This window comes from Pinus tabuliformis, chromosome 9 (assembly GCF_031772625.1).
Source record: "Pinus tabuliformis cultivar Carrire ecotype Pingquan chromosome 9, CPIR1, whole genome shotgun sequence".
Lineage (NCBI taxonomy): Eukaryota > Viridiplantae > Streptophyta > Pinopsida > Pinales > Pinaceae > Pinus > Pinus tabuliformis.
Window position 1 is genome coordinate 1,002,536,850 of NC_142307.1, and position 72,089 is coordinate 1,002,608,938.

The window sequence follows — 72,089 nt, forward strand, 5'->3', positions numbered from 1 at the left end:
CACTACACTTTAACCTACTTGATTGATTGGTTCTAGAGCATGAGAATCTTTCTCTACAATGTACACTGAGGTTCTGGTTGGAATTCTCCATCTAGCTCCACTTGCAATACAAACCATTCAATCACATGATCAATATCTTTAACATACTTCTTAAGCAATGACACATGGAAAACATCATGTACTTTCACTTTTGGAGGTAGTGCAAGTCGATAAGCTACTGGTACAATCCTTTCAATAATCTTGAAAGGTTCAAAAAATTGAGGTGCCAACTTGGGACATGATCCAATCCTCAATGCGCTCTTCTTCGGCTTGATACAAAAGTACACCTGTTCCCCAACTTGAAACTCCTTAAACAACCTATTCCAACCTGCATAACTTTTCTACATATCTTGTGTTTCCTTTAGATTCTTATTGATTTCATATTTCATCTATGCCAACATATCTTGTCCAATAAATGCCCTGTTCATTGTGTTAGTGTCAGTCTTTCCAGCCTTCCTTCAGTGATCAAATATGCTCTTACAAAGTGGTCTCATAGTGTCAAGGTCAAATTTTGTCATTTCAAAGAGTTTTCAAGCAAAATTTGGTCACTAGGCATTAGGTCTAGGGTTTGCCCAAATGTGAGTCCATGTCACCATTCAGCTGAGTTTATCATCATTCATAGGGTTTTCATTATCATGTCAGTGTCTAATGAGTCATTTTACACCTTGTTCATGCTTCAGTTGCACTTAGGCAAGGTCATTTCCCTCTCCTAGGGTTTTGAAGGAAATTTCTCTTGGACGGTCAAATCATCGGCAAAACTTGTATCCAGATGTTCATACACCTTCCCCTATCCTTAAAGTACCTTATCAAACACTTCCCATCCCTTAGATCCGCCAAATTCCTCATTTTTGCACAAACCCTAGTTTCTAGCTACAACCTGGCAATTTTCTAGGTTGGGCCTGTGTTTTGCCATTTTGGAACCCTTCCCCTCGCTCAATCTCTGAGATTCCACTTTCCCCTATTTCCTAACATCCCTCCCCACTCCCAAAAATTTCCTCAAGAATTTAGAAGCCCCCTATCCCCTTCATTTCGCTTCATTTCGACAAAATTCCTTGTTTCACACATCGGGACAAGTCGCCCTCAAATGATGTTCCAGAGCAATAAAAGATGAATTTTGGAAAACTGAGAGCGGTTTTTGTCCAAAACATGCCAAAGAAGCAAAACCTCCTTCAATTTTTGCACAGGTGTCATGGTTTGAGAGAAATGTCAAGAATATCGTCGCCTCAGGAGAATCACAGACACCTCTGAAGTGACCTTGGGAAAATCAAGTTTTCTCCTAGCTTGGTTGGCCAACTGATTTTCTTGATGGGTAAAATGATAACTAGACATAAATATATTTCCAATGAGCTATCATGATCTCAATGTGGGGTTGAGGAAGGCATCCAAAAGTTGACTGCAACAACACTCTTCCTTGAGGCAGCCTCATTTGGCACTTTTTGACCAGTATTGGGAGATTTGATTTTTGACAGGTCAAATCAACTCCAAATTGAAAATTCCAATTGGGTTGTAAAATAGACTCAAATACCTTTCCAACGAGCTATCATGCACCTGATTCCGACATCGGGAAGGCCTCCAAAAACCTCCTGCAAAAGTGCGACCCGTTGGGTGATGCGCGACCCGTTGAGAGCTCTTCCGCAGTTCAGAAAAGCAACGTGCGCGACCCGTTGGGAGGGGCGCGACCCATTGGGGATTTCTCCACAGGAATTTGCCAATAAGCTACCAAATGACCCCAAATCTCTTCAAGGTTGGAAGTAGGCCTCTGATCATCAAAGTATTTTGCTTGATAGAGAAAAATGAGCATGGGAAATGTGTTTTAATGCCATCAAGTTGAAATGAGAAGTTCATGTATATTTGCTTTAAAAATGTCAAAATGCAAGTAGAGATAGGGTTTTGTTTTGCTGCTCTCAAGGTTATCCCTTTCACCCCCTGAGGTTGTTCATGAGGAGGGAAGGCCATCACAGTAGCATGATATTCTTGAGACCAAACATGTCAGCTCCACTCCTTTGGTCACTTATCAGAAAGGCCCAAGGGCCTTATTTGTAGCAGCTAGGCGAGTACTATCTCCACAGCAGGTGGAAGGGGTCTCACCTTCATCTTCAGCTCAGCGAGTGTTATCTCCACATCAGGTGGAAGGGGCCTCGCTTTCTTCACCAGCACAGGTACTATAGAGGGGCAAAGAGCCCATGATTCATGAGGGTCCGGTGATTGATCTTGAGGCTAGTTCTCCTAGCTGAGAGGCAAAGGAGATCATTCAGCATCTCAGGGCTGAAAATGCTGCTTTTCAGAAGAGACTTGAGGGTACCCAATGGACTATCACTTACCTGGAGCAGCGGAACAAACAGTTAGAAGAGGAGAAAGCACTTGATGAGTTATGGAGGATTCGTAGCGACCGAGTCTTGAACCGTAGAAGACCCGGTGATCCATTGCTTGCTGACCGAGAGTCAATGCTCATTCAGGAGAATGCCCACTTGGAGAGGTTGTTGGATAAGGCCAACCAAGAGAAAACGCTGTTGAGAAACATGAAGAATCACTATTGGGCAAGGATGCATGTATGCAAGGCCAAAATGAAAATGTTCCAAAGGAGGTTGTCCGAGGCTCTTAGGCGGAAGAAGAAGACCAATCCACTCCGTATCTTGGTGGAGGCATCCCTCAAATATCATGGCACTCACTAGCTCAGCTACAGCACAAATCCCAAAATTTTTTGAGAATTTTGGGTAATTTTGGAATTTTTTGGAAATTTACAGGTTTTGGCTCCTCAAAGGGTCTCACCCCCGGTGAGACCCTTTGTCATTGTAGCTCCGTTTTGAAAAAAATCAACATTTCTAGATTTTTCATGCAAAGTTACACATGCCTATGGATGGACTTGAGTTTTTATGGGGTTTTGGGCCTCCAGAAGGTCAAAATACATGCAAAATTTGACTTTCTGCCCCTTTTTTGCGTTGCAGAAGCAGTCTTGGGAGAATTGAGTTTTTACTAGGAAAATGACCTCCAAATCCAAAAATTCTAGTTGGGTTAGAAAGTAGACTCAGATACCTTTCCAACGAGCTATCCTGCACCTAATTCTGACACCGGGAAGGCCTCCAAACAGAGCTCCAAAGTGCGCGACCTGTTGAGGAAATTGTGCCAGATTTGACCAGTTCAGCCCAGAAAACGCAGTTTGGCTCCAGTTTGACTTTTTGAGGTGGATGGTGGTCCTCTTGGATGTAATCGTGACACTTTTTGGATATTTTTACTCTTTTTTAACTCTTCTAGAAGATTCTTTCATGTAAAGGGTAAAAAGTGAATGTATGAACTGGTTTCCTAGCTTATAGAGGCAAGTTGTTTTGACTGCCTAGATTTTAGTGCTCAGTTTAGAATTAGTTGAAACAGCTCCTAGAAGGATGAGCTTGTTGAGATTGCAACAAGATGATGGAGCTTAGTGAAAAGAGTCGCCTTCACTAAGTGGGCCCGCAGGCTATTTTTGGCGCAAGTCTATTTTTAGACTATGTCTATTTTTAGACATATGGATCATGTCTATGTTTATGGATGATTGATCAAGTTGGGAAAAATAGATGGACTTCTATTTTTGGTGAAAGTGTGAGTGATCACAGTGTGAGTGATCAAGTCTATTTTTAGACTGGCTGTCAAAAATAGAAAAGTCAAATATTATTATCTCACAATAATATTTGGACTATAAACTTAATCTTATTCTCTTGGAGCACTTCAGTTTGAGCTACGGAAGTGGCACATGCAGCTGTCAGAAGGAAATTCGTTTTTCTTATGAGTCAGTTGAGTTGTTGCTTGCATGACTTAAGTTAGAACTCAAGTGAGTTGAGTTTAGTGGACTGGAGGTACAGTTGATGGAGTTGTGTTCAGTTTAACTTAGTTAAACTGGTTGTAGTTAGTCTAACTACAGATAGACTAATGATGAGTTGTTAAACTAATTATTAACTCATAATACAACTAAAGAATACATCAGTTAACTCAGTTGCATGTCAGTGCATGTTCAGTTCAACAGGGACAGGTGGTAGAGAATCAGATTGCTATCAGTTGTGACTATAGTTGTGCACCAGATCTTGCACAATCAAAGGATTGAGTATGCCAATGAGTTTGCTCACGTATTTGGCCCGCATTTTAGCCTTTGCTCACGTCCACAAAGAGTGAGTGACTATTTTGCAGGTGAAAAACGAGTTTGGGAAGCAATTCTCATCAGTTCTTGAGCAGGTATTGAGCAGTGGAGGCAGGCAAGCAGTGGAAGAGATTTGGAGATCAGATCTGAGCTGTATTGTGTGTAACAGAGGTGGAGATACTTGTGAGAAGTATTATGCTGTGTAATGTTACATGACTCAATCATTAATATACAGATAGTGTGGGGTTTTTAGCGAGATGCTTTCCCCGTGATACATACTGTGTTAATGTGTGAATGCTCTTGATGTTTTATTGTTGTTGATGCTGCTATATTCTTGATCAACGTAGAGGAGATTATGTATTATACATGTTCCGCTTAAATTGTATGATCAGGATAATCTCTGTTGAATATGTGTTAAATTAGTCAAAGTTTCTACATGGTATCAGAGCTAGATAATTGTAGAAAAAGTTTCTACATGGTATCAGAGCTAGATGATTTGTAGAAAAAGTTTCTACATGGTATCGGAGCAGCTTGATTTGTAGAAGAGATTTTTACAGGATATCAAGCGAGGGTTGATCATCAGATCTACTATTCAGGAAGTGTTCTCACGAATTCTAGATTGGAAGCAGTTGAGTTGGAGCTGGTGGAAATTCGAATTTGCAGCAGTGTTGTTGAAAATGTCTTTCAACGGATTGCAAATGTTATTCCAAAGCAAGAGCGACCTGGTGCTCAAGGATAAACTCAGTAACAATAAAGGTGAGAATGGATCTTCATCAAAGGTATCTGATGAAGAGAATTGCGCTTTGGCTGCCAAAGCAAAGAAGGGGAAGAACAAGAAAGCTTCTCATTTCGGTGCGAAAGGCAAGAAGCAGGACATGTCCAAAGTGAAGTGTTTTCACTGTCACCAGCATGGACACTATGCCACAAATTGTCCGCAGAAGAAGAAGAACAAGCAAGCTGCTGGATCTGCAGGGGGAGAGGCTTTAGCTTCTCAGTTTGAGCTTGATTTTTCATTGATCGCATGCTTGGTTTCAAGTGTGATGGGATCAGTGTGGTTCTTGGACAGTGGTGCGTCTTTTCACATGACGGGAGATAGAGATTTGTTCTCTGATCTGGAGGACAAAGATCTTGGAGTGCACATCGAGATGGGTGATGATGGTAGATACAGTGCGACCGGTATCGGTACCATTTCCTTTGAGAGGGAGTCTGGTAAACCCTTTGTATTGAAGGAAGTCATGCATGTTCCAGGATTGAAGAAGAATCTCATCTCAGTGGCGATGTTAGAAGACAAGGGGTATGATGTTGTTTTCAGCGAGGGAAAGGCCTTCCTGTGCAGCAAGACAACTGGTGAGACCCGGAAGATAGGGGTTCGAGTGAGGAACCTTTATCAGTTGCATGTAGATGGATGCGCAGCAATGGCAGGCAAGGCAGAATGATTGGTGAGCCGGGATGATGGCGAGTTGTGGCACAGGAGATTGGGTCACCTTCACCATGGAGCCTTGAAGATACTGCAGCAGATCACTACAGGGCTTCCTAAAGGCACACTTGCGCAGTCAGATCAATGCAAGGGGTGTACTTCGGGGAAGTTTGTGAAAGCCACCTTTCACGAGAAGGATAGTCGCGCCACGACGATCCTTGAGAGAATTCACACAGACGTGTGTGGACCTTTCTCAGTTGCTTCGACAGCAAAACACAGGTATTATGTGATTTTTGTTGATGATTTCTCTCGTAAGTGCTGGATCTTCTTCATGCAGAAGAAGAGCGAGACATATTCAAAGTTCTGTGAATTCAAAGCACTGGTCGAGAAGGAGTCGGGGAAGAAGGTGAAGGCTCTTAGGAGCGATAATGGTGGTGAATACATCTCGGACGAGTTCAAGGATTTCTGCAAGGCAGAAGGGATTCGTAGAGAGCTCATAGCTCCCCATAACCCACAGCAGAACGGGGTAGCTGAGCGGAAGAACAAAACGATTGTGGGTGCTGCACGGGCAATGTTGCATGATCAGGGCCTACCCCTTCACTTGTGGGCGGAAGCATGCAATACAGCAGTTTATGTGCAGAACCGTTGTCCTCATAGGATACTTGGCATGAGTACACCCGAGGAGGCTTATTCTGGTAAGAAGCCTGATCTTTCTCATTTGAGGATTTTTGGTGCTAACGTTTACATGCATGTGACGAAGGATGCCAGAAAGAAGTTGGAGCCGACTGCAGAGGTTGGGATATTTGTGGGGTACACTGATACGCCCCACAACTATCGTGTGTATTTGCCAGACAGTGGTAAAACTGTTGTGCGACGGGATATAAAATTTCAGGAGGAGAAAGCCATGAAGTGTTCGCTTGAGAGGTAGCTACACTTGCATGCAGATGAGGAGCTATTAGTTCCTAAGGATGAGCTTCAGGACGCGGATCAGCCACAGGATGAGGTTCATGGAGTGGAAGAGACCACTCATGCAGCGCCAACCATCAGAGGGCGAAAGCGCTTGACAGAAGCTGAGCGACTGGCTCAAGATGCAGAGAAAGTTGTAGGACCACCTACAGCCCAACGCAGGCAGAGACAGTCACCTGATCGGTACACTGGATACATGGCTCTTATGAGCAAGTGTGTTGTGACTGAGCCATCCTCTTTCGAGGAAGCTATGGAGGATCCCGCATGGGTAGACGCCATGGTGGAAGAGTATGATTCTATTGTCAGAAACAGTGCATGGGAGATTGTTCCTAGACCGGAAGGGAAATCAATGGTGGGTTCGAGATGGATCTACAAAGTTAAGCAGGCATCTGACGGGAGTGTGGAGAAGTACAAGGCAAGATTTGTTGCCCGAGGCTTTTCACAGATTGAGGGGATCGATTATGAGGAGACCTTTGCACCTGTCGCAAGGTATTCTTCCATACGGACGATTCTTGCTCTCTCAGCGCAGATGGGATGGCACATTCATCAGATGGATGTGAAGACTGCGTTCCTCAACGGAGTCATTGAGGAGGAGGTGTACATTGAGCAACTCGAAGGCTTTGAAGTCTTCAGCAGCGAGTCGCATGTGTGCAGGCTCAAGAGAGCGCTGTATGGGTTGAAGCAAGCACCACGTGCTTGGTACACACGGATAGACAGCTATTTCATAGGACTTGGATTCTCCAAGAGCGAGGCGGATCCGAACCTATACCAGATTGTGGTGGAGGGTAAGTTGCTTATCATTGTACTGTATGTTGATGATTTGATTCTAACGGGTGATGAGCTGTTGATACTGTCATGCAAGAAGGATCTTGCTACAGAGTTTGAGATGAAGGACTTGGGCCTCCTTCACTATTTCCTAGGATTGGAAATATGGCAGCGCAGTGGTGGACTGTTTGTTTCTCAGGGAAAGTATGCTCGGGAGATACTGGAGAAGTTCAACATGCATGGATGCAAGCCTGTTGATACTCCTCTTCCTGGAGGTTGGAGGAAGGAGGATGCCACTTCGGGAGAAGAAGTGGATGCCACTGCTTATCGACAGTTGGTGGGGTCGCTGATGTATTTGGTCAATAAACGACCTGATATATGCTATGCAGTTAACCAGCTTTCACAAGCTATGGTTAAGCCTACCAAGCTCTTCTGGAAGGCGGGCAAGCATGTATTGAGCCACTTGAGAGGCACATCGGGATATGGATCTTGGTACAGGCAGGAGGATGCAGAGTGGGTAGGGAGCCCAACGGACAGAAAGAGCACATCAGGAGGGGTCTTCAGTATCGGATCGACAGTAGTTTCTTGGTACAGCAGGAAGCAGAGATCTGTGTGGATGAGGATGATCTTGGTCGGGTTTTTCGGGTCCAAGCACATCAGGTACCATCATATCAGAGATTGTGTGCAGCGGAGGATCATGTTACTTTCGTACATTCCAACGGAGGATCAGGATGCTGATATTCTGACGAAGGCTCTCACCAGGAGCAAATTCGAGTACCACCGAGGCAGGATAGGGGTTGCTGATAATCCATATCTTGTCGAGAGGGAGTGTTGAGATTGCAACAAGATGATGGAGCTTAGTGAAAAGAGTCGCCTTCACTAAGCGGGCCCGCAGGCTATTTTTGGCGCAAGTCTATTTTTAGACTATGTCTATTTTTAGACATATGGATCATGTCTATGTTTATGGATGATTGATCAAGTTGGGAAAAATAGATGGACTTCTATTTTTGGTGAAAGTGTGAGTGATCACAGTGTGAGTGATCAAGTCTATTTTTAGACTAGCTGTCAAAAATAGAAAAGTCAAATATTATTATCTCACAATAATATTTGGACTATAAACTTAATCTTATTCTCTTGGAGCACTTCAGTTTGAGCTACGGAAGTGGCACATGTAGCTATCAGAAGGAAATTCGTTTTTCTTATGAGTCAGTTGAGTTGTTGCATGCATGACTTCAGTTAGAACTCAAGTGAGTTGAGTTTAGTGGACTGGAGGTACAGTTGATGGAGTTGTGTTCAGTTTAACTTAGTTAAACTGGTTGTAGTTAGTCTAACTGCAGATAGACTAATGATGAGTTGTTAAACTAATTATTAACTCATAATACAACTAAAGAATACATTAGTTAACTCAGTTGCATGTCAGTGCATGTTCAGTTCAACAGGGACAGGTGGTAGAGAATCAGATTGCTATCAGTTGTGACTATAATTGTGCACCAGATCTTGCACAATCAAAGGATTGAGTATGCCAATGAGTTTGCTCACGTATTTGGCCCGCATTTTAGCCTTTGCTCACGTCCACAAAGAGTGAGTGACTATTTTGCAGGTGAAAAACGAGTTTGGGAAGCAATTCTCATCAGTTCTTGAGCAGGTATTGAGCAGTGGAGGCAGGCAAGCAGTGGAAGAGATTTGGAGATCAGATCTGAGCTGTATTGTGTGTAACAGAGGTGGAGATACTTGTGAGAAGTATTATCTTGTGTAATGTTACATGACTCAATCATTAATATACAGATAGTGTGGGGTTTTTAGCGAGATGCTTTCCCCGTGATACATACTGTGTTAATGTGTGAATGCTCTTGATGTTTTATTGTTATTGATGCTGCTATATTCTTGATCAACGTAGAGGAGATTATGTATTATACATGTTCCGCTTAAATTGTATGATCAGGATAATCTCTGTTGAATATGTGTTAAATTATTCAAAGTTTCTATAGAGCTCGACCCCTAGAGGCAAGGGAAGAGGTTGGCTTGCCTATATTATGTATTTTCTTAATCATTTTCAGAGGTTGGAGGGTTGGACTCTTGAGGGAGAAGCTATCATTGTATTATCACTTGTATCTTTGCAATTTTTGGCTAAGGAAGACCAGGGTTTTGCAGTCATCTTTGGGATTCTTAAGGACTCATGTGTTGATGGTGTGTTTCTCCATGTTATTGTAAGCTTTGTTATGTGATTCATTTCCTTTCTATATTGCTGTATATTAAACAAATGAAGTGTTAAAGTAAGAATTCATGCTTGCCATGCTCTGCTTTTAAATTTTTTTAATTTATATGTTTTCTACTGTCTAAAGAGAATTCAAATTCATTGTTTTCTCTCTTTAGCCTTATTTTATTTCTTCCTAATCATCCATTTCAGCTAAAGACATCAATACAGGCTCCTACCTCGCCCCAAAGACCCCCCTGCAGAAACTGTGTCCAATCCCCGCACCCTAAATTGCAGCGCCTCAATTTGCCACCAAAAACCCCAAAACCCCCAAATCAACCTTTATAACTAGTTTACTAGCCTAATATCAGTGTTACATTGTTGGTCATCTCATCCTATTGAAAATCTACCGAGATTGACCGGAGAGAGCCTTCTCCTGCCCCGTAGGGCTAGCTACGAGGCTGAATGGTTTGATGTAGCTTTGAGATTTGCCTTTTTCAACCTGAGGTGAAATTTCAAGTGCTAACATACTGGCGGCCATACTGGGGAGAACAACTGATCGTTTGTTCATTGACGTGTTATCTCATAAGTCTTAGACGGAGCCTGAAGTTATGCCAGGTAGCCTTCGAAAACGCTCTTGTTTTACATCAGCGTTAGTAGATAAACGCTGCTTCAGTCAATCTCCGTGAGCTTGTGATTATAGCACTTCATTTGTATTTTACCCCAGTACATGTATCAAGTTCAGATCTGATTGTTGATGGTGGACAACGATCAGACACTTGAAAGGCTGAAATCATTCACTTGGCGACTCTAAATCAGTTTTGAGATCAGATCCAAAGACTCCACTGGAGGATGATCCCGACCAGCAAAAACATGAAAGGAGAATATGGACAGATCAGGTACTCAAGTTGGAACTTCATCCAAGATGTTTTGTTCTTTGTTCTAAATTATTTCTCCTCTTTTCCTGAGAATGTAAAAAGGGCTTTGCAAAGTATACTGTATTTGAGAAGAGATCCTCGACCTACAGTTAATTCTTTTCCTTCGAAGATTGTGAATACCAAAGATTTGCATACCTTTGAGCTTGATCAAGATCCTTTTTCTGAATTTTGTGATGACCATCTTCAAATTGATGAGCCTCCAAAGACCAAGATTAATTCTATACCTGTTGTACATACCCCTACATCTTGTAAAATTCCAGATCGGTATAAACCTCTTGTTTTACCTTCTGTTCTTCATGCTTTCCCCAAAAACTATGATCTATACTTGCCGATGTTTGATGGTGAAAGTAAGAATGTCAACGTTGAGCAACATGTGCAGAATTTTAAGAATTTTCTAGATCTTTTTGAAGTTGATGAAGAAGATGATAGTATAAGGCTTTTTGCTCTTTCTTTGCAAGCCAAAGTGAAGAGTTGGTTCAAAGCCCTGCCTGATGCAAGCATCTCAGAGTTCCAGCAGTTCGTCAAAGTTTTTCTTGGTAGGTGGATGATTGGGCAGAACCTTTTCTTGATTGTAGAAGAGTATAACCAGCTGAAAAGATTGCCAGGGGAGACAGTACAACAGTTTTCGGCCAGATTCAACCAAGTTTATTATTCAATGCTAGTTGATATAAGACCTTCTCCTAGATCTGCTCTCTTGCACTATCCGGGTGCCTTTGATCTGGAGATGGAGTTTCAGCTGAGAGAAAGGGATATTGCAACACTTCACGAGATGCAAAACAGTGCAGTAAATGTAGAGGCTCATCTGCTGATCCGACGGGCAAGGTTGAAGGAAGAAAAGATGAAAAACATAGATCCAGAAGAATCAAAATCTCTATAGGTGAAGCTTGACATTTTAATAAGTGCCGTGGAAAAGATGATGGACAAGATCAACACAAGAAATGCTTATGATGTTCAAGCTCATGGCTCGCTGATTGAAGAAGAACAAGTTGCTGATCCAAAACATTTTTTTTCTTATCCTAGTTGTCATAGATATGATAATGATTGTTTTGTAGATCACCTTGGAGAAGAGAGATCTGTTGATATGACATGCATGCTTGATGATGTGTTTTATAGTGATGATTTGCCTCATTTTGATGAGTATGATGATGATTACGTTCTCCAAACAAAAGCTAATCTTACAAACAAATCAGCAGCTAGTTTGTGGGAGGAAGAAGTTCATTTTCAGCAGCCTTAATACAATGTTCAGCCATCACATATCAGCTATGACAGTGACGAGGAAAGTGCAGCAAATTTTGAAGTAAGTGAAGGATCTTTACCTTTCTGTTTTGATTCATGTCAGTTCATTAAAGACAACTTCCATGAAATTAGAAATCAGCTGTCAACAAGTCTTGATCTAGACCATCTTGGAGGCAATAAAAACCTTGTTCCAAACTTCTCATATTCAGATTTGCATCCCCCAAATGCCATTGGTTTTCAAGTTGCAGATGAAAGAATGGAAGCTGACATATTTGATCAAATGATACAAGAAGGTGACTCCATACCATTCTGTTTTGAATCATTTCAGTTTTTGAAGGGTAGAGTGCATAGTGAATCTTCAAATGAACAGCCTATAACAAATCAGCAATCTCTCAGTGTAAATGTTGAGGATGAGACAGATGACAACATTCTTTAGCAGCCTGTAGCATCGGATTTGCAGGTACCAAATGAAATTGAAAGGCAGATTACAGATGAAGCTGTGGCAGCCGAAATACATGATTTGATGATGCAGGAAGATTCTATACCCTTTTGTTTCAAAGCATTTTAGTTTATAAGGCAGAATTCTCATAAAATCTCTCAAGAACAAGATGAACAGCTAGAAGGATGTCATACATTTTCAATGGATACATTGCAGCAATCTTTTCAAGTTTTTCATGATCCAATAGCTGATGTTTTGGATGAGGTTTGCAATCAAAGTCTTTCTACATTGACCACATGTGGGCTTGAAACATGTGCTGATATGAATTTGATTCGGCAGCCAGTTTCTTTGTCATTTTCAGCAGAGGTCTCGTCACAAGGCTTAGATCAAAGTTTTCATTCATGGTATGAGGAAATGAGAAGTAATCCATTCGATGAGCTAAGTTCCAGTGTGCTTGAATTTCAAGATCCTTATGCAGTGTTTTTGGAGGTGGATAGAGAATTCATATCATTCTATGGATCTGTTTCTAAGTCGTCATGGGAGTTGCATTTTATTATTTCTCTCTTGTTGGTCATAAGCGAGGACTTGTGGAGAATTCGAACAGCAGATCGGATACTTGCTTGGTTACATTGGTTGTTTCATTTCAATTGATCAGCTGATGTATGAAACTGTTAGAGTAGGTTGTGATGAATAAGCTCCCCTTTGAGAATCATTTTCAGTTTTTCGGTTGTGCTTGAGTATCGAGTCAGTTTTTAGTTGAGTGAGAGTCAATTTGTGTTGTCAACTCATCAGTTTTTAGTCATGCATTTCAGCTTGAGTTTTTGACTCCATTGCCCAATGGCTGAAAGCACTGGTCTGCTCTCCCAGAGGTCTAAGGTTCTTGGTACCTCCAAGGAGCTACCATCCCCATTGGAGCCAATGTTAGTGTCAGTCTTTCCAGCCTTCCTTCAGTGATCAAATATGCTCTTACAAAGTGGTATCAGAGTGTCAAGGTCAAATTTTGTCATTTCAAAGAGTTTTCAAGCAAAATTTGGTCACTAGGCATTAGGTCTAAGGTTTGCCCAAATGTCAGTCCATGTCACCATTCATCTAAGTTTATCATCATTCATAGGGTTGTCATTATCATGTCAGTGTCTAATGAGTCATTTTACACCTTGTTCATGCTTCAGTTGCACCTAGGCAAGGTCATTTCCCTCTCCTAGGGTTTTGAAGGCAATTTCTCTTGGACGGTCAAATCATCGGCAAAACTTGTATCCAGATGTTCATACACCTTCCCCTATCCTTAAATTACCTTATCAAACACTTCCCATCCCTTAGATCCGCCAAATTCTTCATTTTTGCACAAACCCTAGTTTCTAGCTACAACCTGGCAATTTTCTATGTTGGGCCTGTGTTTTGCCCTTTTGGACCCCTTCCCCTCGCTCAATCTCTGAGATTCCACTTTCCCCTGTTTCCTAACATCCCTCCCCACTCCCAAAAATTTCCTCAAGAATTTAGAAGCCCCCTATCTCCTTCATTTCGCTTCATTTCGACAAAATTACTTGTTTCACACATCGGGACAAGTCGCACTCAAATGATGTTCCAGAGCAATAAAAGATGAATTTTGGAACATTGAGAGAGGTTTTTGTCCACAACATGCCAAAGAAGAACAACCCCCTTCACTTTTTGTACAGGTGTCATGGTTTGAGAGAAATGTCAAGAATATCGTTGCCTCAGGAGAATCACAGACACCTCTGAAGTGACCTTGGGAAAATCAAGTTTTCTCCTAGCTTGGTTGGCTAAATGATTTTCTTGATGGGTAAAATGATAACTAGACACAAAAATATTTCCAATGAGCTATAATGAGCTCAATTTGGGGTTGAGGAAGGCATTCCAAAGTTGACTGCAACAACACTCTTCCTTGAGGCAGCCTCATTCGGCACTTTTTGACCAGTCTTGGGAGATTTGATTTTTGACACGTCCAATCAACTCCAAATTGAAAAATTCCAATTGGGTTGGAAAGTAGACACAAATACCTTTCCAACGAGCTATCATGCACCCAATTCCCAAATCAGGAAGGCCTCTAAAATCCTCCTGCAAAAGCGCGACCCGTTGGGTGGTGCGCGACCCGTTGAGAGCTCTTCCGCAGTTCAGAAAAGCAACGTGTGCGACCCGTTGGGAGGGGCGCGATCCATTGGGGATTTCTCCACAGGAATTTTCCAGTAAGCTACCAAATGACCCCAAATCTCTTCAAGGTTGCAGGTAGGCCTCTGATCATCAAAGTATTTTGCTTGATAGAGAAAAATGAGCATGGGAAATGTGTTTTAATGCCATCAAGTTGAAATGAGAAGTTCATGTATATTTGCTTTAAAAATGTCAAAATGCAAGTAGAGATAGGGTTTTGTTTTGCTACTCTCAAGGTTATCCCTTTCACCCCCTGAGGTTGTTCATGAGGAGGGAAGGCCATCACAGTAGCATGATATTCTTGAGACCAGACATGTCAGCTCCACTCCTTTGGTCACTTATCAGAAAGGCCCAAGGGCCTTATTTGCAGCAGCTAGGCGAGTACTATCTCCACAGCAGGTGGAAGGGGTCTCGCCTTCATCTTCAGCTCAATGAGTGTTATCTCCAAATCAGGTGTAAGGGGCCTCGCTTTCTTCACTAGCACAGGTACTACAGAGGGGCAAAGAGCCCATGATTCATGAGGGTCCGGTGATTGATCTTGAGGCCAGTTCTCCTAGCCGAGAGGCAAAGGAGATCATTCAGCATCTCAGGGCTGAAAATGATGCTTTTCAAAAGAGACTTGAGGGTACCCAATGGACTATCACTTACCTGGAGCAGCGGAACAAACAGTTAGAAGAGGAGAAAGCACTTGATGAGTTATGGAGGATTCGTAGCGACCGAGTCTTGAACCGTAGAAGACCCGGTGATCCATTGCCTGCTGACCGAGAGTCAATGCTCATTCAGGAGAATTCCCACTTGGAGAGGTTGTTGGCTAAGGCCAACCAAGAGAAAAAGCTGCTGAGAAACATGAAGAATCACTATTGGGCAAGGATGCATGTATGCAAGGCCAAAATGAAAATGTTCCAAAGGAGGTTGTCCGAGGCTCTTAGGCGGAAGAAGAAGACCAATCGACTCCGTATCTTGGCAAAGGCATCCCTCAAAGATCATGGCACTCACTAGCTCAGCTACAACACAAATCCCAAATTTTTTTGAGAATTTTGGGTAATTTTGGATTTTTTTGGAAATTTACAGGTTTTGGCTCCTCAACGGGTCTCACCCCCGGTGAGACCCTTTGTCATCGTAGCTCCGTTTTGCAAAAACTCAACATTTCTAGATTTTTCATGCAAAGTTACACATGCATATGGATGTACTTGAGTTTTTATGGGGTTTTGGGCCTCTAGAAGGTCAAAATACATGCAAAATTTGACTTTCTGCCCCTTTTTTGAGTTGCAGAAGCAGTCTTGGGAGAATTGAGCTTTCACTAGGCAAATTACCTCCAAATCCAAAACTTCGAGTTGGGTTGGAAAGTAGACTCAGAGACCTTTCCAACGAGCTATCCTGCACCTAATTCTGACACCGGGAAGGCCTCCAAACAAAGCTCCAAAGTGCGCGACCCGTTGAGGAAATGTGCGCGACCCGTTGAGGAAATTGTGCTAGATTTGACCAGTTCAGCCCAGAAAACGCAGTTTGGCTCCAGTTTGACTTTTTGAGGTGGATGGTGGTCCTCTTGTATGTAATTGTGACACTTTTTGGATATTTTTACTCTTGTTTAACTCTTCTAGAATATTCTTGCATGTAAAGGGTAAAAAGTGAATATATGAACTGGTTTCCTAGCTTATAGAGGCAAGTTGTTTTGACTGCCTAGATTTTAGTGCTCAGTTTAGAATTAGTTGAAACAGATCCTAGAAGGATGAGCTCGACCCCTAGAGGCAAGGGAAGAGGTTGGCTTGCCTATATTATGTATTTTCTTAATCATTTTCAGAGGTTGGAGGGTTGGACTCTTGAGGGAGAAGCTATCATTGTATTATCACTTGTATCTCTGCAATTTTTGGCTAAGGAAGACCAGGGTTTTGTAGTCATCTTTGGGATTCTTGAGGACTCATGTGTTGATGGTGTGTTTCTCCATGTTATTGTAAGCTTTGTTATGCGATTCATTTCCTTTCTATACTGCTGTATATTAAACAAATGAAGTGTTAAAGTAAGAATTCATGCTTGCCATGCTCTGCTTTTAAATTTGTTTAATTTCTATGTTTTCTACTGTCTAAAGAGAATTCAAATTCATTGTTTGCTCTCTTTAGCCTTCTTTTCTTTCTTCCTAATCATCCATTTCAGCTAAAGACATCAATACAGGCTCCTACCTCGCCCCAAAGACCCCCCTGCAGAAACTGTGTCCAATCCCCGCACCCTAAATTGCAGCTCCTCAATTTGCCACCAAAAACCCCAAAACCCCCAAATCAACCTTTATAACTAGTTTAATAGCCTAATATCAGTGTTACATTGTTGGTCATCTCATCCTATTGAAAATCTACCGAGATTGACCGGAGAGAGCCTTCTCCTGCCCCGTAGGGCTAGCTACGAGGCTGAATGGTTTGATGTAGCTTTGAGATTTGCCTTTTTCAGCCTGAGGTGAAATTTCAAGTGTTAACACATTGGATCACTCCAACTTATGGGAGTATTACAACTTTGCCCATATAGTGCATCGATCAGACTCATCCTCAGTGACTCTTGATACGCATTGTTATAAGAAAAATCAACCAACGGAAGGTACTGTTCTCACTTTCATTGTTGATGCATCACATACATCCTCAACATGTCCTCCAATATCTTGTTGACCCTCTTTGTCTGCCCATCTGTCTGCAGATGATAAGTTGTGTTGAAGGCCAACTATGTAGCCAAACCTACAAACAACTCCTTCCAAAACTTGGAAGTGAACTTAACATCTCTGTCTCATACAATCTTCCTTGGAACTCCATGCAACCTCTCTACGTATATGATGAATACCTATGCCACATCACTAGCTGAATACGTAGACTTCACTAGAATGAAGTGCGCTACCTTTGTCAACTTTCCCGCCACAACCATGATGGAATCATGTTGTTTAGACATCCTTGACAAACCTGTGATGAAATCCATGGAAATGACATCCCGCTTCCACTCTGGAATCAGAATCGATTGTAGTAGTCCACCTGGATGCATACACTATGCCTTCACCTACTGATTGTCCAAACATTTGGCCACAAACTCTACCACATCCTTCTTCATATTCGGCCAATGATAAAACTTCTTTATTATTGTCATTGTCTTCTGGTATCCTGGGTGATCTAAATATAGTTTTTCATGAAACTCTCGCAAGATAGTCTTCTTAATCTCATTTTCATTTGGCACATATATCATGTCCCTAAATCTGACCAAACCATCAGCTATGAGATGATAGTCCACATCCTAATCACTTATACCCTACTGTAATATGTGCATAACTGCCATCCTACTATCCTGCCTGTAATATCTGATCCTGTAAGTCTCTCCCATAAGAACTCATAGTTGCTATGTGATTCACTCGTACTTTCCTACTAAGATTTTCTACAACCTTATTCTCCTTACCCTTGATGTACCTAATTTCAAAGTCGAACTCATTGATCCTGGCAAACCATCTAGCTTGTCTAACATTCAGATTCAGTTGGTCAAATAGATACCTCAATCCATTGTGATCACTCATCATGATGAATCACCTGCCAAGAAGATAGTGTCTCCACATCTTCAAAGCATGGATGGTCGCTGCCAACTCAATATCATGTGTCAGATAATTTTTCTCATGCTCATTCAGTTTTTGTGAATCATATCATACTACCTATCCTTCCTGTGTAAGGACTCCACCAAGTCCTCTCTTGCAAGCATATGTACACACCACAAAATCTTTGTCTGAATTTGCAATCATTAACATTGGAGCATTTGTCAAAAACTGCTTCAATTCCTCAAAATTGGTTGCATATTCCTCTGTCCATTCAAATGTCTTACCTTGCCTCTGCAACGACGTAATATGATATGCAATCTAAAATAAGTTCCTAATGAACCTCTTGTAGTAACCTTCTAGTCCCATGAATGATATTACCTCATCTACATTTCTAGGAGTTTCCCACTCCATGATAGCTATTTTCTTCTCTTGATCTACTACTGTGCCTTCCTTGGAAACAACATGTCCCAAGTAATGTACATTTTTCTGAAAGAAACTACATTTTCTAAGCTTAATGTACAACTAATTATCTCTCAGTAGTCTCAATATTGTTGCCAAATGCTCGGCATGCTCTTCCTTATTTTTAAAATATATCAAGATGTCATCAATGAATACAATAAAAAACTTGTCTAAATCAGGACTCAATGCACTATTCATCAAGAACATAAACATAGCTGGAGCATTAGTTAAACCAAATGGAACTACAACAAAATCATAATTCCCATACCTGGTCCTAAAAGTTGTCTTGTAAATGTCCTCTTCTTTAATGTGTACTTGATGATATCCTGATCTCAAATCAATCTTCAAGAAGATTTCCGCTCCCTTCAAATTATCAAACAAATCATTGATCCTCGACAATGGATACCTCTTCTTGATAGTCACTTTGTTCAATTGCTTGTAATAAGTGCATAACCTGAGAGTACCATCCTTCTTCTTCATAAAAAATACTGGTGCACCCCAAGGTGATACACTTGGCCTAATGTATCCCTTTTCAAGCATTTCCTTCAATTGCAACTTCAACTCTACTCACTATGGAGTGCTCATCCTGTATGGTGCCTTTGATGTGGTTCTTCCCCTGGAAACAACTTAATGGAAAAGTACACTTCCATATGAGGCGATAACTCAAAAATATCTATTGGAAACATATCCTAAAACTTCTACAAGATTGGGTACCTGCTCAATACCTCCGCATCGTCAACATCCTTACCTTTATCACTAGAAATATGCACTGCAAATAACACACACCCTTTTCTCTAATTGTGCTTTGCCTGCATAGCTGTCACCATTTTAACTGATGTTGCCTTCTTCTTACCCTGCAAGATTCTCTATTCTCCATTATCATCCAAACACTCAATGGCCTTGTCATAACAATCCACTTTGGTCATATGGAAATACAACTAGTCCATACCCAAAATCATACTATATGATCCTAATGGAAATACATTCAAATGTGCTAATGTAGGCATACAATTCAAATCGAATGCATAAGCTCTTACCGAGTGATACACTCTCTTCTTTGTACCTATAGCCAATTGCACTAACTAGGATTTTGCATGCACTTATTTATTCAAACCACACTTATCCATCAGGTCAGGACTAACATAACTATAATTAAATCCAAGGTCAATGAAAATGGAAACAACTTGATCAAAAAGCTTAGTGTCCATCTCAATAACATTTGCCTGGTGATCTTCCTGCTTGTTATCCAGCGTTGCATAAATCTGTGGAATGGCCTTCCCGACATCCCTAATTGTTTGCGCTTCCTGTGCATTGTAAATATGAGGCCTACCACCTTGATTCTATGGATAATCCCTCTTAATATGCTCCTTACCACATGTCTAACATTGGAACCATCCTATACCATCACCTTTATTTTGATGCCATCCATGTTGTGACCCATTAAACTTCTTGTATGGTGCAACATTTTCTTTCACACTTGCATCCTGAGGCCTTATTCTTTTTGGCTACCATTTAACTTTAGCTTTGTCTTTCCCTTTGCACCCTTGATGAGATTTTGTCTTATGCTTTGACTGCTCGTAACAATGCTTCAATTTCCCAATAACTTCCCCAAGTGACCGAGGCTCATCATACTCAATTTGATATCTAAATTATAATGCCAATCCACTAATAAATCTTTGAAATTTAACTTTTTCATCCTTAAGATAAGGTACATACCTCAATAATTCCAAGAACTTGTTCATAGACTCTTCATATGTCACTGTTCCCATCTTTAGCTCATAAAAATAACTTGATTTGTTGTCGTAGTACCACTATAAAAAGTACCTCTTCCTTAAGAATATGTTGAATTCATGCCAACTCAACTCCTTTGTCCAGATATCTCTAACCCGCTTCACATCTTCCCACCATATGTCTACTTTCCCTTTGATGCTGAAGATGGCTATTCTAGCCTTCATGTTCTTTGCGTATTCATGCAACTAAGAATTTATTCATCCCAATTAGCCATGATTTTTCATCCTCTAGCTTATTCAAATATCCATCAAAAGTAGGTGGATTCGCTTTTTAAAACTCATATGGAAAATATCCCACGTCACTCCTCTTGTAAGGATGATATCGATGATGATCATAGTGTCGATTAGAACCAAAACTATAATAGAACTTGTGTCCATCACCTCTCCTATCCAGATTATCCAAGAGGCTGCCATCCCTGGCTGTTTCATCCCTATCTGACCTGTTCCCACCATGAGATCTACTGCTATATGCCCCATTAATTATGTCCTCCTACCCATGGTTGATAGGAAGTGGTTCCTGTCTATGCAATTATGAAAAACTCTGAAGGATTACCGCATTGACTTTTTCTCGTTTCTCTTGTGCCTGGATAATTTTGTCATTATCTTCCTTGCAACTTCTTATTTCTGCCTTCAAGCTTCTCAATGTGTTTGTTAAGTCAGAAGAATTCCCAACACCACATTTCTCATCTGACCCATAGGGAGAATCTCATGAACTGTAGTCTACCATCTTGCTAGTCATCTTTGATCTCTTTCCTCCAAGTCCACCATGTCAGCTAAAACCAAAACATAACATAATCAACATACCTGAGTACAGTTCAGGGGTGGATATCGCATCTGCAAGATCCACCAAATTAGCACGATATATGTATAATCATAATCAAATCAACATATAACATTAGTTTAACCACTATCCAGATATCAATGCATGACCATATCGACCACATGCCATGACATCATGCATGACAACTACAACCATATCAATGTATGTATAACAATATATATAAGCATTGACATGCATAAACAATGCATAAATGACACACACTCATGATGATCACATCCAACAACACACCATCCACTTTCACATGGCGACACGACTGCAACCATGGCCACCACCATGCATACACAACAAGTACATAGAGCATAAGCATAAAGAACACATATATGAAACTAACATGAATGCATGACTAACACATCGCACATCCAGTCTAAGGGGTGAACCATGCTCTAATACCACTTTGTAACACCCTCCTCCCACATTTACCCAATCTAACCTGTCCATTGGGGTAAACATGTGACTAGAGGCCACTATGATGTGATTCATCTCCCCAAGTGCAGTTAAGGAAGTGGAACCGATAAACATAATCAAATTAACCTTTCCTAGGAGCTACAAACCCTTCAGGAGGTAACCAATCCTTCCAGGGGCTTAACCCCTGAGAAAACTTAGATTTTCACTATCCTAAAGCCTCAATCGCTCCCATGACAAGGTATGCATGCGACCAAATCCTTCGAGTCACTCCCATAGTAAAGGCATGCCCATGACTGTGGACTTTTCTAGATAGTTCTAAGCCAGTGACCCCAAATTTTGTGCCACTTTTTCAAGGCAAGGACTCAGGCCACTGTCCATAACTTCATGAAAATTTCAAGAATTTTAAATGACATTGAAACAAAGGTACTAGTGCAAACAATTGATCAATTACTTGACTTGACCTATAATATCCATGACAGGAATTTCATCAAACATGTCACCAACATGCATTCTATAGGTTTTAACAACAAATTTGAGCATTGTGGTCTCATACTTAACTGATATTTGTAAAGAAGCATTGTTTCCTTATCACAATAGTTGAATTATCATATATTATGTCATATATTCATTGTACTTTAAATTACTAATCAAAACATAACGAGAGACATACATCAAGTCTGTCATAAAACATACTCATAACCAATATATAACCAACATAAATAACAAGGATATAACAACCATAAAATCCACATATGAGCCAATACATTTACACATGAAATACCAAGAAGAAGGAGATTTTATTAATAAATGAAAAATCCAACCAAGTTTGGGACTTCCATGAAATATTCCAAGCATGAATGTGGGAATAAAAAATGAACCAAACCAACTTTCCTAAGACTTTACCGCAATCCCCACTAGATCACTAGGACCCAAACAAGCATGGATGCCACCAGATTTATCCGCCTACATCGTGAGGAATTTCCTTGTCTCGTAGTCTCTAGGATTTAGTGTATAACCTGCCATACAATGGTCTAGGATTCCTAGGCCTAATCAAGACTCCACCCTCTAGGATTTACCGTATATCCCACCATTCACCGGTTAAGGATTCTGTTGAAAATGCAAGAAGAAAGTCTCAACTTTGATTTTTTCCTTAATCAAATTGAGAAAATTGTAATTCCAAATCACAAGACAACTTGAATGAGTTAATTAAGTTAGTTTCACCTAGTTGGATTAGTTAATTTGAGTTGAGGGTCTAACTTGAGTTGTGTAGAGTGATTCCTAAATTTTAGGAGCCTAGGTTGAGTTAATTTTAGTTATAAGAATTTAATTCAGTTAAACTAAGTTAAAATCAGTTAAACTAGTTCCAGTTGTTGGAGGAACTAGTAGGAGGTCTAGCAGTGGGGTGTAGCTTTAGTGTTCAACTAGTTAATTGATAAATCAACCATAATTAACTCATGCATGCATGTAATCCGAGTTACCCAATTGAGATTGGGGTTCAAGGGAAATGTACTATCAGTTGTATAAATTTTTGAGTTGTACAGGTGGTGCATGTAGTCTGATAAGGGCCGACAAGGATTGCACAATTCTAATTGGGAATTTCTATGATTAATAGGGGTCTAATTCCCAAGGAAACAACGCAAGGAAATAGGGACTTAGGCAGGCTTGAATTTGGTTAAGTATTAACCAAAGCTTGTCTTGGAAGTAGGGAGATAGATTATACTTGTGAAGAGATTGTTCAGCCTCGAACCAACATTGTATTTCCTCTCTATTTTCTGACTAATGCAATACAGATAGGAAGGAGTTTTGAGAAATATCTTTCCCCTTAGATAAATCTATGAGCATATGTGATTGGATCTTGCCTCATGTTTATGTTTTGATTTCTTGATCGATTAATTTTTCTGCTGATGAGTAGAGTAGATTAAAGTCTTTTGTTTTATAAAATTACATAAGAAGTTTAAATCTACAAGGAATTTCTACATGGTATCAGATCTAGATTCACAGTAGAGAAGAGAATTTGAAGTTGTCTCTTCAGGAGGTTCGAATTTCAAGATAAGTGTTGCAGGCTTTCTCCAGGACTGATAAGATGACTTCCACTAGACTCAGGCTCGAGTATGCTTTGGAAGGAACCATAAATTTTGTGGCATGGAAGATTCATATGGAGGTAGTATTATATGAAAATGGGCTACTAGATTACATCAAGACAAATGTAGTAAAACCTTCAGTAGTTGATGCCTAGGATGTAGCTAAAGTGAGGAGGATTATATTGGAGGGAGTTCGAGATGATAATGTCTCGAATCTCCATGGGAAAAAAATCCATTCGCAATGTGGAAAACAATGATAGATTTTTTTGGGAAAAATAGTGACCGGAGGAAGCTGGAACTCAAGGACAAGCTTTGAAGCATTAATATGCAAAATCGTAACACAATTCCGCAGTACCAGAGAAAGTTTACGCAGTGTCGTGATGAGCTTGGTGGGGTCGGTGTGACTGTACCTAAAGAAGATTTGTCAGCTCTAGCTCTATTGGGTCTTCCCAAGGGTTGGCACAGTTATCAAGATTTCATTAATGGTAGAGACAAACTACCAAGTTGGGACCAGTTATGGTCTGATCTAGTACAGGAAGAAATAAGGTGGGACAACCAATATGGGACCTCATCCAAAGAAGAGGAATAGGACCTTGCATTAGTCAGCAAAGGAAAGAAAGCCAAGGGAAATAAGTCCCAAGGTGAGGAGGGAAAGAATAAAGACTTATCCAATATCAAGTGCTTTCACTATCATGAATTCGGGCACTACGCCACAAAATGTCCATAGAAGAAGGCAAGTAAGAAGGAGCTTGCAGTAGTAGCAGAAGGTGAAACTCTAGCTTCACAATTTGAACTTGATTTACTCCCATTGCATGCATGGAACAAACACTAATGGGAATCATGTGGTATTTGGATAGTGGTGCCTCATTCCACATGATGAGGAATATCGATCTCTTTAGTGACTTGGAGGAGAAAGACCTTAAGAAGAATATTTAGTCTGGAGATGACGGAAGGTATAGTGTGGTTGATATCGGTACAATTAATTTTCAGAGGGAGTATGGGTCCCCTCTCAGACTCAATGATGTTATTTTTGTTCCAGGACTGAAGAATAATCTTGTTTCCGTTGCGGTATTTGAAGACCATGGCTACGATGTGATATTTATCAAAGGGAAGGTTTTCCTTAAACACATTGCCACGAGATAGGTGAAGCAGATCAATGTGCGAGTCAAGAACCTATATGCACTTGAGGTACAATATGCATGCAAATAATTGAGGAGAAAGGAAAATGTCATATACTTGGTGGTTGAGAGGGAGCATGAATTACCTCTCAAAATGGAGCCTCAGAAGCAACCTCAACAAGTTGTGGAGCAACCACAAATGGAGAAGCAAAGTGGAGATAGAGTGGAAACATTTACTAAAGTAGAGACATCTAGTAGGAGGAACTTTCGAGTGAAGTGGGCAGAGGGCCCACATGCATCCATACCTCCAAGTGTGAGGTGGGGTGATGTCAAGTAATAGTCCCAAGAGTTGCAGAAATTTGGGCAGGGTTCATGAGGTGTTTTTGTCTCATGGACCATTACCTTGCTTTGGGGGCCCATAGTATTCAGTAGCAGGAGGATCAATGTCAGTAAGGTACTGAGGAGTGCATAGGAGTGTTGAAAATAGAGAAAGAGGATCAGTAGCAAAGTCAGTAGTAGCACAATTTTCGTAGTAGACAGTTGCAGATTGATTTAATGATTATTTTTAATTTTGGATGCTTCTTAGTTGCAGATATTGCAGTAGCAGTAGCAACAGAGAGAAGTGTTGCATGTAGTACATTCCAAAGGTGCTGGATTGGGGTATATGTGGATCCCTTTCTTGCTAATAGGGAGTGTTGAAAATGCAACAAGAAAATCTCAATTTTGATTTTTGCCTTAATAAAATTGAGAAAATTGTAATTCCACGTCACAAGACAACTTGAATGAGTTAACTAAGTTCATTTCACTTAGTTGGCTCAGTTGATTTGAGTTGAGGGTCTAACTTGAGTTGTGTAGAGTGATTCCTAAATTTTAGGAGGCTAGGTTGGGTTGATTTCAGTTGTAACAATTTAATTCAATTAAACAGAGTTAAAGTAGGTTAAACTATTTCCAACTGTTGGAGGAACTAGTAGGAGGTCTAGCAATGGGGTGCATCTTGAGTGTTCAACCAATTAACTAATAAATTAGCCATAATTAACTCATGAATGCATGAAATTCGAGTTACCCATTTGAGATTGGAGTTCAAGGGAAGTGTACTATCAATTGTATAATTTTCCGAGTTGTATAGGTGGTGCATGCAGTAAAAGAAGGGCCTATAGTGATTGCATAATTGTAATTGGGAATTTCCCTAATTAATAGGGGGATAATTCCCAAGGAACAACGTAAGAAAATCGGGACTTGGGTAGGCTCAAATTTGGTTAAGTATTGACCAGAGCTTGTTTAGGAAGTAGGGATATAGATTATACTTGTGCAGAGATTGTCAAGCTCGAACAAGCATTGTATTTCTTCTCTATTTTCTGACTAATGAAATACAGATAGGAAGGCGTTTTGAGAAGTTTCTTTCCCCTTAGATAAATATCGGAGCATATGTGATTGAATCTTGTCTCGTGTTTATATTTTGATCTATCGATCGATTAATTGTTTCTGCTGATGAGTAGAGCAGATTCAAGTCTTTTGTTTTAGCAAATTACATAAGGATTTTGAATCTACAAGGAATTTCTACATATTCTTAGGCCTAATTGAGGGCACACACCTCTAGGATTTATTGTATATCCCGCCATTCATTGGTCAAGGATTCCTAGGCCCATCGAGGCACAAAAAATCTAACTATACTGCAATCTCATTCCGGTTCAGGGATTACTAGGCCTTATGTTCTTTCTTTCAGAGACCACCTCACTCAGTTTCAAAACCATCTGACAATACAGCTCAACTAAATACAAGAGAACCCATTGTTTAGTCAATTTAGTGTTATCTAAATTGCTAGTATTTATTGTCAACCCGGGGCTCGTAAGCTGATGAAGTGAAGGTGTACTATATGTACTTAAGTATCCTCTTAGAGTTTTTCTTATCGTTGGGGGTGTTGTTGCGGTTTAATTATGTTCCTAAATGGAATGAGAATTTATAAACAAGTGAGTGATGGTGTGTGTGTAGAGTGAATTCTAAATGAGTGGAAGTGTGTGTTGAGTGATTTCTAACTATTTGCTTGAAAGGAAATGCTTGGAATGAATAAATGAAATTGAAATGACTTGAAATAAACTTGAAAGCAAATGACCACTACCAATGGCACTAGACACCGTTCAAGTTGCTGCTAATAAAAGGAAAAAGAGTCACTTTTAAAACCCAAGAATGAAGATTATCTCTCTCTAACTCAATGCCTCAAAGCACATGTACTGTGTAAAGCACGGAAAGAAAGTAGCTTAAATGGAATTATAAAAGTGAGAAAAATATGCTTGAAAGACTAATGATAATAGTTTGCTATTTCTAATACTCTACTTCAGCCATATGTACTATGGGAAGCATGATTAGAAAGTAGTGAGGAAATAGTCTAGGAAACACTTTAAAATCAAAACTTTTACTTTAAAGACTAGTGGTAATGATTTACTCTTTCTAACTCAATACTTCAAAGCACATGTACTGTGTAAAGTAAGGAAAGAAAGTAGCTTAAGAACAGTCCAAAAAGCACCCAAACAAGCTGCAAGTTAGTGATATTTTGATCTTAAAAGATAGTAGTTTATGATGAAGATCATTCATGTATGTTAACAGCTCTTTGAGAAATAAGATTAAAAACTAACTATAAAGACAAAGGCAGCACTTGAATTGTCAACTTCAAATACCATTAGCTGTAAAGCAAACACAACACATATAAAAATAAATCCCGGGCTAAAAGAAACCTGCAAAGAAATAACACTGATCAGCTGAAAATAAAGGAAAACAAGTAAATAAAACTATACATGCTTAAGGAAACAAATGAGAAAATAATGAAATGCTGCACATGAAATACTTTACAAAGGCTGAGATGAGCAGGGGCCCTCTGTTCATTCAGCCACAAGAGAACTCAAAGATCTGGAAACTTCAAAACAGTGCTATATTGATTTCTCCATTTGCAAAAAGTTTACAAAACAGAGTGCTGGAATAGCACTAGAAAACAGAGTTCACAAACGCTTCTAAATTCAACACGAGTGCAGCAAAATACAACTAATCAAAAGTTCTTTGAGCGTACGCAGACGCATCAATTTATAGGAGCTTCTAAGTTATCCTACGCGTACAACTAGTTAACAGAAAAACAATAAAACAGTATGCGTATTAATGGTCCTTGGACACATCACGGTTGCGTGGACGAGTTCAGTGGTTCTTGTCGACATGGATAATAAATCCCCTGTTGGATTGCGTCCTCTGCCACCCGTAGATCATAGACAGATCACCATTTACGGTGCCGTGACCAAACAGCTCTCAAACACCGTTTAAACCACTTTGAGTTGACCGTGGTTAAACCAGCTTTGACCATGGATGAAAGTGACGTGGATGGTTGGAACAATAGGATAGGAACCTCGAGCACACTGATACCTGAGTGCCCATGTGGCCCGTCTAGCAAACTGACACGTGGATCATAGTGTTTAACAAAAAGGCTGCAGGATCTTCAGATAGCTGCGGGATCATCAGATAGCTGCGGGATTCCTGCAAGTAAGTCAAAAACTAAACAAATAGTCATCCATTAGCAACACTTGCTTGATCATGCTTATTGACACTGAATGTAATGATCTGAGAGGTTTTATGGTGAAAATGAGGCAAAAGTGAAGGAAAGATAAGGAAAAGTGGAGGAAAATGGTAGACAAATGGGTGTAAAATAGAGGTTCTACATACCCCCACTCCGAGGGTATTGCATGTCCTCATGCAATGAAAACACAATTCAGTCCATCTGCTGGGATGCCTCAGCTAGGACATCCAACCTCCTTCTCTTCCTTTGTGTAGAAACATTAACCTTTGGCCTTTTGAACATGCATCTGAATTTCAAATTAATTAAGGCTCTGTTCAGCCTTCTGCATCTCTTCTTGAGTCTGCTATGTTTCTTCTGCCACATGCTCATGTGAAGATAGGTATTATCTTGGATTGCCTTGGCAATATCAGCTTGCTGCTTCATTTCTTCATTTCTCTGTTTAATGTGACGGTTCAGCACTTCCAGTTCATAGATTTCTTGTCTAAGTAAATCTATTTGCTGCTCATGAGGTATGACATTACTTGGGCCAGCAGTGTTTTGCTCTAATGTCTCATAATAGTTGTACACCTCTTGTTGAACTGGGTCAACAATTGGTGACCTCCTTGGACTGTATTCATGCTCGATTTCAGTTTCAAATTCCGGCTGAAATGGACTGTCTTCTCTTGGAGGAGTAGCTGCCTCACGTGATGATGGACTATCCTCAAGGTCTGCTTGTGTAGCACCCTTCTCAGGTGTGCTAAGATCAACGAAGAGTGTCCTCGTGGCTTTCCTTTTATTCTGCAATCTACTACTCCTTCTTACAGTGGCAGCACTATGTGTTTCTTTTTGTGCCTTTTCCTTTGGTTTTTGAGCTTTTACTTTCTCAGAGAGGGCAGTTTTCTCATGGAGTTTAGTTATCCTCTGTGCTAAAGGCTGGTTATCTCTTTCTTCACCACTAGAATGCTCTGGGGTCTGGTCAGTTTCTCGGATTATGGATTTCCCCTTATCTTGTTTTTGTTTCTTTTTGTCCTCTCTTTTCTTTTTGGCAGCTTCCTTAGCAAGTTCAGCGAGGGTTTCCGGGATGACCTCTTGAGCACTGTCTTCAGTGGGTTCAATCTCAGGTTCAGGATGATGGACTTCTATTTCTTCTACAGTTTGTCCTTCTAAGACATCAGTCTCAAAGATACTTTCCCTTCTCTTCCTTCTGCCCTTAGGTATAGAAGACTCTCCAGGCTCTGCAAAATGATTCCTTACAAGGAATTTTTCCCATGTGTCTTGTTTTTCTTTTAACTGTTCTTCTATCAATAACTTTACAAGACCATGGTGACAGAGGTAAGCTTCTACATTTCGTGGATTTCGTTGAGCCATGGAACACATTTTCCTAAGGCTTTGAAATAGGAAATAAGGAAGGTTTATATCATGTTCTCCTTGAAACTGCAGCATAATTTTACCATGATAGACATACAACACTCCAAATCTCCCTTCACAGGTGAAAAACTTTTGTACTAATAACAATAGGATTTTCCATTCTTCTTTAACATGGGAAATTGGGATGCCTTTGGTAAAAACACTTGTGTCCATACCTGGGTTTTTAAAAATCCGCTTCCATTGTTGATCCTGGACTGCCCGGTTTTTGAACCAACGTTCACCGGTTTGTGGAAGAGAGGTAGCCCTTGCTATGCATCCTTCGCTGACTGTAACTGTTAAATCTCCCACCTTTGCCTGGCTGTCCTTATCCGTAAACGATCTTGTAAAGGCTTTGGTTACTTCCTTATGGTAGCCCTTAAACTTTCTGATACATTGTAACCAATTGGCTTTTTGTAGTGCCTCCTCAACCTGTGGATATGCCTCCAAGAATTTCGAACCTTCCGGTTCAGCCCTCAGAAGCTTTCCCATCGACTCTTCAGCTTTGTTTAAACACAAATTTGATGGTGACCTTACACAGTAACTCCGTAACTTCACACAGTAACTTCTCGGTCTCTGTTCAGACTCTGTGGAACAGAGGGTATACGGTGCATAAACAGTCTCAGACACCGGGAATTCACGGCTTGAATTTAGAGTTAAGCGGTGGAATTAGCGTGGACACGGTAAAAACAGTGGCTAACAGTCGTAATACGGCTGTATTACAGGTTTACGGCTATACGGCAGAGGGAAAACAGAGGATGGTTTATGGAGGTAATCGTAGTGAGTGAAAACGAAACAAGGGAGATAATGGCGAGGAATAGGGTGTTATGAACATAGAGGGTTTTGAAATGACGAACGGAACGGCTACATTCTCCAATTTCGGATGTGGAGTGACACATGGCTGCGGAACGAGAGCTGAGAGACGTAATGTGGTAGGTTACGTCATTAGGGTACAAGACCTTAATGACCGAAACAGCCACATGTAATTTCAAAAATCGTGGTTATTATGAGCTGGTAGACGTGGAGGATTCGGAGATTTGTAGTCGCATGGGAAAAAGAAAATGGGTAATCATTACGTTTAGTGGCCAACAAAACATAACCCAGAAAGTTCGCATAATGAAACAACCATAGGTTTAGAGTTTTGAACATACCTCGGATCACATTTGATTTGGCTTCTGATGATTTACTGACCTTTTGTTAACTTTATTGCTAGCACATGATCTTTTCTCCTTGTCTTTGATGATTTTGAACTGTAAATATTTTCTTCAGACAAACTGTGTTTCTTGTGCAGGTACAGAAGGCTGCAGGAAAGCTAATCGGCTGCAGGATTGTCAAATGGCTGCAGAAGCTGTAATGAAGTCTTCTAGCTGCATAAAATACTTTAGTTGCCTAAAAAAAAACTTTATTAATGAAGTGAAATGGAATGAATGAATGAATGAATGAGTGAAAAGCAGTGAGGTGAAGTGAAGATGGTAAGATGAAAGAAAATGGTGAGATGAAATAAATGAAATGGAAATGAAAGAAAGGGAGAGAATTTTTTGGAAAACATGAGGTGTCAGGTGACCCTGATTTTCACCTTATGTTTTCTGCATGAGACTGCCAATCAGAGATTGGTTTTCAGGTTCATACATTTATTCATTTTTCTCTTTTTTTTTTCTTTTTTTTTTCCTTTTTTTTTTTTTTTTTTTTTTTTTTTATTGAAATTGAAATTGAAAGAAACAGAGATTAGGCTGATGGAGGAGAAGAATTCTTCTCCACCAACCTCATTTCAGAATCGCCTTGGAATAACTTAACAAACTCCTCTCTTGAGAGTGGCTTGTGATAGACTTTTAACCGGTGGCCATTCACAATAAAGGGAGTTTGAAGTTCATCAATAGTCTTCACTCTAACTGCTCCATTGTTAAAGACTTCATCAATCTCATATGGCCCAAGCCAATGAGTTTGAAATTTTCCTTTGAAGTCTTTAAATTTCGAATCAAACAATAGTGCCCAATCACCCTTTTGAAACTTCTTTTCTTTGATATGTCGATCATGCCATTTGCTTCTTTGGTGCTGAACTAGATCGGTTCTTAGAATTGCATCTTGTCTTATTTCATCTAGTTCATTTAACTGGTCCATTCTGTGCTTCTGGGCTTCTGTTAAGCTCATCCCCAATTGAACTGCTGTCTTGAAGGTCTTGATTTGGAACTCAATGGGGAACAGGACTTCCTTCCCATAAACAAGTTCATAGGGAGAATGTCCTGTAGTGTTCCTCCATGTAGTTCTATAGGCCCATAAGGCTTCAGGAAGCCTTTCTGCCCAATCTCTTCTATGAAGATGAACAGTCTTTGTGATGATGCTTTCAAGAACTTTATTTGTAGATTCTACTTGACCATTCGCTTGCGGATGGTATGGAGTAGATGTTCTATGCTTAATCTTATATTCCTCCATCAGCTTTTCCACCATCCTTGATGTAAACTGGCTTCCCTGATCTGTTACAATTTCTCTTGGGACACCAAAACGAGTGAAAATATCCTTGAAAAGAAATTGAACAACTGAATTTTCAGTAGCAGAAGTTAATGCTATAGCTTCTACCCACTTGGTAACATAATCAGTACAAACCAGTATATATCTATTTTGCTTGGATGGCGGATTAATTGGTCCAACAAAATCTAGAGCCCATTTCTCGAAAGGTTCGATGCATACCTGTGGCTGTAGTGGCATTTCATTTGAAAGAGTTGGTCTCCCAGTTCTCTGACAACTGTCACACCTTTTAACATATTGCTTGGCATCCTTAAAGAGAGAAGGCCAATAATATCCTAATGAAAGGATTTTATAGGCAGTCCTCTTATCAGAAAAATGTCCGCCACAAGGTTCGTCATGACATGCTTTAAGGATGTCAGGCATCTCATCCTCTCGTACACATCTTCTGATCATCAAATATGGCCCTGTTCTGAACAATTCATTAGAAATCCAAGAATAAAGTGAACTATCCTGAATGATTTTCCTTTTCTCATTAGGAAATAAATGTAAAGGTAATTTTCCAGTAACTAAATAATTAGCAATATCAGCATACCAAGGGGTTTTGGTAGTTACTGCAAACAAATACTCATCTGGAAATTTGTCCTCTACCGGAGAGTCCTCATTAGTGTTTTGGATTCTGGACAAGAAGTCAGCTACTGTGTTCTGCTTACCTGGTCGATCTAACACAGTTATGTTGAATTCTTGTAAAAGCAAAAGCCATCTTGTAACTCTACCATTAGTGACTGGTTTGTTCATGAGGTATCTAATGGCAGAGTGATCAGTGTGGACAAAGGTTTCATAGCCGGTTATATAGTGTCTAAACTTGTTTATAGCATGAACAACGGCTAGAAACTCCTTTTCAGTAACAGTATAATTTAACTCAGTAGGAGTCAAATTCTTACTCGTATAATAAATGGCATAAGGGATCAAATCCTTTTGTCCCAAAACAGCTCCTAAAGCTGTATCTGAAGCATCAGTAGAAATGTGGAAAGGGAGTTTCCAATTTGGACCCCTTAAAATGGGTGCTTCAGATATTCTAGACTTTAAAGCTTCAAAGGCAGATTGACATTCAGGATCCCACTTAAACTCACAATCTTTGGTAAGTAATTTGAAAAGAGGGGATGCTATCTTTGTGAAGTTTTCAATAAATCTTCTGTAATAACCAGTAAACCCAAGAAAACTTCTAACATCTCTTTGGCAATTTGGAACAGGTAACTTAGAGATGACTTCTACTTTAGATCTATCAACTTTGATTCCATCTCCTGAAATATGATGTCCTAAAACAATCCCTTCAGTAAACATCATAAAACACTTTTCATGACTTAAAGAAAGATTTGTTTCCTTACATCTTACCAGTACTTTTTCCAAATTTGCCAAAGCTTCTTCAAATGTATTACCATAGACTGTGAAATCGTCCATGTATACCTCTACACAATCATGAATCAGATCTGAGAAAATTCCTAGTACAACCCTTTGAAATGTGGCTGGTGCATTGCATAAACCAAAAGGGAGTACTCGATAGGCAAAAGTCCCCCAAGGACAAGTAAAGGTGGTTTTGTCTTGATCTTCAGGTGCTACCTGAATCTGATTGTAACCATTAAAACCATCCAAGAATGAGAAATACTTTTTACCTGCTAAAGTGTCTAATACCTGATCAATAAAAGGTAGAGGAAAATGATCCTTTAAGGTTGCCTTGTTCAATTCTCGATAGTCAATGCAAACTCTCCATTTACCATTCTTTTTGGGTACTATAACCAAGGGAGAAACCCATTGGCTATCTGAAATGGGGTAAATGAAGTTTACCTTGAGCAATTTCTGAAGTTCTTCCTTCACAATTTCCCTAAGATTTGGATTCATCCGTCTTTGTGGCTGCCTAATAGGTCTGCTGTTTTCTTCAATGTAAATATGATGAATACAAGTCTTAGGGTCGATTCCTTTCATGTCGGTATATTCCCATGCAAAGGCAGTGGAATGTTTTTGCAACAGTTTAGTTAATTCTTCTTGTTGTAGTCTTTCCAAGTTTTTGTTAATGTTTAATGTTTTTTCTGGAAAGATTTCAATTGTAGAACTACCAAACTCTTCCATTGAGAAGAGAGACATTTGTCTAGAGGAGAGATATTCAATATCTGCATCTAACTGGAATTGTGAAGAGTCATATTCTAAAGGTGCCTCAAAATTTTCTAATGTATTTAGAATTTGACTGTCCTCACTGATTTCAGAGATGGTTAGAACAGGTTGAAGAGTTTCCTCATCATTAATCCACTCATCTTCTCCTATTTCTGTTATTGCCTTTGCGGGAGGATACAAGTTGAATTTCTTGGTAGAATTACCATCTGATATATACATGTCTCCCGACCTACAACTTATGAAAGCATCAGCTGTGTCCAGCCAAGGTCTTCCTAAAATAAGAGGATGTCCTCCTAGATTGTTCTTGGGAGTTAAAATCATAAAATCAACTGGATACTCCCAAGAGTCTAGTGAGACTGGAATGTCTTCCAATACACCATCAGGTTTAATGATTGATCTGTCTGCAAGTTGCAGCAAAGTAGGTGTAAAGAGAAGATTAGGAAGTTTTAACTGATCCATGGTCTGTCTACTCATAATGTTGATAGCGGCTCCTAAGTCAATCAAAGTATTTGGGATTTCAACCCCATTAATATGAGTTTTAACAATAGGGCTACCGGGATCTACATATTTTTGCATGGTAATTTTACCCATCATAATGTCTGCAATTTTTCCAACTAGATGTATCCTTTTTGTGTCTCTGGTTCTTTTTATTGTTTTTTTCAAACTCATCTCCTTTATTGTCTTTGCTAGAATGGGAATCTCCTTAATGGCTGTTAACAAGGGGATCTTGATACAGACATTTTTCAATTCATCTAGAAAGCTATAGTCAGGCAACCAAATCTGCTTCTCTACTCCTTTATCAATTTGCAATCTTTCAGGAAAAGGAGGAATAGCTGAAGATGTAGGTTGCTCTACTAAAGGAGTTGACTCTTTTTCTTTTTCTTTAATGCTTGGGTTTTGAAGGGATACTTCAGAACCTTTATTGGCTTTGAGAGATTCTTCCTCAGAAATGTTTGGTTGTTGAGTACTTGTAGAAGGTTGGTCTAAGATTCTACCTGATCTGAGTTGGACCTCATTGAGAGGGACAACCATATAGGTAGGGAATGGTTGACCTTCCATAAGTGGTTGACCTTCCATCACATAAGCATTTTGAGGATTCCTATTATTGGGGTTTGGTTGAGGTTGAGAGGGAAGTTGATTTGGCCTCTGCTGAGATTGTAACAAGAGTTGAGAATTTTGATTTTGTGGAGGAGGTTGTTGTTGAGGGAATGGTAATGACAATTGTTGACCTTGATTTGGAAGTTGGGGAGCTTGCTGATTCTGAAAGGATTGAGGATATTGATAGAATTGGGCAAATCTCCCATAAGGATTTTGCATTTGCATGCTTTGCAACCATGCTTGGAAAGGGTTTTGTGGTTGTGACCAATGTTGTTGCCAAGGATTCCAATTTGGTGGGGGCTGGAAATTCATAGAGTTGTTAAACCCTTGATTTTGCTGCCCCTGCCAAGGTTTCCTTGCAACAAAACAAAGAGATTCAAGCGTACTTGGATCTTCTTGAAAGACTGCTTTGAGGCCAGGGATTGAAGGACATTCCTTGGTCTCATGGGTTTCTGAGCAAATTACACAGGTTTCCACAACTTGTGCTTCCAAGGGACATTCCCTTAAAGCATGCTTCTTTCTACACTTCGGGCAAAAAATGGTCATAGCCTCGGCTTCTGCCTTTTGTTTATTCTGAATCTTAAGGGTATCAATTTGTTCACTAAGACTCCCTAAGATGTCAGTTTTAAATTCATCTAGCATATTACCGATTTCAGCTCTACTCACTGATCCTGTTGCAGATTTATTTGCCCTAAGGAGAGAAGGATCTCTAGGCCCTTTTTGAGTTTTTGATTTGCCTCTTGAGAGATGGGTACATAGTTCTGCTATATCACTGAGAGGAAGTTGAGAAATATCCCCTTTCCCCATCATGTTTAAGATATCTATCCACTCATCCCTAATGGCTTTTAATAAGAGGGCTTTTAAGGTCTCTTCATCTAAGGTGCTCATTTTTGCTCTTTTTAAATTATATTGAAATCTCTCAAGTAAATCTTCTAAGCTCTCATCTTCTTTTTGCATCATTTTAAAAACTTCACCCTTATGATCAGTAGGCATACAATAGTCCAAATACCTATCCAAAAAGGTTTGTTTCATTTCATCCCAGGTCCTAATGGACTGAGTAACTAATCCCATGAACCATTTCAAAGCTTGATCTTTTAATGTTGATGGGAACAGTTTGAGTTTCTGAGTATCATCCAGATAGTCATAAGTTCGACACACAACTTCAAATTCAAACAAGAATGTTTCAGGGTCCTCAGTTCTTAATCCATGAAAATTTGGGAGGACGGATGGTGATATGTTTTTCATGGTGGCTCAGGAGTCCTCATCAACAATGGGAAACCCAAATGTGTTATCCCCATCTCTATTTCCTCCAATGGGACCTCTACCTCCTCCATTGTTATTGTTATTTCCTCCTCCTCCTCTACCTCTACCTCCTCCTTCTTCTTCGGCCATGATGATTCTCCTAGGGATTTCAAAATCTTCTGGTTCTTCTACAAGGGGTGAATGAGAAGAGATTTCTCCTTCCTCTTCAGGTGAGTCTATTTCCTCAATTACAATTGGTTGTCTGGTAGGAGAAAGAGAAGAGTCTCTTCCTAGTTCGAACTCAATAGAAGGTATAGGAGAGTCAACTCTTGGTTCTTGAATTTCAGGACTAGGAGTTTCGGTTGGAGATAAGGGAGGTATTTCTTGTCTATCTCTTGAAGCAGATGGACTTGTAAAAATTGAACTTCGAGCTCTAGCTAAAAACCTTCCCCTAGAATCTCTAGCTCTATGCATGTCATTTTTATTTTATCCTCAAGTTAAGTTAAATAGTTCTTTTTCTGATCTTCCAGTTCACTCTAGGTGCAAGAAGAGAGCATACTTAAGAAACTATTAGATTAATAACTTTCTCCTTTCTGATCCTCCAGATCACTTCAAAGTGCAAGAGGAGAGCATACTTAGATAGGTTATTAACTTCTTTTCTTGAAGTTGTTGTTTTTTTTTTATATATTTTTTTTCTTCTAAGAATATGGCTACTTAATTTCACTTCCCCGGCAACGGCGCCAAAATGTTTAGTCAATTTAGTGTTATCTAAATTGCTAGTATTTATTGTCAACCCGGGGCTCGTAAGCTGATGAAGTGAAGGTGTACTATATGTACTTAAGTATCCTCTTAGAGTTTTTCTTATCGTTGGGGGTGTTGTTGCGGTTTAATTATGTTCCTAAATGGAATGAGAATTTATAAACAAGTGAGTGATGGTGTGTGTGTAGAGTGAATTCTAAATGAGTGGAAGTGTGTGTTGAGTGATTTCTAACTATTTGCTTGAAAGGAAATGCTTGGAATGAATAAATGAAATTGAAATGACTTGAAATAAACTTGAAAGCAAATGACCACTACCAATGGCACTAGACACCGTTCAAGTTGCTGCTAATAAAAGGAAAAAGAGTCACTTTTAAAACCCAAGAATGAAGATTATCTCTCTCTAACTCAATGCCTCAAAGCACATGTACTGTGTAAAGCACGGAAAGAAAGTAGCTTAAATGGAATTATAAAAGTGAGAAAAATATGCTTGAAAGACTAATGATAATAGTTTGCTATTTCTAATACTCTACTTCAGCCATATGTACTATGGGAAGCATGATTAGAAAGTAGTGAGGAAATAGTCTAGGAAACACTTTAAAATCAAAACTTTTACTTTAAAGACTAGTGGTAATGATTTACTCTTTCTAACTCAATACTTCAAAGCACATGTACTGTGTAAAGTAAGGAAAGAAAGTAGCTTAAGAACAGTCCAAAAAGCACCCAAACAAGCTGCAAGTTAGTGATATTTTGATCTTAAAAGATAGTAGTTTATGATGAAGATCATTCATGTATGTTAACAGCTCTTTGAGAAATAAGATTAAAAACTAACTATAAAGACAAAGGCAGCACTTGAATTGTCAACTTCAAATACCATTAGCTGTAAAGCAAACACAACACATATAAAAATAAATCCCGGGCTAAAAGAAACCTGCAAAGAAATAACACTGATCAGCTGAAAATAAAGGAAAACAAGTAAATAAAACTATACATGCTTAAGGAAACAAATGAGAAAATAATGAAATGCTGCACATGAAATACTTTACAAAGGCTGAGATGAGCAGGGGCCCTCTGTTCATTCAGCCACAAGAGAACTCAAAGATCTGGAAACTTCAAAACAGTGCTATATTGATTTCTCCATTTGCAAAATGTTTACAAAACAGAGTGCTGGAATAGCACTAGAAAACAGAGTTCACAAACGCTTCTAAATTCAACACGAGTGCAGCAAAATACAACTAATCAAAATTTCTTTGAGCGTACGCAGACGCATCAATTTATAGGAGCTTCTAAGTTATCCTACGCGTACAACTAGTTAACAGAAAAACAATAAAACAGTATGCGTATTAATGGTCCTTGGACACATCACGGTTGCGTGGACGAGTTCAGTGGTTCTTGTCGACATGGATAATAAATCCCCTGTTGGATTGCGTCCTCTGCCACCCGTAGATCATAGACAGATCACCATTTACGGTGCCGTGACCAAACAACTCTCAAACACCGTTTAAACCACTTTGAGTTGACCGTGGTTAAACCAGCTTTGACCATGGATGAAAGTGACGTGGATGGTTGGAACAATAGGATAGGAACCTCGAGCACACTGATACCTGAGTGCCCATGTGGCCCGTCTAGCAAACTGACACGTGGATCATAGTGTTTAACAAAAAGGCTGCAGGATCTTCAGATAGCTGCGGGATCATCAGATAGCTGCGGGATTCCTGCAAGTAAGTCAAAAACTAAACAAATAGTCATCCATTAGCAAAACTTGCTTGATCATGCTTATTGACACTGAATGTAATGATCTGAGAGGTTTTATGGTGAAAATGAGGCAAAAGTGAAGGAAAGATAAGGAAAAGTGGAGGAAAATGGTAGACAAATGGGTGTAAAATAGAGGTTCTACACCCATCACACATGGCTATCTATAAATAGATAGGCAAGGCCGAAGAACACCATAACACCTGGAAAAACCCATGCCAATGACAGCAAGCGAGCCAAACACACACATGCATGTACCATGTATGCCAAATCTAGCAAGGAAATCACACATGAAAATTGATACGTGCAAAATAATCCCTTTGTAGTTGTTAAATATTGCTCTTCCTTGCTTGTTCCTTAATTTCCTTTGCTTTCCTTTATCCAAAGTTGAAGTGCTCCAAGAAAACTCTAAGTGTCCAAGGGTGCGTGTGAGAGAAAGAATAGAGAGAGAACTCTAAAATTGAACTGACAAAAGGTACTAATTGATCCTCATAAGCCTTTTTATTAATGAGGTATCTGTTTTATTCAATTTCTGTTATTTTTCCTTCATTTTCCTCCTCACATGCAACTTATGACCTTTCACCTTCCTTTTATGCTATTTTCCAGTATTTTCATAAATAAAATGCCAATTAATGCCTCATGCCTTTCCAAAGCCTTTGCCTTTTCCAATTTCCTTTAGGCATAATAAACCAAATGAACACCCACACTAGGATTTGTTTCCCAACGCTCAACTTGGAATACATATCCCATGACCTTGGTTATTATTTTTCCTTTATTAACTTTATTTACATGGAATTTTGACCAGGGTCGTTACAGTGATGGTCTCTCATGATGCATTAGTGACAATGCACACATGAAAAAACAATGTAATGAGAACTTGGAGGGATGATTTGAGGTACTTCGATATTGAATTTTAATATGGTGTAAACATATGAAATTTGGGAAAATGAATTACTTTTCTGAATATATAATTTATATTTTTAATAGAAATTATGTATACCTATGTGAAATTTGAGTTTTCTTAATAGGGGGATATTATTTTTCATGTAAAATACAATGCATATGTTTATTTTAGTGCTAACTTTGAGTACCTAAATGATATAATTTTACTAGAAAATTTTATGGAAATGTAGAGAAAAAATGCATACATGCATATATACATATAATGAAAATCTTAATATCCTTGAAATTAAAAGGTATTTCACTAATGTTGCATATAAGGATGTTAGCATTATCAAAAAAATAAATAAAAAAATGTAGGTCTCAATCTCTGTGGGTGCACCATTTATATATAGATGGAAAATAAAATTATAACATAAATTAAATAGGTACGTATTTTATGATCCAAGAACACAATATATCAAAAATAGTAAACAAGGTTGATTTAAAAAACATGCATGTGCTCCTATTGGTTAAACACTAGCTCTCTCTTCAAATATATTTGTCCCTCCCACTATATTCTACCCATTCTTTCTCTTGCTTGCTAACTCACTTTATTACTATCTACCCCCTTCCCCCACTTTCTCTTTACCTCTCTCTCTTTCTACATCTCTTTATCTCTCTTCCCAACGTGTTCTCTCCCCTTTCATCTCCATATTTGTCACTCTCCCTCCCTCCCGCAATCCATTCCTTTCTCTTACCAACAAAATCTCTCTCTCTCTCTCTCTCTCTCTCTCTCTCTCTCTCTCTCTCACGCATACACACACACACACCTATTCTCTTTCCCAATTTCTCCCTCTAACATAATTTCTCACCCTTACTCTTCCAATCTCTCTCTTTCTATCCCTCTGCCCCTCTTTATTTATCTATTTCTCACACACTCTACTCCCCTCTCTCTTCCATCCCCCCTCACCAAGTCCCCACTTCTCTCTCTCTCTCTCTCCCCACTTTTGTTAAGGTTATATTTTTTGAATGCTTCAATCCTATATTAGTGTTATGATTTTGGAACTTCTAGAATATTCTTGAAAGGATAAACATTCCCAACCCTACATGTGAGTAATAGGGGCTAGCATAGAATCCAATCTATACCATGGTGGGGAATAAGATAACTCAACTTGTGTGATGCATAACTTCCACATATGAACTCTAATTGAGGTGGTTTTCACATTGTTGAAATATTTTGATGTGTAGAACAACATTTAGGTGACACAAGACATGTTCACAAAGTTTTGACCTTAAAAAGTTCCATATTTCCCTCAAATTAGCTCTAAAAGTTTCCAAACAACAAATTAGAAAATAGGACCTAGACCTAAAATGGGATTTTCAAGCAATTCTTCCAATTTTCAACCTAGGGAGTACAGAGATAACTGAAATATTATATAATAATCCATTTTGGATCATATCTCCCCATTTGGGGAGTATTTTGGTCTCTAAAATATTTTACTAAATGAGATAAGGAAGTTTTTGCTCCACCTTCTCTTCAAAGTAGGGTATATGGAAGTTGATGATTTTTCAAGATGTGTTAGTGGTAATGCAAATATGAAAAAACAAAAATATGTTAACTTGAAGGAATGATTCAAGGTACATACAAAATGTATTTAAATATTGTGTAAAATGACAAAATGTAGGAAAGTGAAATAGGTTTTTGAATATATAATTTTTATTTATATAAATTATGGATAACTATGTGAAAATTGATTTTTCCTTACAGCGGAATGCTAATTTTCATCTAAAATATAATGCACATGTCTACATTAGTGCTACCCTTGAGAACCTAAATCATAGAATAACACTACAAAATTTGTAAAAATGTATAGAACAAAGTTTTCTTGCACACACACATTATGTAAGTTATTATATCCTTGAAATTAAAAGGATTTTTGTTAGTGCTACATAAAATGGTTTTCACATTATCAAACTTTTGTTTTTAGATTGTGGTTCTTAGTCTCTACTAGTGTGTGACCATATATGTATTTTTTAAATGGTTTAGACAAAAAAGTTAAGGAAAAAAATTAAAGAGGTATGCTTTTTATGATTACGATATATTTCAACAAAAAATATATTAACAATAGTAAAAAATATGTTTTTAAAATAAATCTATATATTTGGAGCCTACACAATCAACACATATAATTTCATCAACAACAGGTTTGTCTATACTATAGGAAAATAATGCCAAAAATAGAGATTCTCAGAGGTAATTAGAAAATTGGAATTTTAAATTATTTGTAGCCCAAACTGCTAGGTTTATGATCTCAAATCCATATCCAAAGAAAGCAACTAAAAAAACATATACACCCAAGTTTCCACTCCTGATAAAAAACATTTGAATTGAAAATAACATATCTGCATTAGGAATGTGTTTGTGTTCCTATTGAGACAAAAGTTTACCCAATAGGAACACACATGTGTTCCTGTTAGGAAAACAATTTACCCAACAAGAACATGTGCATTTTCTTACTAGGAAAAATAATTCACCCAACAAGAACATATGTGGATTATTTTTGTGAAAAAAATCACTAAAAAGGAAAGTGCACACATTCTTATTGGCAAAAACTTACCAAATATGAACATGCACATGTCCCTATTTGGAAAAAAAATAGCTCTCTCCCATTCTCTTCATCCGCACATCCCTCTCTTCCCCCCTCTCTCTTTCTCATACACTTTTTTACTACCTCCCTCTTTCCCTCTCTTTCTCTCCCACCTCTCCCCTTTTACCTATCTCTCTCCTTCCATTTCTATATCTTCTTACTACACTTGCACTCTATCCTTCTCTCTCCATATTTTTACTCTCTCTCTCTCTCTCTCTCTCTCTCTCTCTCTCTCTATATATATATATATATATATATATATATATATATTCATCGTCCTCTTCCTCTCATTTATTCCCACATTTACCATCTCTCTCTCTTTGTTCATCATCCTCTTCCTCTCTCTAATTCACCCACACATTTACTATTTCTCTCTCTCTCTCTCTCTCTCTCTCTGTTCATCATCCTCTTCCTCTCTCTCGTTCACCCCCACATTTACCATTTCTCACTCTCTTCACTCTTTTTTCATCATCCTCTTCCTCTCTCCAATTCACTTCCACATTTACCATTTCTCCTCATCTCCCTCCCTCACTCCCTCGGCCCCCTCTCTTTCTCTATTCATCATCCTCTTCCTCTCTCTCATTCACTCCCACATTTACCATTTATATATGTCTCTCTCTCTCTATTCATTATCCTCTTCCTCTCCCTCATTCACCCCCACATCTACCATCTCTCTCTCTCTCAATTCATCATCCTTTTCCTCTATTTCTTTCACTCCCACGTTTACCATTTCTCCTCATCTCCCTCCCTCACTGCCTCTCACCCTCACCCCATCTCTCTACTTCTCTCTCTCTCCACCCTCCCCTTTTCCACCCCATTATCTATCTCTCTACCTCTCTCCTCTCTAAACTCTTTATTTTACACTCTCTCCCCCCCCTCTAACAACTAACCCCACTCTCACCCCCTCCATCTATCCCCCTCTCCCTCTCTCTCTCTCCCCCTATCTCCCTCTCTCTCTCCCCCTCCCTCTCTCCACTTCTCTCCCTCTTCTCTTATATCCCCAGCTATAGTGCTCTCTCCTCCTCTCTTTCTTGCTCCATCTATTTCTCTCCCTCACCCTCTCTCTATCCCCCTCCTTCCCACTATCTCTCATGCTATCTCTCTCACCCACCTCTCTCCCTACCCTTCTTCCCATCCCTCCCTCTATATTCCCCTTTCTCCTCCGCGGCACACCACCCCCCCCGCTTCTATACCCCCTTTCTCCTCCCCCCCCCCAACTCTCTTTCTATCCCTATCTACTTCTCTCTCTCTCTCTCTAGGTATTTCAATTGCCTCTTATTTACTTATTGGATATTTGAGAAGTTGTACATTTAATATTCAATATTGTGTTCATATGAAACTCACAAATTGTCGTGCACCATACATGATAATACAATTTTTTTAACTGCCAATGAGGTTTTATTATTGGTCTCTCTTTCCTCATTGTCACTCTCTCTTTCTCTCTCTCTCTCTCTCTCTCTAGGTATTTCAATTACCTCTTAATTAATTATTGGATAATTGAGAAGTTGTACATTTAATATTCAATATTGTGTTCATATGAAACTCACAAATTGTCGTGCACCATACATGATAATACAATTCGTTAACTGCCAATGAGGTTTTATTATTGGTTAAATATGTTAGATTTTAATTTCAATGTTCTTTAACATGTCACCAAACCACACTTTTGTAGGAATTGAAAATAACACACTTGAAGGAATTGAAATATCACACCTGTAGGAATTGGAATATCATACCCACACTTGCAGGACTAACTATTGAATTTTGTAACTATGGTCAGTATTCATAATTAGTATTTTTTATTATTAATATATTTGTAATCATGTTCTTCATGCTAGAAACAAAAAAAATAAAATTAATAGACATGTTCTTCATGTTGGTTGGAAAAGAGGAAAAATTGAATTTGTAAAAGCTATGTTTTTGGCTCCAAAATGATGAAGTCGACCTCCTCCTAGTCAATTCAGCCCTTCAAATGTTCAGGTCAGCTCCAATATAGTCACACCCATTTGACCTCCAAAAAATTATATATAAATATCACATTTCATCCCTCCCCAAGCAAGCAAATCACATCTACTAAGGCAATGAAGTTTGAGGAAACAATAGAGGTCTAAGGCAACAAAATTCTAAGGGATTATCTTATGTTTGGGAATTCGAAGAAGGGAAGAAAGAAGTGAAATCCTGAGGCATATTATGAGGCATATAGGATGAAAATTCTGAGGTTTGGGGATGAGCTGATGAATGAGGAAGAAGGAAAAAATTATGTGCTTGAGCAGAACAGAGCATGTTTCTTGGGCTAGTTGACTTGACTAGGAATATAGACCATGTTTGACCTAGTTATTGCCTAAGATGTATCTTTGTTGAATTACATATTTCTCTATTGAAAAGGTTGTTGGGTTTTTCCCCATTTGGGTTTTCCAAAGGTAAAATCTTGTGTTCTTTTGTGTTTGTCTCTTTATATAGTTTTTATTGTTTAATTTCTCTATGTAATTGTTTTATGATGAACAATAAATGTAAGAAAATATAAAACTAAGAAAGAATCATATGAAGCAATTATTAGATTGGAGGACTCTCTAAAATTCAACACTAACTACATCACTCTACACAAAAATGTAAACCACACTTTTGTTGGAAAGTAATCACATAGATAGAAAATAAATCACTTTGTTAGAAAGTAAACACTCAAGAAATAAATAAATGAGTGACTTGTTCAAGCTAAACATTCATCCATAAACTTTTCAAATTAAATACTCTTGAATTGATCATATATTGTAATGTAGGATATATACTCAACAATTTGAATCAAGAATGGAGAAAAAAATTGACCTATTCTTGAATCAATCAACGCACACAAAATTAGGAGAGAGTACATAATTTAATGATTTTCGGGAGAAGTAATAATAAAAAAATAGAGTAAATAGGAGTGAGTTGCATCAAAATAGAGTAATGACTAATTGAGTTGCAACATTATCAATAGTTAGGAAATAGGGTAAATAACCAAATTGACTAATTTGTAAATGAAACTATAACATATTGTAGCTAAAATATAGGAAATACCTAACTAAGGAAGGTGCCCTACCTCCTCAGCTGAGGCACTAATTAAACTCATAGTAAAACATGTATATGATTAACACATTGCACACACATGAAATGAAATGGAATTAATGAATAACGGACTTTTGTATTAATAGATATCAAAGTAAAATCTCAAGAATATGCTCTTCTCTTTTCTCCTCCCTTAGCTCGAGTAGAGTAGGAGTAATTTTACAATGTCTAAATTTCTTGTTTTAATCAAATAATAAGGGGAAAAACATGAGAATATTAGATTATTAGGCTATTCCCTCTTTGTTACAACCAAAATTCCAAGAGATAGAATTTCTAACTCACACAACTAATGGAATAGGTAGGAAATTTAGTCATAAATAAGTATAGGCAATTCTTCCCTATTGGATAGACCAACTTCCTTTTTCCTTTATGTTATAGCTCAAAATTTCACCCCCAACGTTCATCATAGCTCTAAATGACACCCCTTTTGGTATACTAGGGAAACACCTCAAAATGAAGTCTAGAATGCAAAAGAAACTCCACGGAAACCCCACAAAAAGCACATTTTTTCCTCTTCAACACCCATAGAATACTAGTAAGTAGAATTGCAATGCTCTTGTTGGCTTGCTAAGGAGAGCTGCAATGCTCTACCTACTAACAAAGGAGAGTTGAAAGGTTGGTAAAGCAAATGGATAAGGATGGAAGGGGCGAAAGATGATCATTTATAGAAGATAAGGATGAAAGCCTTCTACACAAGGCATGTTGTCCATGGAGCAAGAAGAGAATATGAAAATAATGAAATGTTGTTGGATTGAGAATCCCATTCTCTTTGTGATAAGATGTAGAACACAATGAGTTTGATTGTGAATTGTTGTGAGAAGAGAACCTAGGGGAAGGAACACAAAGGGAGAAACATTATAAATTCTAATTGGTATAGTAAAAAGATCTTTCTTTTGACCCCAACAACATGTTTTTCTATTATACTATTAATTCTTTTTTTTGCGCTATTATGATGCTAATGCTATCTTAATTTGTAGGGACATAGATATGGTTGTTTTATATTGTTTGCGTGTAGGTTACAGGTATAAGGAGCTAACATTTCTAGAGGTTCCATCACTGCAAGCACCAAATATCCACCTTCCATGACAAGGTGCACTTCTTTCTTCTTCTCTACTTTTATTATGCATGGTTGTGTCATATGTTTTTTGGGTTAAGTAGATATCGCACACATTGTTTGTCACTGGCCCTGGATAGGAATGTGGGTTAAAAATACTTGTTGAGGAAATACCATATAAATAAAACTGGTGACTCCTAGTGTATGTTTTTGTGGTCTTTGTTTTCTCATTTATTCTCTTTTCTCACTTCAAATTCATCATTATGGATCTTAGAAGAATATATGAAATTTTTTAGTTTGAAAAAATTCTAAATAGGGTTTACAACCATTCAAATCTCCTCTTTTTTATTCAAAGAGTATTTCCAACTTATTTAATGCTTTCTCTCGCTTGTGACAAAGCATTAAAGCAATTAAAGTGAGGGTTTTTAGGGGTTTTCTCTAAAAAAATTTAGTTTTTCTTCCATCAATTTGTGAATAGGGTAAGGCAAACTTTAGATATAGTTCTTTTAGTCTTTTTCTTAGTAAAAAATCTCTCAAATCCACTTCAAAGAGGTGGGGTTATGGTCTTATATAATAGTTTTGAATCCTCTTGGTTTGATTCCAAATAGTGAAATTGGAGGTTGGGTATTTCTCTGTCACCATTGTCTTATACTTTTGTTTCCTTATTTCCTATTGTCATGAGTATGTTGTGATCTTTGAACTATTTTCTTTGATGCATGCTTTCTTGTAGGTGGCCGGGTCTTAGGTTTTCAACTTGTTTCTTTTGTTTCCTTTGCATTTTTCTATATTTGCTTGAGTTTTTTTATTCTAATTTGTTAGTGCATGTCAAAGTGATAAAGGAGAGAGATGTGAATATTGTATTCGTTCTGCATTGGAAAGATATAACTCTCATATAGATAGTATTCATCGAAAGAAAAGATTACACTTGCAAATATTGCATCTCTTTCCTTGAATAATGTCAAGACACCATTAAGTTTCACTCCATATACCCCTAACTTTAAAAAACTTCCACTAAAATTAATGTTTGATAAAGTTGATTAGGAATTTTTCATTTCTCTAGTAGCACACCAACATTAGCTTAGGGTTTAGGGCCTTGGAAAAGGTTAGTGAGGATAGCCTCAAGGACCATAAAAAAAAATAGAATATTGAGTTAGGGATTGTAAATCTAGTCATTGTCAGATGTTTCCTAGGAATCCCTTCTAACACAAGGGTGAAGTACTAGGTCACACTAGGAACAATGGAGTGATCACCACACTTCATTTGATATTTGTGTTATACCCATGATTTTTCCCCTAGGTTGGTTGGTTTTAGGTGGTAACCATATTGGCCATAATCTTAAGGACCTTACACATGTGATGATGGGTGGGTTAACCTTGTTGTACCTGGGACAAACATTGGTCAATACTCACTCGGATCCCCTAGAAGGTGCCTATGCATAACTAAGGATACTTGCACCAGTGTGAAACCATTAAGCAGGAGGTCATGGTAATTTTTCCAACCTTATCTTCATGGCTTAATTGGGTCCTAATCAACCAAACTCCAGTTGTGGGAAGATCCCTTTGATCTATTTGTTTTCTTATTTTCTCCTTAGGTTTGATAGGTATACATTATTTGGTTGAGTCTATTTGGCCTTAGGTTTCATTTATTTTTCATCTTTTCATACATCCTTTGTAGTCACTATGATTGGGATTAGTCCATATCATTATTTTTGTCCTTATGGAATTTCTCTGTAGGAGGAGGGTCCACCTATCTATAGACATAGGATAAACCCCACTACTGCCATAGACTAACCTACTTCAGAGGCCAATTTGGGTGATTCTCAAGGGTCCCAACCCATAGTCCTTAAAGTGGTTCATGGATTTTTTCCAAGTCATTCTCATTCACTAGTGACCCATATTCTATTAGCGATATTCCTACGTGGGGGTGTAAAATTAACTAGATATTTCTACTCAAATTGTATTTACTAAGAGTTAGTTGTGGGCAGTGTAACCTTGATGGAAAATCCTAGTGTGTCCACACCTAACATCACTATAATTGTCCCTTAGATAACCTCCATAGCTTTTACCACTTCCATAGGTCTTGTCTACACCATGTTCACTAAAAATACCTTATCATTTTGGAAAAATATCCCAAGATCCCATCTCCCTCCATTTAGTACATCTAACATAGGTGCCTCCACATCATCCACTATAGTCTCTTTGTGCACATTCTATGGAGGTTCTAGTTCCACTATGAGTAGCATACCCACGTTAATTGTAGGATTTTCAAGCCCTCTATCCACATCTGTGTCTAGAGGGCCATCTCTTAGTCCTTACTTATCTCTAGGTGGTTTCTTCACACCTAATGTTGGACTTCCTTTTGGTTGGAATAAACATACTAGGCCCATTTCATTCCCAAGCATAGCTAGGAGCACAAACATTTCTGGTGGATTTACATTTCCTTGTGGTAGTCAATCATTAGGGGGGTCAAATTTTTAGAGGAATATTCCAATTCCCTAGAATATCCAATGGGTTGGGGGAATTTTCCTAATAATACAATCTATATTAGGGTAGCAACTACTTTGGTAAACCTTTTGGTTGAAGAGGCTTTCATCTTGGCACACCCTTTGGTCTTGGAGGTCCATAACATTTTAGGAGTCCCTTTTCCACTGGTGGCCCATCCCCTAGGGGAAGTAACCCTTATGATACCATGATGAGTACTAGAGTTAATCCCTCTATCAACCCTGCTTCCTCAAATATCCCTTCCACTTCTAGAAACTATCCCATGGGAGGATCACAACCTCTACTTAGGACACATGGGACATCATTTCCTTCCCATTCATTATTTAACTCACCTTTCTTAGAAACCCTTGCATTTCCTAGCCTCTCAAAGTTTTTTAACGATCCCATCAAACTTAGCTTCGCATGACCTTCGCTCCCACCTAACCTTCCAGCTAACATCCCTAAGTTTGTTGGAAAACCTAGTGAAGACCCTACAACACACATAACTAATTATCACTTATGTTGCTTGTCCAAATATTTTATGGATGATAGAATTCGGTTGCATATTTACTAGTGGAAACTTATGATGTTGAAAAATGGTACCTTAATCTTGAAAGCATTTCATACGATAACATTATGTCTTTAGCATAGGATTTCATCAACCACTATAAATTTCATATGTTAGGTATGAAACCAGAATGGACATACTCACTATAATCCATTAGGATACCTCCACTCACATCTTTGATCATATATATGAGTGGAGGAAGAGAAGAATTTTGTACACAACCAAGTTCCCTAATGTGTTTTTTCATTAGTGGTTCATCAAGTCACTCATTCCTAGGATTGTTGAAGATGTAGCAAAGGTAAGAGCCTAAACTGAGGAACAATCGATCATGTGTGCCCACAAATTTGACTTGAACTATTCTCAAATAGGTACTCTATACGAAATCATCCCCAATTCTCCTTGGTTATTGAATGAAATTTCAAAACCAAAGTCGAGATCCCGCATTGACAGTGTAGTGTGGTTCGTATCCTTGGGAAACATAAGTTAGCTAGAAAATCACATGGGTCAAATGAACATATATTCTAACACCATGACTATCTCAAACTCCTAGTGCTCTTGTTCAAACTTTCAAGTTGATTTCCATGTGATCCATACCTTCAAAGAATGCTCAACAACCTAGAGGCAAAAAGAAGAAAAACAAGCCCATGAAACCTTCTAACATTGAATAAGGAGCATCTCAAACCCAAGAAACCGATGCATTTGACATGAAAGAGAAATATAAAAAGAACCATTTTTAAATATATGTATGGAATACCATATTAATCATGACTTTCCCAAAATTGATGAGATCTATCTTTATTTCTCATAGAAAAATAATTCTTGTTATCTCACTATCCTAGCAACTCAATTTATGGACCAATAACAACATATTTTTGTAATCCCTCCACCTCCATAGCAACGGATGGGGGGTGGGGGAAATACTTCAAATAAATCCTCGTCATCCATTCAAGATACATTTATGGTGGAAAGCTCGATCCTTATCACTAATAGAGAGCATAATTATGATAATCAAGAGAGTGTCACTTCCACATCAAAAATCATTATCCCTACTCAACCGAATGGTCCCCTTCACTTTGAAAAACCATAATTTAGCATTGTGTCACAACCTCCCAAAGGTGCACTTCTTATGACCATGAATAACCCCAATGTAAGGGCCACTCACAACTACAACATTATCGAGGATCTAGCCCAAGCACTCATTGCCTCGATAGGGTTACCTGTTACCCAACAATGATCCTATATCACACTTAGAGAAATATATAATTTTCAAAGAGAAATCCATATCTACACTTATTGCTTTCATTTTATTTTAATCCTTAAAGAACAATGCCTTGGTTTGATAGCCAAATTATGACAGTGCCACTCACTTGATTTATAGCTTTGCTGAACAAGCTGGCTCATGATGAGACCCCTTGTCTTTTGATTGCAACAATCTTGAGTCATTGCCTTGTTGTGGTATGCAATTTTGGAAAAGTCAGCAAGTTATAATATCTTTGATCATGATAAGTCGGCTCGTGATGAGACCTCTTATTCTTTAAGTTTAAAGTGTATCATTGGATTATTCCCTGAAGCTTGTGATTCCTTAAGTGGGGAGGAAGTCATTGTTTCCTTAAGAATAGCTCTGGACGACAATGGTAGAGTTTTTGGAAAGAGTTTTTCTACAGAGAATCTTTGTTTTGTTATTGATGCTTTTCATTGGACTGATATAAAACAAATTCCCACTAAAGGTAGCTTTTTATCAAAATTTACAAGGTTGAAACATGTTCAGGCTTATAGCTTTTTTACTGTATCTTTCAATAATAATGACCAACTTTCTAGATTATTTCTATTTATACAAGCAGAAAAACAAAATCTAAAAGAAATCTTGTCCTTTTCGTGAATTCCAAATGTAACCATTTACAACTGGTTTTATTATGAAAGTAAAGAAAAACTAATTTACAAAAATAGAAGAACGATATCCTATGGAAAGTATTTTTGAGGATTTGCTCGTTAATGGGTAAAGATTCTCTTTTTCCTGTTAAATCCTGTAACATAAAGGTAGATGGGCCTATGATTTCTACAATTTGGAAAGGTCCAAGCCACATTCGTTGAAACTTTGTATGTTTTCCCTTTTCCTCATGAGCCTTGTCCCATTTTAAAACTAGATCCCCTATCTAAAAGTCTTTTCTGGACATCATGTTTGAGTCAAAAGAAGCTTTTACTAATGCTTGGTGATGAGCGTGAGATATTTTAGCCTGCTCTCTTTGCTCTTCTAGCTTAAGGATTTGTAACTACCTTAGTTGTAAGGAAGAAGTTGGCGTTTCATCAATATATTGAACTAAGGCCAAAGAGGGAATTGCTAGATGAGTTGGAAGAACCACTTCTTTCCCATAAACTAAATTAAAGGGAGAAGTGCCAATAGAGGCTTTCTTATTCGGTCCGCCCATAAAGCATATATTAAAGACTTGTGGCAATTTTTATGATTTTGGTCAATGGTTTGCTTAATGATCCTAATCAAATTTTTATTCGTAGATTTAGCTAACCCATTCCCCTGTGGGTAATAATTGGTAGAGTACTTAAGCTTAAAACCTCTTTTGAGTGCAAATTCAGTCATAGCATTTCTAGAAAAATACGATGCATTATCAAACATTAAAGCAGAGGGTAAACCAAACCTGGTGATTATGAACTGATCTATAAATTCAATGATGTGTTCGGCATTAGCTGTCTTGAGAGGAACTGCTTCTACCCATTTAGTAAAATAGTCTGTAGCTGTAAGGATATACCTATGCTGTTTAGAAGAGTGTGGAATGATCTCACCTATTATATCCAATCCCCATTGATCAAAAGGTTGTTCAATGTTGACTGGCTGCAAAGGTAATGATGGCTTCTTTTGTCTTCCAGCAGCAGTTTGAAAATCTTGACACTTTCTTACATAGCTATGCGTGTATTTGAATAATGTGGGCTAGTAACAACCTGCGTGGAGGATTTTATGTGAAGTGGTATCACCAACATAATGTCCACCTATTGGTCCATCGTGGAGTTCCTGCAAAACATTTTCAGCTTCAGAGTTCTCAAGAAATCTAAGGAGAACAGAATCATAATTCATCCTAAAAAGTACATTGTTCATGAGATGATATTGCTTAGCCTTAAACCTTAAAGCTCTTTTATTTGTATAATCGAGGTTTGAAGGGGCATATCCATTCTTTAGATAGAATATGATATCAACGTATAATGAATCAACATCGTTTAGGCTTACCTTGCACATTTGTATCTCTATAGATGGTATTTCGGAAATAAGTGATGCTCCAGCCAACATTTTGCAAAAACCTTGACCTTTAACAATATTTGCTGGTTTAATCTTAACGTCATATTCTTGTAATGCGGTAACCCAATTGGATCTTTTCTCACCCACATCTTTCTGTACTAAAAGATTTCTTACTGCTGGAAATGGTACTATGATCTTTGTATGGGTCTTAAGCAAAAGGGGTCTGAAATATTTTATTGCTTTGAAAACAACAAATGCTTGTTTCTCTACGTTTGAATAGTTTAACTCGGCCCCTTGTAGATTTGAACTGGAAAAAGCAATTGGGGCTTCTGCCTTGTCTTGATTTGGTTGAGTGAGTATCGCAACGTATGATTTATCAGATGCAAATGTATATAAAATAAAAGGATCGGAAAATTTGGGAGTTGCTAAAGATGGAGCATTAACAATTGCTTGTTTGATCAAATTAAATGCTTCATATCTGTCTTGGCCCCATTTGAAGTTTGAGTTCTTTGTAATCATTGCCTATAAAGGAGATACAATTCTTGAAAATCTAGAACAAATCTCTTTACAAAGTTAATCTGGCCAAGGAAAGATTGCATAGCTTTCTTGTTGTAGGCAAAGGTACTTCAGAAATTTCCTTGATTCTGTCAGGATCGATGTGGATTCCATATTTCGATACTATGAACCTAAGGAGTTTTCCTTCACTTAATGCAAAAACGATTTTTTTTGGGTTAAGCGAAATTTCATACCTTTGACACCGTTGGAAGATCTGTTTTAAATCTCTGATATGATTGCCTCGCTTCTTTGAATATACAGTTATATCATCTAGGTAGATTACTACCGATTTATTTACTAATCCTTTAAATGCGATGTCCATGGCTCTTTGGAATGTGGCACCAACATTAATCAGACCAAAAGGCATCTTTTGATAGGCGTAAGTACCCCATTTGGTTCTGAATGTGGTTTTTAATTGATCATCGGGATGGACCAAAACTTGGTTATAGCCGGAGAAACCATCCAAGAAGGACATTAATTCTAATCCTGCAACTGCCTGCAATATTTTCTCCATAGGAGGCAAAGGAAAATTATCTTTTTGGCATGCTTTGTTCATATTTCGAAAGTCAATGCAAATTCTAATGTCTTTATTATTTTTTCTAACAGGAACCATATTGGAAACCCATTGAGAATGTCGTACGAGAAAGATGATTTTGGCTTTCAATAGCTTATTGAGCTCAAATTTGATCTAGTTTTATAAATTAGGATGTATCTTTCTCAGTTTCTGCTGGACAGGTTTTTCATCGTTTATCATTGGGATAGTATGTTGGATGATAGAAGTGTCATAAGTCTTAAGTTCATCGTAGTTCCAAGCAAAGACACTTTTGTATTGTTTCAAGAGACGAACATACGCTAGTTTTTCTTCAGGAGCTAGGCCAAGGCCTAGGTTGATATTCTATGGCTTGGTATCAGTTCCTAGATTCACTAATTCATAGTTCATAGTTGAACTTTCAAGCTTTGAATTGGTAGATCTTTTGAATCGATCTTTTAAATCATATAGATCTTCTAATTTGACTACTGATTTTGGCATAACATTATTGGTGCTATCTTGTTGCAATTGTCTGTCACGTTGGTCCTCATCAATTATCTGATTAGTATAAGATCCATCAGAGATGAGGAAGCTTACAATATTAGGATCATCATTGAAAATTCTCCAATTTGTAATATTATCAGGAATTGAGGGTCTAACGATTATTTCGATTGAAAATCTATCGGGGCTAAAGTATTCTGAGGGAATGAGCTTGGAAGCCACATTTGCTAAGAGGTTGGCACTAGCATTTTGGATTCTAGGAATTGATGAAATATTAAATGCTGTAAAATTTTCAGTCAGATCTTGTACTAAAGATGGGTATTGCTTTAAATGACCTGATAGACAATGTATAGTATTCCGTACTTGTCTGATAACAATTTCAGAATCTCCAAAGACTTGTAGATACTTGATGTTCAATCCGATTGCCTTGTATAATCCTTGGACTAAAGCCTCGTATTCTGCAGTATTATTGGTGCAATCGAACTTGAGTATACAAGTTAGCATAGTTTTGCTTCCTTCTAGGCTAACTAATACGCATCCTGCTCCTGCTTCTTCATTAGACTTAGAATCGTCAAAAAGTAATTTCCAAAATAAAGATTTATTTATAGGATTATCTATAAAATTAATACATTTAGAACTATCTCTCTGAGAAAAATTTTCTACTTGAGATAAAACAGAATGTTCTAAGTAAGGTGAAGTGTGAGCATTGAAATGTCCTAGGAAAGAATCAACAAAATAGTTGCCAATTATATTATTGTTGTATGCTATCAGTTCATTTACTCCTTCCAATTCTGTTACTATGTATTTCTGATGTCTTTCTCACTCAACCTTTATCTGATTTGGCTTACCATTGTAAGGGAGCCACATATGCGACCAATCGGTTGCAAAATATCCATGAAACTTTTTTGATCAATTCCTGCTAAGAATTAAGCCATAGAATTCTGGAATGTCTACAACTAAAATATCAATAACTTGACATACCTTTGGATTAGATGAAAACCTTATGGTAACCTGATTTAATTCACCGATCACTTCAACTTGCGACTGGTCCAGCTGCACTATGCGCACAACAAATTTTTGAGGTTGAAGGTTAAACTTTGCACAAATTGATTTAGGTAAAATATTGGATGAGGCTCCTGAATCCACTAAACAATTATGCAAATTTTTATTTAAAATTTCATAAGTAAGAAGAAATGGCGGAGTATGAGATCTTGACCTTCCTCCAATTAGAGCGATGTCATTTGGATCAACTTTGTTAATCATAGTATTTGGAGGTCTTCTCATCTCATGGGAAGCTTGCAAGATTACAGCGGCGGGCAATGGTGCAACTGGTACTGCATGCAATTCTTTCAAAAGGAGCTTTTGCTGATGTTTTAACTTGCTCAATTCATAAAAATTGATGTTGGCCCTACTATTCTTCATGTCTTCTATGATGTTATACTCCATTTCATCCGAAATAATCAATGTTTTAGATGGAGTTGGTGAATCTATTTGGGCTGGGCTTGTTTGAGTCGGTTTGGATGTCGTTTTCTTGGCTGCGACTTTATCCTTCAGTGTTGAGCTTGTGCTCTTTAGCTTCGGAGTAGATTGAGGAGGATCGAGTTGATTTCTACTTCGAGTACTAATTGGAAATGCCTCTTGATCCTCTTCATCGGGGAGGATGAAATCCCACATACCTTGTAATTCTACAACTTCTTCTTCATCGGTCGGTACGTCGGTAGTAATTTCCTCTTCTTCTTCTTCTGATTCAGCACTTGTAATAGTGTTAGGAGGCTTTGGATCAGTCGAAGGATTTCTTCTATAAGGTTTATAAGGCTTTTTAGAAGAAGTCTCTGCTACTTGTTTCTTTATATCAACCATTTCGTTAGACATGGTCTTCAAAACTTTTTGCAATCTTTCTAAATCAAATGGGTCTTTGGGTTGTTTTTTCTTTGGATCTTCTTTGAAAGAAACCTTTTTGGATTTACGTTCTTCAACGACGTTTTTTTTTTCTAGAGCTATGATACATTTCTCTACTGCTATTTCTTCCTTCATATTGTCAGCTAAAGATGTTTTGCTAGCTCTATCCAAAAAGATTGCTATATTTGATGGTAAGGCAGAGATATACCATTCACTTTGCACTTCTTCGCTAGGTTTAGAAGCAGTGGGAATTTTGTTCAATAGTTTATTAAAACGTGAGTTAAAATCTTTGATAGGTTCCTTTGACTCAGCTCTAAGGTTAGACAGGTCATTGATTAATGTTGCAGTGGCCCTGTCATCACCAAACTTAGACAAGAATTGTTCTTGGAAGATGTCCCAACTAGTAATAGACCCAGATGGTAATGAGAAATACCATGATCCAGTTGCTCCTTGCAACATGTTAGGGAATAGTTGAAAGACAACGTCCTCATTAGTGACCCCATTAAGATTTATGGATAACAAAAAATTATTTATGTGTTCTTCCGCTAGCATGCCTGCTTCAGGATTAAACTTAGGCAACCATTTTTTAGGATGGGCTGGTAGTTGACTCAAGGGCGCAGGCATTAAGACTACCCCTGGGTTATTCCATGGAATTTGGGCCATTGTTGAACTGCTAACAGAGGAAAGCACAGAAGATGAGGTTATTACAGTTCCTAATGTTTGAGAAGGAGATGTTGAAGTTCCAGTGGTCTGATGGACGATGATTTGAAGTGGAGGAGTGGATGGTTGACTTCGCGTTGGGGAAGTTGAGATGGATGATGATGATAAAAGAGTCTCACTATCAAACCCTTTAGGTGATTTCTTGGCTCTCTTCCTTGTAGGTAGAGGTAACTAAGTTGGCTCAATACCAAACTTTTCGCTCTTTAATCTGGTGAGAGGATGAGCAGGATTATATTGCGAAGTCACACTGCCTTGAGATTTATCAGAACTTAGAGGTGATATTGAAAATCGTTGAAGTTTATGAATCAAAGATTCAACTTCAGGAGGTTCAATAGTAGATTGCTCTAAAATATCAAGGTTTGTGGCAGTGGTTGTTGTTCGTTCGACTTCTGGCTCAAGATTTAAATATTCTAAGTGTGATGGAGAAGTCGGGGGAGATGGTGAGGGCGATTTACTCTCAGAATGGTATTTAGATTTAGAATTTCTTGCCATTCATAGTTCAGGCCCTCCTTCTAGCACCAAATATGTTTAAGCCCCAAAAATTAGGTCTACAACAAGGGGGATACCCACCCGGTCCGGACCTTGGTTAGCAGCTCCTTTTCGGTTTGGTATAGTGGGTCTGACTGGGGATATGGGACCAGTTTCCCAATATAGGTGTGTGTGTGTGTTTAGAATTAATATTTCTTAAATAATGATTTCTAAGTAAAATTCTTTCTTTATTCTAAATCTAATCTATCAACATGCAATTGAAATCTAATAAACAGAAATATCTGATTCTAAACTAACCTGGGATGTAATCTTTCCTTTATGCGATCTAAAATGATTTCAAATGACAGTTGGTAATAAAGATCATTCAACTGCTATGAGAAAAGAATTCAGTAAAGATAAACCATTTCATATAAAAAGTTAGATGAAACAGTTGTGAAAAACATATCACATAATAAGTTACTCATATACTAAGCATAAATAAATAGCTATCACCGTACAAAAGTGCCAAATGATAACTCAAGCATTTAAGCATTCATATATAAATCACTGAACATGAATATCACCATAACACATAAGCAGAAACAGTTAAGAGATAAAAGTACCATTTATAACTAGTTCTACACATGAGCTCTAGCAATAATGATCTATTTCTTCTTAATCCAACATCCACTAAGAGTATAGAAGTGCAACATCAGTAGTAGATATTAAATGTAGATATCAATAAATCCTATTCCATTCATTCATCAAAACCTCCTCGGAGGGTGCAAAAGTGCATGTTCTGAGGACAAGTTTTTGATAAATTTCTGGACCCTTCTCTAAATGCATGAGAAGGGTTTAAATGCTGCTAACTAATTCTATAAATAATTTATTACAAAAATGTAGGATGTGGTTTAAATGACCGTCCTCATTTCAGGCAAAAAGAAAGAAAAATTAAAACTAAAACTGAATCTAAAACTAAAACTACTAACTAACTATTTATGTATCTGCTCCTTGAAGTCGCAAGCGTTCAACATTTTATTGAGGAGAGTTGGGTGGCTGACTTCTAATTTTAGCTGTCCTACAAAAACAGAATCGTTAAGAGCTGGCGCTATCTTCTCGGAAGAATTGATGACACATTTGAGAGTCATACACTAGCTGTGTGGTTTTACCAAGTACACCCAGTAAGAATCCCAATTCAACTTGGTTAACCTTTGGATTGAATCTGCCTTTTCTTGAACCTTCTGTCTCCAACTTGTTTGTAAATGCTGCACCTTTGGTAGATATTTACGTATCGCTTGGTGATATACCTGATAAATATTACTGGTTTTGAGTTCCAATTTTACTTTACGTCTTTAGCACTTTTTCCCTACCAATTTCCATGCTTACAGGTGACTGAGAAATTTGAGGCTTTCCATCTCAAGGGGTTTTGTCCTGGTGATGTGCGATTAGCGCTAATCGCGCATCGGAAAATGAATTCATTTCTAGATCCGGGCTCTCTCATGCGATTTTCGCCTCTTGCACGTTTTGTTAGAGGATATAAAGAACAGTTTTATATGTTCTTGATTCTGAGCTCTTGATTTATTTATACATGATATCAGCATTATTTAGTACTCATTTAACCATGTCCATATATGGGAGAATTTTGGGTCTCGCTGTTATCCTGTGCAAGAATGAACATGCTCAATTTGTAATAGATGCCTCAGAAGACCCGTGTGAGCCTGTAGTGGTCGTTACCTCCATTACCTTGGGATCTTCTTCCTCAAGTAAACTATACATGCCTTCCCAAGTAGTGATACCGATGTCTTTGTTGCAGGTGGCGTATGTGTGCAAGGGAGTCATCTCTTTATCTTTAGCACTGGGGGCTTTACCCTTTTTCCCATAATATTTTGAAATCTGCTCTATATACTTCTCATTTCTTTGCTCCTGCAGTTTACAAATGAGGTGAGAACAATGATAAGAAAAGGTGACGGGAAAGCTTTAAATGCAGAAAATATATAAAAGATATCACCTTACGTGAACTGGCTCCTTGATAAGATCAAAACCATATTTCATTAATGATTGCCAACTAACTCATTAATTAACATAAATGTGCATAACCGGGCCTCGGTTTATGGAAAAAGCTTTCTTGAATGATGGGCCGTGCAAATTTGCGATAAGGCGATTTTGCGATTTGCTTCGCAATATCGCAAATCACAGTATTGCAGTTTGAAATATCACAATATCGCAAATCCTTTACGTGTGGCAAGCATCCGTTAATGTGTTTTCTGTGAAATGCGATTCGCGAGATGCACCATCGCATATCGGCGTTTTAAGGCACTTGAGCGTAGGTGAGGTTTAAGGCATGTGATGCGGTAAGGTTTTATCGATGTGTGATTTCGCATCGCAATTTCGCATTTTTAGAATTCTGCTTGTGAGAAGGTATCCTTTACCCTTTTTGCGATGCGACGTGCTTTAAGGAGTGATTTCCTTCTAACTTACCATAAAACTTAATTCTTTTTAGGTTTTTGAGGGTATTCTCCTAAGTTTATGATAGTAAGTTTTATTGAAAAAGGAAATACAGGCACTAATTGTTTTTTTTTTTTTTTTTTTTTTTGAATAAGGGTCGCCACCTATTTAGTATTAGTGATAACACTAAATAAGAAGGGGGGTTGTTGTTGGCCACAACAGAATGATTGATCTCTAACTCACTATGTATTTTTTCTAATTTATATTTGGATGGTATAATTGAATTTCATTGTAGATTCAACACACACAACTACCATGATTTCCAATCTTATTTTTCAAGTTCATGCTTTTATTTGAATGAATAATTTGGGAATTATCAATTATAAAGAATAAATATCTCATAGCATATACATGTTATCCTATGCTCATGTTTCTCCCTAATTATTGGTATTTTCATATGCCTAAAACTATTGTAGTTGCTTTTTGTTAATTTTCCTTTTTCTTTTCATTTTATATTGTTTATTTTATACAAATCATTGACATATATAGTTTAAATAATTATCATGGTATTGGTTAGTATCTTGATGATCATGTTTGTTGAATAAATATATTTCAATAAATTGGCTAAACTAAGAAAATTGGGATCTCTTTAAAGTTAGTGTGAACTTTATTAAAGTTTCTAAGTTCATACATTGTTTTTCCTTGCCAAATACTTTATTCTATTGTTGTGCATAAATTCTAGCTTACATTTAGCAAATTATATATCATTACATGAACTATATTATGTTTTGATAAATCATATTTTGCAAGGATACCCCATCCAGACAAAAGGAGCTAGTTTTTACTTAAAGCGGGAAGATAAATAGATATTCATTGAATGCCTTGATGTTGTGTTAGTTTCCATAGAAAAATTGAGGAACAACACCTTCCTTGACTAAAATCATCCCAATGGTTTACAAAGAATCCAGATTTCTCAGGGATTACTATGGCCCATCAACTACCTTCAATTTACCAATATCGTCTCATGTGTACATGGTGTGTGGTTCCCAAACCTGTTAGAGACCTGGGCCATCCTTTTTGTAGCTACATACTCAACAACCTACATTTGAAACTTCAATACCTATGACTTGTGTCATCCCCATTGGTCATTATCCCTGTGACCAGATTCCTTTCCTATTCCCATTACTAGGAGTTGGTTAACACACTAGTGATGGGAATTTTGAATTTTCCATATGTTACATTAGGGATTTCGATATGGTACTTGGATCCTCCAACTCCTACCCCACCCTCTCAACTATAGCCATACATGGAATTGGCATGAATTCAAGCTATTCCTATTGCCACAACCATAACTTCAATTTAATCCAACCCCATGAGGAGTTAGCTCTTGTTGCACAAGAAACTAGAAAGGGGGGAAAGGATAAGAAGAAATGGGGCACTAAGAAGACATCTCAAGTTGTGGCTACCTAAACCTCTACACCAAACCCTCCACCTCCTAATGTAATATCCACAACAATGCTATCAATAACAATATTTATTTTCATAAGCTCAAAGAGTTTATCAACTTGGATAACACAAAATTAGATCAGAATATTCTAGTGGTGCAAGTCACTATTCTTAAATATTCAAATCATAACAAATTATTACATACAAATCCCCGTTATTCTTTTCTAATCTCATTATTATTATACTATCATGATACATTTGTTAAAATGTGAGAAGTTTAAGCTACTCATAGTGGAGTATCCACCCATGTAATTGCAATCCATGGTGCCCCTCCTATGCCAGGGAAGGGAAACAATCAACCAATCATTAAGATTGATCTCCCTAATGTGGAAAGAGAAGAGAATAATGTACACATCTTATATCTTTCATTATCCATGGGATCAACATCTTTGGACTCCATATTAGCATCTTATCATGAACATATAAAAACACCTTCTACATGCCATGTAGATTTTTTCTCAATATCAGTGGATCCTTCATCCACTTGTCATCAGTATACCCCTATAGAAATTGCATATATGAATCATATTTCTCATTCCCATGGCGATGATTCAAGATTTACTTCACCATCCATTCCATATAGAAGTGTCAAATATAGTAACATTATTATTCCACATTTTAAAGAACTTACATATTCACATATCACTCTAGATCACCCTAGGGATGACCCATCTAATCACTCCTTCTTAGTACCTTGGTAACCTAATCTCTTTGACAATTGTGTTGTTGAATCATAATCTTGTATAGGTGAGCATTTTTTCACTATATACCAAGCCATTCCTTGGCATGGTCATACCTATTTTCCAATCCAAAAATTCAGTCCCTTTGACTCATATATGTAGTATATACAAATATAGATTGGAACTCCACCATTTTATTTCTCTCGTTACATTATTGCATTCATACCTAGAAGATACAAATTTAATAAACTAGTGACATCACATTGTTTTCAAAGATACACCCCTAATGGATATGAATATGAACACCACCTAGGGCATGTCACTTGCATGCTACAAGGACACACAGGAGGAGAAATCATTCCCACTTTTGCATACCCAATCAATTCCCCCATTGTCATATCATTTATTAGGGGGAACATCTCATGCTTGGGGATATGATTGAACATCTCTATACAATTTCCCAATTAATAATTATCCGCTCTTGGCTTAGGACCCAATAGGTATAGGTATGGTATGTTATCATCTATTTCATTGGGTGATCTACTTACCATACCCTTCAATGATATGTCTACACATATCATATAGTTGATGATTAATACCATATATTAAAATAAATTACTCTATACAATGACACACTTACCATATAGTCCCCATGTTTGACTTGGTTGGGGGTGATGATTTTGGGCCACCATTGGTAGTTTATCCCCTCATCCTTTCTTGCTTTGATTCTTCACTGAGAAATATCTTACCATGAACCATTAAAGAACTTTTATTTAGCCCCTTTGGTCCTTTTTAAACCATTCTTAGAAAAGTAAAGACACCAACCTAAAATTTACAAACCCATATTCCACTAGCTGATTTTTCCACAATGATCTTCCCAAAATTTAGGGCCTACTCCTCCTCTCCAAGCTCTTCTCTATCAAATGCACAAATTACTTGGAATTGGAGGGAAAAGACCTTTTATAGAAAAATTCACCATTTTTCACTTAGCCATTAAGGGCTCATCCAAGTTCCATTTGATGAACTACCATCACCTTTAGAAATCTCTCTTCAATCTCTCAATTGGGTCTTCATTAGTTTTATTTTCTTTGATGCTTCATCGAGAAGCCATTTTTCCCATGAGTGCCCCTTCCTTTCAAATCAAATTTCTTCATATTTTTCTCTCCTTCTTTCACACCACCTTATTTTTGTACTTGTTGACTCATGTGTGAAATTTCACCATGCGTACATCACCATTGCTCCTGCAAATCAGGTCTCCTTTGGGCTCATTCCCTCTAGTATTTTGCATACAAGTAACATTCATTGTTCATTACATTTTCATACCATTTAGTAGAAACAACCTTAAGGACATCCATACTTTTCCAGATGGATCATCCCATCCATCTCTTACATATATCATCTATCAAGTGTTATATCCTTCCTCACATGGACACTCTAGCAACATTACCTCTAAAGTTTTACATTTTTGTGTCCATGCCATATAATCCCCTTATAGAGTGGGAATCTAGTTTTTCCTCATACCATAGCAACAAAAAAAAAACTTCATTTTTCATTATCATTTTGGAAACCCATGTCCCCTTCTATATTTCCCCTTTTACAACCTCTTGGTTTAATCTAGGAAGGCCTTATACCTCTTATACTTGGTTAAATAAATGGAAGCACCATTTTGTCCCCTTTGCTTAGAGCATTAGAGATGAGTCACCATAATGTCCCATATATTTTTTTCAACACCATGTTGTGTCCTACTATAGTATGTCAGAAATCCCATGAGTTTCACCATCTTGTATTGCTAACATTTAACCTCCATATGTCCCATTGGCTTATTGATATGTCTTTGAAAATCCTTTGTCCTAGTAAGGGACCATTCCTTGTGGAATGATTTTATTTTTTTCCAGGATAAACTTGCATGTTATGATCTAATCAATGGAACTCATTTGTCCATCCATCATATCATTCACCCCCATTACCATCATTCTCTATTAGTCACATTACACTATATACCTAATTATCATTGTTTATGACTCATGACTTTAGTAGGCCTTCCTCTATTTACTTCAACAAATGTATTCCATGGCATTGGCCTAGAGAGTGGTGTACCTTTGATCCATTTTCCTCGTAGTTGGGTGCATCAGATCCAGTAGAGGGAGACCTTTATTCTTTCTAACTTGGTTATTTCATGTATGTTTTACTTCAACTCATTATTTCATGATTGAGAATCATACACTTGATGGTCCAATGTTTCAAATGAATGTATCATATCCATCTAGAATGTGTGATTTATTACCAGACCTCAGGATGGGGTTTCCCTTCAAGTGGTCCCTTGCATTCCCATCATTCAACAATATATGATATAGCTTTAAATGCAGTTCAATAGATTTGATTAATTCAATTTCTGTTGTTCTCAAAGCCTACAACATGAGCCTCTCATTAGTTGGATTATTTAGATCTTTCAAGCATCTTCCTATTTAGTATTGATTCTTACATTATATCCACCGCATATCCTTAATGAGGGGGAAATTGGTCCTATTCAGATCTATAGCAATTTTTATATCAGCCTTGGTCATTTTGTCCTAGGCATGTGTATATGGGAATATTCATATCATTGTACTATATTATTTCATATTGATGTCAACACATTGATATACTATATATTATTTTTCTTAGAACCACTTTGTTGGGCACATCATTATTCTTTGGGAAAAGAAACATTGCACACTTGCAATTTGATATACTTACATAGTTAAGAAATGTTTGTATCAAAGTTTCATTAGTACAAACTATTAATATAGTCCTATTTATGCCAAAATATTTAGGTAAATTTTCCTAAAAATACTTGTAATGAAGAAGATTGAGCCAAAATCCATTCAACTTATTACTAAATCAGCAAATCTGATGTCAAGAAAAACTTACATAGATAAATATTTGATCCTAACAACCCAAATTTTTAATTTTGTATCAATGATGATCTTGTCCCCAATACTTCAATTGACTAAAAATACCATGGAATATTTGTAATTGTCCAACATAAGCCATATCCTTACAATCCTTGAATTCGAAGAATGATAAGCCAAAAGGTGTATTGGATGATATTGTCATCTTCTTAGACTCATAGGAAAACCCATTTGACTTGATGGTTCTATGGCCCAAATCTTCAAGGGGACACTTCTCTATCTTAGCAAGGCCATGTCTAGCTACATTTAATGCATTTATTGGTTTCTAGCCTAGAAAATGTGCTTATCTCACATGGGGACTCAATTAACGAAGTAACTATGTATCCTCCTACAAAATATTTCACAGAGTTAGAAGATATTAATGGCAATGAAGAAGACATCTAAAGAATATGTACAATATACAAATTTATGCAAATAAAGAAAATATTGAGGAGAATTAGGTTCTTAATTTCCTTATCAAATTAGATTTCCTTCACTTTGATTTAAATTTATATCCATTTAAAAATATCTTTTGATTGAAATTTCAAGAAAATTGTGATTTAAATACTTTGTCATCACTACCCATCTCTACAGTAGCTACAAACAAATCCAAATCTACATTACCCCTATAAAAATTTATCTAGGAGAATATTGAAATAATAACTCTAAATTAAACAAATCTCAGCAAGAACAAGTAATTCAAATGTTATAAAACATAATAATGTGTTTTCTTGAAATTATCATGACATGTGAGGCATTCACCCTAATACTTGTACACACACACACACAAAAGTGATTCTATCATATAATGTTGAGTTTGTTAGTAAGGAACACGTAGTTGAAGGATTGGGCTTTCCTAGTTGTGAAAATTGTAAGGGATTAATGATATATGAAAGCAAGTTTGTCATTAATACCTAATGAGTTAGGACAAATGCAAGAAACCTTAAGTATGTGAAGGTCGCTAGAGTATTTGTGATGCATCCATGAGTTATTATCACATGATTTGGTCATGAAATTAATATTATTAATCATGATGGTACATATGCTTTTTGCATTGAGTGCATGCATGATCATATGAGATAATCAATTGCATGATTGAATGTAATTAAAATAAACAAATTCTAATAATTTTGAGGAATTTTTGAGTATTGGAATGAATGGCATGGATCTCTCATCTTGTAAAGCAAAAGGGAAGCTAATTAATCATGAATTTAGAGATATGTATCTTTCATTTTTGGCTCTTTGGGTTTTGGAATAAATGTTTGAATAAATTATGCAATGCTTAGAATGATTGTGATGCAATAAATAATGCAATGATAGCTTCATTTCAATTTATTTTTAAATCAATTAAAAGTGATTGAATTATTATGTGTATACATATTTTGAGATCACTTCATGGGAAACTTTTATAAGTCTTGCAATGAAAATATTTTATGTATGAACACTTACCATGATTTCGTTGATTAAAAGTATAAATTTTTGTTGAAATGGCCTTGTTTATGATAATGAAGACTTAGTACTACCATATGCAAGAGTTAAATATCAAGAGAAGAAAATCATATTTATGAAATTTTATTCCTATATGAGGTAAGTTTGGAAAAGAAAAGAAAAAGGAAGAACACTTGATTATTATTATTATTATTATTATTAATCTCATGGAAATTGTATGCTTGTGATATAGGTGAAATGATGATCTATCTAGGAAGGATAGATTATGGTTCTGAAGTTGAAAATCTTAGAGATAAGGTCATTTAGGTGACACTACAATCCTATGACATACATTGATCACCATGAGTTATGTTATACCAAAATGTGTTGTGCTAATTAGAGAAAACCAGAGGGATGCCTTAAGTATAAGATCCAATAAGTCTTGAGACTCTTCCCGTGTGAGGAAGACTTGACAAGAAATGGATCCCAAGGGACTTGGGAGACAAAGAAATGAATGCTTGAACTTGGAAGGTGTTATCACTAGGAACTATAGTTCATGTATATGAGATTGTCCACAAATTTTTATAAAGTCTTGAGGTCTTGTAAATAGGTTTGTTAGTTTATGTCAATTTCAAAATTTGAAATTCAAGAGTTATGGATGAAAATTCGTGTAAAGGCAAGGTTATTAGTCATCCTCCATCATTGTTAGTTATGTCATGTCATGTCATTGGTACTTTGCGCAGTTTCGCAGCGCGGGTATGATGTCTTTGGTACTTGCGCAGTTTCGCAGCGCGGGTGTGATTGGTCAGTTTTGCTGCGAAATAATGTTTGCGTGTTTTCGTAGCGCCCCGTTTGTCAGCGATTTCATAGCGCATTCTCTTAAATTTGAACTGCCCGCGCTACGAAATCGGGGTTTCAGGCTTTTTTGCAGCGTTTTTCTCTGAATGTCTAATCCGAGAAGTAGTGAGTCACGAATCCGGTCATGATTGTTTTTTCACACCATTTCTATGTCATGATTAGCCATTACTTTGCCATAAGGTCCGAAGTCATATAGTTGTGTGTCAGTTTAGAGGACGTTATAGGAGCTGGTCATTCCATAATGAGTTCTTCATATCATATGAATGTTTTTGCTCTATGAAAAGCCTGAGCTTTGTTTTAAACGGCCTACTGCAAGCGAGCCTGCTCTCTACAGCTAAAGATTGTTTTCGTGCTGCAAACCACCGTCATTCCCTTGTGTAAAATTACTCAAAGAAGCATGGAAAGAAAGGAACACCGTTCGGGTAAATGTGTGAGAACAGAGCCGGAGGGGTTAGATGTAACTCTCAGAGATGAGGAGGTAGCAAAGGCGTTTAGAAGTGCTGGTTGCTGGCGATTTTGTGAAAAATTAAAGGGTGGACATGCAGAAGTGACCAAGGCATTTGCATTGAACTTCACTGGACTGAATTCGAAGGTGGCCATGTTGGAGTTTCCAGTGTCCCCTGAAGTCATTTCTACTGTCACAGAAATCCCGAGGGGTGGCCAAGAGTGGTTCAAGAATTTCAAGTTTGACATGGGTCCGTGTAAGGAGTTCTTGAAGGCACCATATGTAGACGAAGATCTCACTAAAGCTGTCCCAAGGAGCTATCTAAAGGAGAATTATGCTATGCTATTGACATGTATCCAGAAGTACCTGACATGTGAGGGTCGGTACAACAAAGTCTACTCATACCATTTTAAGCTGCTGCTACACTTCACTGGTAAGAGCTCAATAGACATACCTTTTTACTTATTCAGGAGTATTAGCAAGATGTGTGATAAGATTCAGTTAAAGAAGGAAGCTTATGAAACATCTCTTTTTCATCATGGTCTGGTTAAATTACTGGTGTTGGATAGCCTACATAAAATTGGTAAAGACTGGGATTCATTTGTGTTCATGGCCGGTTTCCCAAGTAAAACGGGCCTAACTCCATTACCTGTAAGAGAAAGAGAAGAAAAGAGTGAGGAAACTACTTTGGCTGAGATTAGGAAAGAAATAACAGACCATAAGAAGCCCAAAGCTAAAACAAAGAAATCAGAGAGGTCTGTAACAGTCAAAGAAACACCTGAAGCATCAATGAAGAAAACTCCTAAGCCAGCAGTTAAAGAAACACCTGAAGCATCAGTAGATAAAACTTCAAAATCATCTAGAGTATCTGAAAAGGAAACCTCTAAGTCATCTCCTAAAGAAACACCTCAGTCATCAAAACAGAAGACTCACAAAAGAAAAGATGAAATTAAATCTAGTGAAGTTGAAAGGGTTTCAAGGGTGAGAACTAGAGGCCAGCTAAGCAAAGAAAAAGGAAAGTCAGCCCCTGTGGAAGAGAGTCCTGTTTCTAAGGGTAGTTTGAATGACTTACTGGAAGCCATTGAATTAGAGCAAGATCATCCAATTCAAATTGAACCACTTGAAATTGAGCAAGATCAATTGGTATCACCAATGCATATTGATCTAACACAATCCTCACCTGAAAGTTCTAAGAAGTCAAAGGCTTCTAAAAGGTTAAAGTTTGAAGAACCAAGTGAAGAGTATGCCTTTAAACCACGCAGACCAATGACTAGAAGGCAAATGAAAGAAGTGGAAAAAGCTCAAAAAGAGAAAGTACCTTCAGAGATGCCTAGGACAGAGGCGCTTGAAATCTTCTCTGAAATAGTCCAAGCAGCTAAAAATAAGAACAAGGACAATAAGGTGGTTATTAGTCAAAGTGGAAATGTGATTGCCATTAAGAAACAAGCTGGAGCAAGTAAGGAAATACCTCAGGTTCAAAATGTTTTTAAAGAAAAGGCAGTAAGATATACAAGCTATAAGAAAGCTGTAATGAAAGGTAAAACAAGTTTGATCAGTCAAGCTAGCTCAGTATCTGATGCCTATGTATGGACAGTGCCAGCTCTGAAGCAGGCAAAGATTATGAAACAAATGAATGCAGGTCTAAGAGCAGAGAACAAGAAGTTGAAGGAAGAAGTCATCAGCCTGAAAGAGAAGCTAGACAAGCTAGCTAAATGATTCAAGGAGGAATGTGTTTTCCAAATTTTGATATATTTTGGCCATCGTCTTTTTAAAGCTTTTTGAGACTTTTTGATGTCTTTACACCTGTATAGAATGACTGAAGAAATCACAGACTTGAGTTATTGTTGCTTTGAGGTTCATGTATTTAATTTTGATGACCTACAGCAGTTTCGTAGCGCGCTACGAAACTGCTGTAGATGACTGGTTATGTTGAAAACTTGAGTTTGAATGCTGAGGTCAGCAAATATCTAAAGAGATGACTTAATGCCAGCATGGAGGTTATAGAAGGTCAGTCAGATATTTAAAAAAGGATGCCAGGTGTAAATATTCGAAGAAAAGGTGAAGTTTTGTCTCTTATTGAAAGTTTCACTTTATGTCCGAATTTTTAGGGTTATGATAGAGCTGCTGAGGTGTTAAGTGATACACTTGTCTAGTTATGGGATGGCCAGATCATGAGTTTTCTTCAGTCACACGAGACTATCCAAGGATTAAATGGCTTGAAACTGGATCATTAATACATGAACACCGATGGGAGGCAGCAACCGAGAATATAGGCTTCATTTTCTTATTGGTTGATGAATCATCTATGCATCAGGTATCCGGAGCGGTTCATACATTGAATCTGCTTTCAGTTTGGGTTTGGTTATTATTGTAATGCTACAGGTGGCAAGCTCCAAGAACGCAGCAAAGTATACGAGGAGAAAGACTTAAAGTGCCAATGTGATGGATTCCTCTGTTTTCGTAGCACCATATCTCTTGTAATCAATTAGTTTGTTTATGATATAGTTAAGGTCATTAATGTCAAAATTCCGAGCTCCCTTCATGCTTGTTGAGGAGTCTCGTGCAGTAGTGTTTTGATTGGCTATATATAGGAATAACTTTTATGTAAAAAAAACGTTGGATACTTTATAGAAAAACAGTGTTGTTTTGGGCCATTGTAAGACCTTTTTGACAGTAATAGTAAAACAGAGTTATTCTCTTCTCAAGATTCTCGAAGGATTGTCATGTTCAAATGTAGTGATGGTGTTTTATACTTTATGTTATTTTATAGTCTTGTTGTATGCAATCACTCAGAATTCATAATTATATGCTCTGACTTCCTGTGTATTCAGCAAGCTATGTTTTGGTAGAGTATGTTTGACATGTAATGCTAAGAGCCTTGATTTCCATGAGATCACTGTGTTTTCCTTGTTTACTTAATATTATAGACTCCATAGCCCAATGAGAGCCAGTCTGATGTGTTTCCAACCAGTTATGCTTTCATAAGTGAATAAAGAGTTAGCCATCTAGTGTTTAAAGGATTTTATCAAGAGTTGTGAGACAGCCCTCTCTAATTAGGAAGGCTAATTCCTAATCTAAAGTATGGTCTGAAACAGTTACATGAACCCTTGCTTGGTTGCAGCCCCTAGTACTGGTTTTGTGATAACAGAAGGTGTGTGACAGAAAGGAAGGGGAGACTTGAATAATTTGGTTTTCAAATATTCATGTATATACTCATTTGGATCATTAATGCATTGGGTATGTACAAGAAAAAAATGAGTTGAACTTGTTCCCAGTGGAAGCCTTATGAAGAAATGAACAACCATGCAGGAATGTGTTGGAATACGAGGAGGTCTAGAGGTAACTATATCATGAAAAATGAATGGTATTGCTCGAAGTGGCAACCAAGAACATGGAAAATGTTGCTAATACGAAAGTGGCATATCCCTTCATCTTCATAAAATGGTTCTACAAATAGTAGAACATCGCGAAGGGTGTTCCTTTAAGGGAGGGGGGCAGGGGATTGTGACACCCTTTTCATTACTTAAAATTTTGTAATGCAATTAATAACATATGATGTCACGGTACCAACATTGATGCTATGATGTAAAACTCTATTATATGATGTAATATTTATTTTTATTAATGAAAATACTAGAGTTTAAGAAAGGGTACAACCAGTTGATTATGATGCCTTAGGGAGGGGGAAAACTTCAATTAAGAGGAAAAATATACCTTGGGTGAATATTTCCCTTTGAAGTGATAGTTAGTCTTCCCAAGAAGCTGAAAGTTTGGGAAGGTGCAGTGTTAAGGTGTGACTATAAAAATAAGAGTGAGGAGCAAACAAGGGGTTCATATTGTGTGTTCATAAGCTTGTATTTTTTCTCTCTTCTATTTATCTCTCATACATATCTCTCTCATGCCTATAAAATCTGAATTGGAGAAAGGATTGGTGATATAACCTAGAGAGGTTCACACCTTATGATTGGTTAAGAGTTGTGAGTGACAACTTATATGACAAAAAATGAATGTGTTTCAGTTCTTTTTCTTTGGACAAGATGGCTTTGAGGACTAAGAATGTTCGGGTTGTGTGTGGCAAATAAAACACTCAGAGAAGGACTTCCTTGTGTTATGCAGACCTGCATGGTCTTTTCATGAATGTGATCCTGGTCAAAGATGGAAAGGTTGATCACTGATTTTTTCTTTGTGTATGTGAAAGAGAATGACCTTCACTTTTGGTGTTAAA